We start from the raw sequence: 72,089 nt of genomic DNA, 5'->3' as shown, positions 1-72,089 counted from the left end.
GGGGGATTTCCGAACATTTTTTTATTTTCTAAATAACGGGAGGGCGAGTTTCCTGTTGACCGTCTAGTCATACTCATATCTCAACGGGTTGCTTAAGGTGATGGAGACTTGACCCAAGCAGTTTGACGCATACGAAAGGTCTGACGAAAGGATACTGGCCTCACCCATATCCTAGACTCGGCTGGACGTATTGATGTAGTATTCTGCTGAACCGAATCGGACACGAAGTCACCTGAGCTGGAATCCGGGGATGTGAGCGGACAGGCTAACGGGACGAGTAACGGGGTGGTATGGAAATATAAACCGAAAAGAGCACAGATTACAGGATTGCTGTTAGGAAGGAATAAATAAATCTACATACGGAATAAGCAACAAAACCGTGTTCTCCTGGGAACTGGATCAGTACCGATAGTTAGGTGTCTCCCCTTGAAACTAAGAAGGGAACAGTTTAGGTTTAGTGAGTGGCACACTTAATGCCTCGCTGATTCATACGTACAAGGGATTAGGCGAATCAGTATATAGTTGGAAAATTAAATACAGGACCCGGGAGGGCAAGGGAACATAATGGGAACTTATAACAGTAAGCCTGTTAATCGCCGCACAGGGGGATCAAAATCATTAATGCTGGAAGAATTATTTTCGGAGGATCAACAGACGCCCCGTAAAAATGGGTCTCCTAGAAAATTTATAGAAAAGAAGACAGGTTTAGATTTCAAGAAGGCATGTAAGAAATGGAATAGACAGAGTGGTGGGCGTTGGCCGATAGAGGGGACAGGAGATGTAAGTGAAATACAGGAAGTCAGGAAGATCCTGTGTAGGAATAAGCAGGGTTGTTATAATAGTGGACCATATCGAATGGATATGCTCGATAGATGGGAATTAGTAATAAAAGACAGAAATTTAGAAGCAGTACAGAAACAGAATGATTTGTTGCGGGCAAATGAGGGAAAGGCTAAAAAGGAGAAAGAGGAATTACTAATTACATTACAGAAAGTTCAGATAGGCACTGAACCACAGGCAGATGGGAGGAAAAGGAAGAATAATCCAAATAAAGACCCCCTTTATCCTATTATTTTTTCCCCTCCTCAGTACCAACCTCAGGCACCTCCATTATCCCCTCCTCTATCCCCCATTCCGACTGCCCCCCCTGCACTACAACTAGCAGAAGTTTCTCCCGATGATTCCCCAGGCACAGATCACTATGACTCACCCTGTACTAGACAAACCCCCGTCTCCAAATGCACTCGAAGTCACAAACCAGCTCCAACTTTTTTCTCCTCTAATCCTTCACCTTCACTTACTTGCCCTTTAATAGAAGTTCCCAATCCCCATTATAACCCTGCCCATCCAGCTGGACCCTAAAATCCCACAACAGTTATGATACATCGGAATTGGGACATCCAAGAACTAAAAGATGTCGTGAATGCACTTCCAGATCCAAAGGAAGTAGGAGGACTAAAATTTGTTGAACAACTTGATCAGTTAGATAGCATGTATAAGCCTAATGCTGCTGAATGGACCCAGGTACTTCGTCGAAAGCTTGGGACCACATGGGCCACTGTTAGCAGGGGTGTCCGCAATGACGTTCCATGGGTATGGAACCCAGCTTTAACTCGAGGACAGGGGATAGGTGGAGACGGCGATTTTAACCCACAATGGGAGGCGTTGAGACAAAATATTGCAGAAAAATATAAAAAAGGAACGGACTGGTCCCTTATTTCTGCTGCAAAACAAAAGAGAGACGAAACGGTTGATGAATGGGCACATAGGATTCAAGACCTTATGGCTAATCACTCGGGCTTGGGAAATGCTGATGACCGCACCCGAGCTGCAGTTCCACCTTTTGTTTCCGGTTTGCGCCTTGATATACAAAACAAGGTCCGCACTTCCTGTATTGAGTGGGAAAGTGCCACGTTTGATGAAGTCAAACGACATGCTGAACATGCCGAAAAACAAACTAAACAGAAGGAATCGGACTCTCATGCCAAATTATTGGCAGCACAGATGAACTATTATACCAGGAATGCTCCTGACCAAGGTCGAGGATATGGCTTTAGGGGACGAGGACGAGGAAGAGGACGAGGTGGTTTTAGAGCTCCTCCTGTTGACCACACTAAGAATCCTTTTATTCCCTCTCCCTTAAATTCCAATGCTAATTCCTACTCTTGCCACGCTTGTGGTAAAACTGGACATTTTCGTCGGGAGTGCCCTCACAGACAGCAACAGCCCCCACCTCCCTTTATTCCACCTGTTTTTTCTGACACCCCTGACCAACAATACTGCCCATAGGAAAACGCAGGGACCTCCAGCCACTCTTTTCAACTACCTTTGCTCACCCATAATTCAGAGACTGATCCTTTACTGACATTGTTCGTTGATGGCACTGAGACTGTTTTCTTAATCGACACTGGTGCCACTCGCTCGCTGGCAAAGGTCCCTACCTCGAACGAAACTGTTACTGTGCTTACTGCTTCTGGACAACCTCACCTTCAAGTATCAAAACCTCTTCAAGTCCAGTCACGTCCTGGCGGACATACCTGGTTCAACCCCCAAGTTGTTGTGTCAAATTACCCCTTACCCCAAACCCTCTTTTGCAGCATGGACTTTAGATATTTCCCCACACACCATTCTCCTCAAAGCCCTACACTCTTTTTCCCCTTGTCTTTTTCCCAAATTACAGGCCCCTGACATTTTACACTGTACTGCCCAATACTTCCCTATAGAAGTAGACACCACCTGGCTAGAATCTTTCCTTACTTCTGGTACTTGCCCCGAAACCCTTCACATCTACTGTGTTTTTATTTCATCCACAAAGGCAGCTGCTTCTGTTCATTTTACATGCTCACAGCACATATATTATCTTGGCAAAATAGTGCCTCATATTTTTCCTTAGCTAAATCACACACTGTTAAATGGGGGAAAATAGGACCATGGGTGGAAAAATGCCTTGAAAGAACAGACTGGTTACAAGTTACTCCAGGTATTTTTGATACTCCTGACCATTTAATAACTAAAGTAGTGTTTCAAAGGATAGCCCATTGTGAGCCTCTGGTGATCCACCCGAAATCCTCCTTCCGCCCGCACCGTGCCCAATATCCTTTGTCTCCCGAAGCAGAGGCTGGCATCTCCGCCGTACATCCCGATCTCGTCAAACGCGGTACCGCCGATGGACATGGACCGTCATGCCTCAGGGATACAGAGAAGCCCTTTGTGTTTCTGGTTAAGCTCTTGCCCAAAATTTAGAAGGCGTCTGGCCGGAAGTAGTACATTGATACAGTATGTAGATGGAAATAATATGTAGCGCTACGGAAGAAAATTGTACAATAGATACTCAGAAATTGTTGCTGTTTCTGGGGGAAAATGGCCATAAAGTTTCTAAAGTTAAGCTGCAGCTAATCAAAACAACTGTAAAATATCTAGGTCATGACATTATGTATGGAACAAGAGCTCTCTCTAGCGATCGCATTACAGCCATCCAAAATCTTCCTAGACCGGTCACAAAACAACAGGTTATGTCTGTTTTAGGTATTCTGGGCTACTACAGACAGTGGGTTCTAAATTTTACTGAAAGAGCACAGCCGTTGCAACAACTGGCTGAGAAGGCTCTCTGTGACCTCAAAGCTACTCTTTTATCTGCGCCCGCGCTAGGTTTGCCTGATCATTCTCGTCCATTCACTTTGTTTGTGGACGAAAAGCAGGGATTTATGAATGCAGTACTGACGCAACAACATGGAGATAAACAAAGACCGGTGACTTATTTTTTCTAAAAAAAACTGGATCCAGTGGCCGCAGCACTTCCTCCGTGTCTTCGTGCTGTGGCTGCAACAACAGAAGCTGTATTAGCAAGCACGGATGTAGTTCTCATGAGCCCCCTAACAGTTAAAGTGCCTCACGCTGTACATTCTATCCTAGTACAAGCCAAAACTTCACATCTCAACTAGTTACGCAGTGGTCCAAGGGGACCGCCTGCTGGAAGCAAATCGAATTTCATCAAGCTTAAGTGCACAAGCAGCTGAACTCGTAGCACTCACTCGAGCATGTCAGCTGTCCGAAGGGAAGATCGTAACAATTTATACAGATTCCAGATATGCTTTTGGAGTCTGCCATGATCATGGAGCACTATGGAAACTAAGGGGATTTAAGACCAGTACTGGCAAACCCATCCAACATCAGAAATTGATCGAATCCCTTTTAGAAGCTATAACCAAACCATCGAAGCTAGCGATTGTTAAATGATAGCTCACACACCACTTTGCTAAAGAGGCTGCATATAATAACACACCAATTTCTTTATTCCAACAGAGAAATGACCAGGACCCTGATAATCAAATTATTTCTTTACAGAGTGCAGCCACGGATATCGAAAGGAGAAAATGGTCCAAAGAAGGGTCCCTCTCTGATGGAGTCTGGACTCATAAACACACTAACAAACCTTTTCTCCCAAAAGCCTCTTTCCCAGGAATGGCAAAAATCGCCCAGGGCCTCGATCACGCAGGAAGAGATGCCATGGTTCGAGATGTTGAAAAACATTGGAAGCTGTAGGTTTCTTTACATATGCAGAGCAATTTTGCAGATGCTGTGCAATATGTCAAAAGTTTAATGTGGGAAAAGGTACCCAGTCTTGCAGGTTTGCGAACCTCGTTGAAGGAAATCCACCAGCAGGTTAATCAAGCCTGGAGGACCAGCCCCCTTTCCAAGGATTTACCAATTCCTTTGGGCACCTGGATCCTGGTTCGAGATACTCGAAGGAAACACTGGCATCAGCCTAGGTGGAGAGGACCATTCCAAATTCTTCTATCCACACCACACGCCGTGAAAGTTGAAGGACTGCCTGCCTGGATTCACGCCTCACATTGCAAGAGATGGCACCCTTGATTGCTGTGCTACTATGCTTTTCTTTTCCCTTGTCTACTGCCCTGGTCACCTTGACTTTCCCGTTAGGAATTACCACATCAGTGCAGTTTGATTTCTGCTCTATTATCAACTGTGGGACTGGTCGACAAGCCCAGTGGACCGGATCTGACAAATACGTGTGTATGAGGGGAAGTGACTGCGACAACTGGCAATGGGTTTTTGCTAACACTGGAACTGAGGACTGGGGTTATCAACCTTTTGAGGCCCAAAAATACGGTTTGAAAAATCGATTTTCTATCATAAAAGGACATGCCTCTCATGAATGTGCTGACAACCATTGTAACCCCTTGATCATTACTTTGAAGAACCCCTCTTTACATGACTCAGGTATATATGTATTAGGGGCATATGTATCTGGAACAGACCCTTTAGGGAGATTTCTAATTAAGATTGACAATCCTGTTACTAACACCCCTCATTCTCTGGCACACACACCCATCTCCCCAACTTTTGGTTCAGATTTTTCTCCTGTTAAGATTATGAATATTTCCACCCTTTCATCCACTTTTTCAGTAGAAACTGGTTATGGAGATCAGAATAGATGGTTGCAGTGGGTTCTCTATTCAGCTAAGCAAGTTAATCGTTCTCATTGTTATGCGTGCGCTGCAGCCCGTCCCCATTTAGCTACAGTCCCTTTCCCATTATCTAACATTTCTGACCCCGTGGGGTTGCCCTGCCTTCTGTACTTATTCACTACTTCCAAGAAACCCCTCTCTGGTTCAAAGTGTTCTAATCTATCTATTCTTTTTCCCCCCACTCGTCACATGGATACCCCTATGTTTCAAACTCACGAAGGAAATTATACATGTTTCAAATCTTATGGAACGACATGGGTAGGAGAATTACCATTTTCTTTCTGTTCTCAAACTTTTCAAGTTAACTTTTCTCTGAACACCGTTCTGTCTTCCTTTCTTCTCTCCCAAACCACTCTTAGATCAGATATTTGGTGGATGTGTCGTAGGTCCAAATTATTTGCCACCCTTCCCCCTAACTGGTCTGGTACCTGTGCTCCAATCCAATTAGTTATGCCTTTTAGACTTCTATCCTTACCTCCCTCTCACTCCCCATATTATTCCACACCTCCTTTTTATTTCCGACATACCCGCTCTCTTTTCCATATGCCTACTAATATCTCCTTACATGGCCCTGGAGTATACATAGATGCTATTGGAGTCCCTAGGGGTGTCCCAGACAGATTTAAAGCTAGGGATCAAGTTGCTGCCGGTTTTGAATCTATCATACCCCAAATTACTATTAATAAGAATGTAGACTGGATTAATTATCTTTATTATAACCAACAACGTTTCCTTAACTTCACCAAAGACGCTATTGAAGGCATACATGAACAGCTTGATCGTACTTCTCTGATGACTTGGCAAAATCGTCTAGCCCTGGACATGTTACTTGCGGAAAAGGGAGGTGTCTGTGCTATGTTTGGTGATGCTTGTTGTACATATATTCCAAATAATACCGCGCCAGATGGATCAATAACTCGTGCATTGGCAGGCCTCACTGCTCTCTCTAAAGAACTTTCCACTAATTCTGGCATTACAAATCCCTGGGATCAGTGGTTTGCATCCTCCTTCGGATCCTGGGGACAATGGATAAGATCTGTTTTCATTTCTTTGGTTGTGACATTTTGTCTCCTCCTCCTGGTTGGTTGTTGTATTATCCCTTTGTTTCGCTATATAATATCTAAGTACTTTACCGCCTCTATGGAAAGGGTATATATGCTACATGAGGAGCGCATGTCTCGTATAGCTTCTTCCACTTTCTCTCCCCCTTCCCCTTCATCAACCATTTCAAGATAGAATTATATTGCCCACATCATTTTGTTCAAAAAGGGAGGAGTGTGAAAACATAAAAAGATGTAATTGAACAAAATGTATGTGTGTACAGAAAATAGGACAGAATGATGAAACTTGTTTGTGTTTTGCGTACGTGACAAAAAGCATGTATACTTTCTGGAAGTTTTCTTTTGATGATGTGTGTGACAAGAAAATATACCTTTAGGGTAATGACTTTACAAAATTGGAAAAGTACAATGAGTCAGGACGCTATTTTTTGCTTACGTGGTCAACGATCAGGAGATTAGAAAGGTATAAAAGAACAAGGACATCTGCGCTCGAGGCAGATGAAGCGCGGTGTCCTAGGACTGTGTTTCTCTGTCATTTTACCCTTGTCTGGTATGTATTAATAAAAGGTTTTGACTAATTTTAATTTTCTTCTCTGTCTTCAGTCACAAAAAGTGTCCACACCAGTCAGTTTCCTTTGTTGTTTTCTGGGTGTAAGCATAGCTACTCTGCTCTCCATTTGCACCAAAGAAGAACAGCAAGCAGTGATATGCTTTTTATGGGCTGCAGGTGTTCCAGGAGCCAAAATCCAATGTTTTCTACACAACATGGAGACAGCAATCTACCACAGTGGAGTTTTTACATACTCCAAAATGGTTAGACAAGTGTTACACACAAAGAATAAGTGGGACTCCCATCCACGGCCACTACCGATGACAACATTGAGCACTGATAAACCTACAAGGATTTGAAGAACAGCAGGGAATCACTACTTGCTGCTCTTCTTTGGTATAAACCATAAATGGAGCAACCATGCTTATTACTTGAACAACAAGAAAAACTGACTGACCAAGGTAAAAACTTTATTACTATAACCAGAGACAAACCATGTTTCCACTTGTGCATGGGGAAAGCTGTACAGCCAACCCAAAATAAATCATGAAAGTGTAGATAATTATTGACTTACCCTCGTAGAAAGAAAGGAAAACATTTTACACTCATGTCCACACCTACATTTCTAACAGAAAGAAGAATAGAATATTAAATTAGAAATTGATTAAAACAAAAGAAAAACAAACAGTTTCAACTAATATGTACTGTTACTGCAAATATTATGGCAAGCTAAAATGAAATGTTATGTAGGTCCCTAAGCTATGAGACAGTTATACTTGTAATAATAATAGGGGTTGATCTAGTATTTAAACAACACAAATGTAATAGTCACAATGAAACAGAAAAAAATACAAACCTAAAAGAACGCAATAATATTAAAGACTATATACAGTATATGAACAACGCATATTCGCATTTTTGGCATGAAACTACTAGTGGGGCTTAATATCTGCAAACCGTCTGAAGCAACAGAGCCATCCAGAGAAAGTGGTCACAAAAGGAGTTGTGCAAAATGTATGTGTGAGTTTAAGAGAGAGAGAGAGAAAGTAGGAACATGAGCAATAGATTTGACCAAGCATTTAAATAGCATCTCGACTCTTATGAAATCCACACCTGTTTAAATCCATTGGATTGGGTCTGTGGTTGTTGGCAAGTCTTGAGAATCATTCTGTTTTATATTGATTCAAAGGGTTAGAGAAAGTGAGTGCAGATTGCCTGTCACCCCAATTGAGTGGTGTGAGACAGAGAAGGTGGTATGAATGTATGTGAAAAGGGCATTGGAGTCTCATTGATGGAGCTGTGGAAAATTTCTTTTGGAGAGTGCAGTTGGAGGGCAGCCAATCAAGGAGATGGCTCCCAGTAAATTTTGTGTGAGGGAGGAAGGGAATAGCATAGGGACATAGCATGTCACAATATTAGCACTAGTAATGATAAAATGTCACCTAAACAATCTCATAAGGAAATTATTCAAAAAGAAGATATTTTGTCATACTGTACAACCACCAAAGGACAGTATTAAATATATTTCAAATATATCAAATCAAATACTCAACACTGAAAGCAGAAATACAAATACAGTTTCAATCCATGAATGTAGAATATAATTCTTCAGGCTGATGTGGTCACAAAAATTTAACTTCCATTTTTTTCATTGGGAATAGTTGTAAATTTTATTGTATTTAAATAACGTAATTCATGGTAACATTGATGAAAACTATTCCAGTGCAGCGAGGAGTACAAGTTCATGCAACCTTTACATTCCATCATTAAAATGTAAACAATGGTTGCTTGAAAGAATGCTATCTGTCAAGTCTGAAGGCAGAACTGAGAAGTTCAAGCTGTACATGAGAATATGCACAAAGGTATGCTGAAGCAGTGTGAGGTTCAATGGCCTGCAACCCGAAAACAGGCTAGTGGCACTTAGTACAAAAATTTCTCAAACTCCAAAAAATATATATTTTTATAGATTAATAATTGCTTTGAGTATATGATGACTAGGTTGAGTTTGCTAATAAACATTTTAACAACACGTTATTGAGATAAGTGTGCTACAATTGAATTTTTGCAAAGCATTAACATTGATTTGTGTTGGAAATGAAGGGCAGTGCCACATTTGCCCCTAATGTGGAGATGCCACTGTTCTTAATATTAATCACAACATGCTATGTGATTGTTATACTATGTCACACACGTGTGCATGGGAGGCAGCTGAAGGGCTCATAAAGGGATAATTCCATGCCAGACCAGGGTGTGGCAGGGTGCACTAATCCTCCGTCTTTTTCATTAGCAGACCAACCACAGGAAATTTCACATGGATTCGAAGGTGGCACTTCCGGTTCCAGGCCCAAACCTCTTCCTGTGTCTGTCCAATCATTTCACAACTAGTAATATTGTTAAGACTTGTATTAGTAATACACTGGTGTAATAGTGATGCTAAAATAAAATAAAAAAATAAAATAAAAATGTAAATGAAGGGAGTAATGCTAGTAATAATTACACCAATCTATTACAGTGTGTTTTACATTAGCTTTATAAAGTGGCATTTCTTTTGTCATCAAATGATGAAATTTTTTCCAATTGTTCAATTCAAGCTGTCAAAGACTGTTACATTTCAACTACGATTTATTCCTTGGCTTAAGTATATTTTCCTTAGTATTGTTGTTTTTGCTGTTTTTGAATAATCCTTAATCTTCTTTTGTTATTTTGTATTTTTTGTTATTATTGTTATGTATTATGTAAATGAACGTCAAGGCTATATTCTGTGTGTTTTGTGGGTAGAACCCCAAGAGGTAGGGCCACCATGACATAACTGCTGAGGGACTGCTGTCTGATGTTATATTTTGGCCTAGAAGATGAGTCCGTTAGAGGTTTATCAACCTTCTGCAAATATAGGTTTTGATTCACGGCTTATTGGATTTTTGCTTATAGCTTTTGAATTTTGATTACTGGTTTGCAGATTTATTGATGTTAATTAAAGCATTTAAAATTTTGTTATAACAACAACTTTTGATGTATTTATTGTTAAGATAAGATTCAGAAAGACATTACCTTGTGTTGGCCTTGAAACAAACATTGTTAGAAAAATGTCAATATCCATGGACACCATTTAGGTTTCCTCTTCTTTATTTTCTTGCGAAGATCTCTGTCTCCTGATCTGCTTTTCAACTGTACAAAAAATTTGCAGTGCAAATGACTTGGACTGACTTCTCTTCCAACATCAGTACCTGATATCACATGTTCTTTTGGCTGAATGGGCACAAATTCCCCCAGACTCTCTCCAAAATCTTGTGGAAAGCCTTCCCAGAAGAGTGGAGGCCGTTTTAGCTGCAAAGAGGGGGCTAACGCCATAATAATGCTCATGGTTTTGAAATGGGATTTTAAACAAACTCATATAGGTGTGATGGTCAAGTGTCCACAAACATTTGGCCATATAATATAGATTAGACCCTGTGGTGCTTGCTATTAGTGGATGACATAATGAAATATTGCACCTCTAAGAATATTGTGGAAAGGAAACTGGAAGAGTACAGCTGTGGAAGACAGTGGCCATAAGATTAGTTCTGACAAAGTTCTCGGACAAGAACAAGATAAGGAAGTTCACCTCCAAGGAGAAAAGCTAATTAACTGATATGAAAGTTGGAGCATTTCACATGTTTTAGTTGCTATTCAAGTGTAAGTTAGCCCTGTTGTTTTAAAAATATTTTTATATCAATGAGATATTTTCAACAATAACAACAATAGTAGAATAAAATTACATGTGTTAGTAGACTACACTAAATACATGGTTTTTAACAGTACGTACAATGCCATGTAGTTAAAAATGTAGCCTATATAGGTTTTGGTGGCTCAATAGTTTGTATTCACAGCAGATTCCAATTCAAGTGATGTTTAAATGGCCTTGCTTGATGTGTATTAGTGCTGGACGGTCTGTGACTAACTGTTGTTCAATTTTGAAACAGAACATTTTTGAAAGTATACCCAATAGAGTAGAACCTAATAATTACCAAAAGAAAAATCTATATATATAATTCACTAAGCCGGAAGACAAGTAGCCAACCATGGAAAGTACGCCGGAAGGGGCGTGGATTCACTAAGCCGCCGACAAGTAAGACACCCATGGCGCACACAGGAAGGAGCCACGCCCACCAACTCTAAGACCATTGGATGCGACGACAACTCGCAGAGCCACGCCCACCAACTCGGATGCGACGACACAGAAAAAACGGCGTCATTTATATTCGTCTGTCATAGAGGCCACATGCACCTCCGAGCCACGTTGACTGTTCATAGAGGCATGTTTCTCGCGGAGGTGAATCGCCATATGCAGCGTGTAAAACGGTTTGCGAGGGGTATCCCATGGGATCCTTAAAACAATCCTTTACAACTGAGGTTAAAACACAATGAAGGAAGCAGTCTTTAAAAACCAATACGCCCTGTGCCTCTGTTTTATTAGCGTCTCACCTGCTTCATCCAATGGTCTTAAAGTTGGTGGCCGGGGCTCCGTGAGTTGCTCTTGCGAGCGGGCACATGACCAGGGGGTGTGTAAGCTTAGAGAACGAGGGTGGAGGGGGGAGGACCAGGTAAGAAGAGGCATGTTTGTCGCGGAACTGAATCGCTGAATGACCGTGCGACGATGGTCGGCTGGCAAAAACTGGCCGACAAAAGCGTGTGCATTATACTTACTGAAGAAGCGTTACGGATTTTGCAAATGTTCATTTTTTTCCCTCCTTTTAGACAACTGTGTCTTTCCGGAAGTGTTCAGCAATCAATATATTATTTTTGCGCCGTTTGCCTGCAGGACCACGTGCAGCGAGCGAGCGACAGAGAGAACGAGAGCGTGTGACACACACACACATACAGGCACGCGCGCGGGAGAGAGAGCGCGCTGGACACATAGGAATAATAATACTTCGTTACATTGATATACCGGTGTTCTCAGTATTCAAAGCGCTATCCACACAGGAAGGAACCGGGAAGCGAACACACAATCTTCCAGAGTCTCCTTACTGCAAACCAACAACACTACTACAGCCCCACAAGGCAGTTAAAAAATACACCGGGCTTGAATTTGTTTTCACTTCTGTGTATAGCATAGCATGTTACTTTTCTTGGTGGCTTATTACATTACGGATGTTTCACATGTACATTGTTTCCCCTATGCTTAAAAGACATTAAAGAAGTGTTTCTCAACTACGCCATGATCTTAATGTTGGTGGGCAGGTCCCCGTGAGTTGCTCTTGCAAGTGGACACATGACCAGGGGGTGTGAAAGCTTAGAGAATGAAGGTGGACGGGGGAGGACCAGATAAGAAGAGGCATGTTTGTCTCGGAACTGAATCGCTGAATGAAATTAAACGCTTGTGCATTGTACTTACTAAAAGCACCGTTACGGATTTTGCAAATGTTCATTTTTTCCTCTCCTTTTAGACAACTGTGACTTTCCGGAAGTGTTCAGCTATCAATATATTATTTTTGCGGCGTTTGCCTACAGGACCACGTGCAGCGAGAGAACGAGAGCGTGTGACACACACACACACACACACACAGACGCGAGCGCGCTGGACACATAGGAATAATAATACTTCGTTACATTGATATAGCGGTGTTCTCAGTATTCAAAGCACTATCCACACAGGAAGGAACCGGGAAGCGAACACACAGTCTTCCAGAGTCTCCTTACTGCCAAGCAGCAACACTACTACAGCCCCACAAGGCAGTTAAAAAATACATGGGTCTCAAATTTGTTTTCACTTTTGTAGATAGCATTGTTGCAATTTTACTTTTCTTGGTGGCTTATTACATTACGGATGTTTCACATGTTCATTGTTTCCCCTGTGCTTAAAAGACAATAAAAAAGTGTTTCTCAACTGTGATTATAAGTACTGACAACTGTGTCGTTCAGGAAGTGGTCACCCATCAATACATAATTATGCGGCGTATGCTACGCCGCGGGTTGGCTAGTAACTATTAATACATCATGACCAATACTGGAATAAAAGCATTATCAATATTACCTTATGAAAAGGGAAAAACAACATAATCACCCCATTCAGCTATTGATAGAAGGTAAAAACATTGCAATTCATTAAAAGCTTATAAATAACTAAGAAATTGAAAAACAACTGATTTATTGTATAAGGGGAAATGTAAAGGTCACTGTAACTGAATTGGTTGACAGTTTCCAAAACAGATCCAAATGCAGCTACCAGAAAGGTTCCAGCAATTAGTATGAGACATGAACAAAAAATTCATGTATCTACCTTTTAAATGTTTTAGTAAAATGAAAAGCAAGCAGTTCACACAAAAAATGAAGAGGAAAGTTGATAATGCACTCAAACAAGAAAAAACTTTAAGCTTAGAACTTTATTTATCCCCTGGGGGGAAATTTGGCTGTTTTGCAGAAACTCTTTAAATAAATAAATACAAAAATAGGTAGATATGTGAATAAATAAATAAATATTCTCACAAACTTTGCCGTGAACACGCACCAGAATGACAATAAAGCAAGAAAATTATAAAGAAAGAGAACTTCTGATCTTGGCTGTCCCAGTCACAGTGAGGCATAATGCAGGCATATTGCTGTGGGTATAAAGGAGGCTCAGTAGCATTTTCTGACACATTTCTGCAGTGTGTCAGAGAGAGGATATGCAGCATTGCTCATAATGGCGCTCAGTTTTGTTTTAATTCTCCCCTTCACTATTACCTCCAGGGGGTCCAGAGTGTTTCTCATAACTGAGCCTACCCTTATAATTAGCTTGTTGATTTGGTTGGCCTCCCTTGAAGTGATATTACCAGCCCAGCACACCACAGCATAGAAAATCTCACTGGCCATCACAGAGTTACCGAAGTTGTGAAGGATGTCACTTCTCATATTAAAGGAACACAGTCTCATAAGGGAAAAAAAACCCTGCTCTCCCCTTTCTTATATACAGTAGTTTCTCTGTGTTCTGAGATTAGTCCAACCTGTCTTAGATGTCTATTACATTTATTAAAGTTTCTATAGCCTATCATATACACTAGGACCGCACATACATAATGTCAATATAATTGTAAGAAAACAACAAAAAAGAATGGGCAGGTCTGAAAATAAACAATGTTACGATTGTGTATCTCATAAAAAATTCTTGAGCATTAATTTCAACCTCTGGTTATTCATAATTTTTCCCATTTTGGGTTTTCTGAAGTGCTGCACCATTTAGTATATATATATACAGCTATATATATATATATATATATATATATATATATATATATATAATATATATATATTGTGGAGGATTGCCGGCTTTCCCGACAGCATGATCGTGCCCCGAGTTCCAGCAGGGCATCATGGACTATGTAGTGTTTATACACAGCCCTGCTGGATACCTTGGGGACCACCATGAGTCGCTGTGGGGAGACTGCCGGACTCTTACGTGCCCTATAACCCGGAGGTGCGTCATGATCACGACAAGAGGCAACGACGTGCTTCCAGGTTGAAGAAAGGAGTTTTTTATCCGACCCGGGAAGTGTTCATGATCACATGGACAGAAGGGAGAAACACTTCCGGGTCAGGGACTATGTAAAGGACTCTGGGAAACCAGTACGCTGAGCTGAGCTGGGTGGAAGGGTGGCAACGCGTCTGGGAGTGGAGGATTGGTATTTGTTTATAGGAATTATTATTATTGAGTATTGTGGAAAGGAGGGTGCTTTGTGCAAATTTATTATTATTATTATTATTATTAATAATAAATTATTATTTGGACTTTTATCTGGTGTCTGACGTCTAGTCTGAGGGTTCAAGGGGTCACGGAGACCCTCAATCTGTCACAATATATATATATATATATATACTGCGGTGGGCTGGCACCCTGCCCAGGGTTTGTTTCCTGCCTTGTGCCCTGTGTTGGCTGGGATTGGCTCCAGCAGACCCCCGTGACCCTGTAGTTAGGATATAGCGGGTTGGATAATGGATGGATGGATGGATAATGGATGAATGGATGGATATATATATATACATATATATATATGGTGGATATACCACCACCTCAGCCTGACACAGACAGACGTAGGTCACCAGTTCAAAGCACCCGTGATTTTATTTTTATTTTTCCCTTGTGGACAATGTCTTCCCCACAAGCCACAACACAGTCCCAAAGCACAAGCACAACACAATTCTTTTCCTTTCCTTTTATCCTCCTTCTCTTCCACTCCTCCCGGCTCTAGCTATCCACCACAATATGAATGGAAGCAAAGGTCTGTGATACGGTTTGCATATTTGTAGCGGGAAATCCACAAAGGGAAAAAATGAATTGCAAATCTTAAACGTTTTTGACTCTAACCACGAATCATCATTAGAGGAAAATGATTAGACTTGCAGGAATCCAACGCAATATGTAGCAAATAAGGAGGGGATGGTAGGTGGATGTGGGGGGGGGGTGGGGGGGGTTTGATGAGGTGGGGTTTGAAGAGTGTTGGTCTTAAAGTCTTACTTTTTATGTGTATGTTCTACTCTTCACCCCAGCATATGCTGGGTTCATGTTTTATATACAGTGCGTCCGGATAGTATTCACAGCGCATCACTTTTTTCACATTTTGTTATGTTACAGCCTTTTTCCAAAATGGATTAAATTCATTTTTTTCCTCAGAATTCTACACACAACACCCCATAATGACAACGTGAAAAAAGTTTACTTGAGGTTTTCGCAAATTTTTTAAAAATAAAAAAACTGAGAAATCACATGTACATAAGTGTTCACATCCTTTGCTCAATACTTTGTCGATGCACCTTTGGCAGCAATTACAGCCTCAAGGCTTTTTGAATATGATGCCACAAGCTTGGCACACCTATCCTTGGCCAGTTCCGCCCATTCCTCTTTGCAGCACCTCTCAAGATCCATCAGGTTGGATGGGAAGCGTCGGTGCACAGCCATTTTAAGATTTCTCCAGAGATGTTCAATCGGATTCAAGTCTGGGCTCTGGCTGGGCCACTCAAGGACATTCACAGAGTTGTCCTGAAGCCACTCCTTTGATATCTTGGCTGTGTGCTTAGGGTCGTTGTCCTGCTGAAAGATGAACTGTCGCCCCAGTCTGAGGTCAAGAGCGCTCTGGAGCAGGTTTTCATCCAGGATGTCTCTGTACATTGCTGCAGTCATCTTTCCCTTTATCCTGACTAGTCTCCCAGTCCCTGCCGCTGAAAAACATCCCCACAGCATGATGCTGCCACCACCATGCTTCACTGTAGGGATGGTGCCAGGTTTCCTCCAAAAGTGACGTCTGGCATTCACACCAAAGAGTTCAATCTTTGTCTCATCAGACCAGAGAATTTTGTTTCTCATGGTCTGAGAGTCCTTCAGGTGCCTTTTGGCAAACTCCAGGCGGGCTGCCATGTGCCTTTTACTAAGGAGTGGCTTCTGTCTGGCCACTCTACCATACAGGCCTGATTGGTGGATTGCTGCAGAGATGTTTGTCCTTCTGGAAGGTTCTCCTCTCTCCACAGAGGACCTCTGGAGCTCTGACAGAGTGACCATCGGGTTCTTGGTCACCTCCCTGACTAAGACCCTTCTCCCTCAATCGCTCAGTTTAGATGGCCGGCCAGCTCTAGGGAGGGTCCTGGTGGTTTCCAACTTCTTCCACTTACGGATGATGGAGGCCACTGTGCTCATTGAGACCTCCAAAGCAGCAGAAAATTTTCTGTAACCTTCCCCAGATTTGTGCCTCAAGACAATCCTGTCTCGGAGGTCTACAGACAATTCCTTTGACTTCGTGCTTGGTTTGTGCTCTGACATGAACTGTCAACTGTGGGACCTTATATAGACAGGTGTGTGCCTTTCCAAATCCTGTCCAGTCAACTGAATTTACCACAGGTGGACTCCAATTAAGCTGCAGAAACATCTCAAGGATGATCAAGGGAAACAGGATGCACCTGAGCTCAATTTCGAGCTTCATGGCAAAGGCTGTGAATACTTATGTACATGTGCAAACTCAATTTTTTTTATTTTTAATAAATTTGCAAAAAATCTCAAGTAAACTTTTTTCACGTTGTCATTATGGGGTGTTGTGTGTAGAATTCTGAGGAAAAAAATGAATTTAATTCATTTTGGAATAAGGCTGTAACATAACAAAATGTGGAAAAAGTGATGCGCTGTGAATACTTTCCGGATGCACTGTATGATTATATATATATATACATACAGTGGAATCTCGGGTCACGAACGTCTCGGATCACGTACAAATCGGGTTACGACCAAAAAGTTTGCCATACTTTTACATCTGTTTACGACCACACATTCTAGTGACAAACAAGCCAGTTTGCCTTCCGTTCATACGTGCCGATGATTTCCGCATGTGTTCAGTCTCTCCCTGTGCATTCCCTGTGCAGTGAGCAAGCGAGAGAAAGACAGCGAGCAAGAGAGCGCGAGCGAGCAAGTGAGAGAGAGAGCGCCAGAACGCGAGCGATTGAGAGCGCGAGCGAGCGAGAGAGAGAGCAAGAACGCGAGCGAGAGAAAGAGAGAGCCCAAGCAGAGGTGTTTTGGCCGACACTCAGTGGGGAAGAAGGAAGCGATCAAGGAGCTGGAGTGACCAGAAGAAGTAAGTAAATGTTTAGTTTACTATTACACTGTGTATTCTATGGTATAATTAAATTTTTGTGCTTAAAAATCTTTAAAAAAATATACAGGTATATTTACATACAGCTCGTACGGTCCGGAACGGATTAATTGTAATTACATACAATCCTATGGGGGAAATTACTTCGGGTCATGACCAAATCGGGTTGCAACCAGAGCTTTGGAACGAATTACGGTCGTGACCCGAGGTTCCACTGTGTGTATATGTATATATATATATATATATATATGTATATATATATATATATATATATATATATATAGTAATCCCTCACCTATCGCGGGGGTTACATTCCAGAGCCCCCCACGATAGGTGAAAATCCACGAAGTAGCGACCTATATTTATTTTATTATTTATACATAATTTAAGGCTTTATAAACCCTTCCCACACTCTTATAAACCTTTCTCACTCTCTTGTTAACCTTTCCCACGCTCTTATAAACACTTCCTATGCTCTTAAACACTTTCTACATTCTTAAACACCTCAGACCAACACTGCACACTGCACGCAGCGATCAGACGTCGATGTGTCTGCACTCGCTTTGTGAAGGGGGGCAGCTGAACTCACGCTGAGCAGAAATGGACTTTGTGCTGCTTCTGCCAAAATGCCTGCTTGTCGCTCTGCGCGTTCGGAAGGATGAGGAGGAGTGTGTGTGTGTGTGTGGGTGTGAGGGCTGAACGCACCTTCGCTCAAACCCCCCCTCCCCGGAAGCGCAGTATGCTCCTGCCACTTCGCATTGTCAAGGGGGTGGGGAGCTGAATGAACGCTAAGGAGAAGTGGACTTTGTGCTGGCTTTGTGCTGCTTGTCACTCTGCCTGTCAATAATTTAAAATCCTGTACATTACCAATTTTCCTGTCTCACTGTCTTGTCTTGCATGAAGTTAAAATGTTTTATAATAGTGAGATGTTACTCATATCCTTAGCCCGACATCCACATATCATATGTGTTAACAAAGTGTGTTTTATAAGTTTACATGTGTTTAAAGCATGTGGGATGGGTATTTTAAGGCTTAAACTATAAAAATGTTTATTTATATGGTCTTTCTATATTGCGGATTTTCTCCTGTTGCTGATGGGTCTGGAACATAACTTCTGCGATAGGCGGGCAATCACTTGTATTTAAAAACCCGCGAAGTCGTGAATCCGCGAAAAGTGAACCGCGAAGTAGCGAGGGATTACTGTATATATATATATATATATATATATATATATATATTATATATATATATATAATATATATATTATATATATATATATTATATATATATATATATATTATATATTGTGAGATTCTCCCGGACACCACCAGTCGGAAACCACTCCTTTATAAAAAGCACATGTTTATTATTCATAATAAACACAGTCCTTAAACACCACACAATGCACACAGCAAATAAATATCCCCAATAAACCTTCTTCCTCAGTCTTTTAGCTGCCAATCTCCTCCTGGGAGCTTCGTCCTGCTCCCACTCCCGACTCTAGCTCCAAGACTGTAGGAAGGCAGTGCCTTTTATCCCTGCCCGGATGTGCTCCAGGTGTCTGATGATGTCCATCCAGTGTGGCGGAAGTAACTATTACCAAGTCCTACGAGGCTTAAGGCGCCCCCTGGCAGTGGCCACGGGTCCCAACAGGCCAGAAGCTCTTTGTTCTTCTCCCATGGTCCTCTCCTGCTCCAGGGCGGTTGCCCCCTCGTGGCCCGGAAGCTATTCCTGCCACCTTCCAGTCCTTTTAGGTATCTCGGCCAGGTAATGACCCCGACCATCTTCCACAATATATATATATATCCATCCATCCATTTTCCAACCCGCTGAATCCGAACACAGGGTCACGGGGGTCTGCTGGAGCCAATCCCAGCCAACACAGGGCACAAGGCAGGATATATATATATATATACTGTACTGTATATATATACTGACAGATGGCCCTTTTCCAGCCAGGAGGCCAATATACTGGAAGGACCCGGGAAGCATGCACAGGACACTGCCATCCCTAGAGTGCTAGATGGCAGGCCCCCAGAGTTGCAGCGGCACCTTGGATTCCTACAGGGCTCCAGAGGAGTTGCAGTTTGGCACGGACCTGTTGGGTTCACACTGCAGTATCACTATGGGAGGGATATCGCCTTTTAATATCATATCTCTATTTTTTTCGGTTACTTAAAATGCTGCAATTATTAAAGAACTTATTCCAATTAGGGAGCTATATTGCACCCTAAAGGAAACAGGAGTAAGATTATTTGAGGTTTTGCAAACCATTAGCAGTATTTTAAAGTCAATTCGGAATGATAACCAATGTAGTGACATCAAAACTGAAGAGATGTGTTCAGATTTTCTTTTCCTAGTTAAGATACTAGCAGCTGCATTCTACACAAGTTGCAACTGATTGATGTCTTTCTTTGGTAGTCCTGAAAGGAGTGAGTTACAGTAATCTAGTCAACTAAAAACAATTTTTTCAGAATCTGACAAAGTTATAAGGGATCTAATTATTACTATATTCCTTAAGTGAAAAAATGCTGTCCTACTAATCTGATTAATATGTGATTTAAACTTAGGTCAGTCAATAATCACCCATAAATTCTTTACCTCTGTAGTGACTTTTAAACCTAATGGATCAAGTTTATTTCTAACACTCTCACTATATCCATTTTTGCAAATAACTAAGATTTCTGATTTCTCCTGATTTAGTTTGAGAAAAATATTACTCAAAACAACATTGTAATAGGAAAGCATGGTGATCGACTCAGTAACATGATAGACAGAAAAGTCACATTGGACTGGAGGACTGCATATTTACTGGTTATTAATATTATTTTCATTTAGTAATGAAATACTGTTTCTGTTACTATTTTGTTTTTATGGACGCCACCATGCTGAGTTACTGTTGTTACAATGTGGTAACAATTGCTACAGAATGAATCTCCAAAAATATTGTAATTAGTGTACTCAATGTAAAATATAAAAAGTTGCCTATCTGACATGCTATTTTATAATTTTGCAAATATCCTCAAAAAACAATTTTTCATGTCTGTGTGTGTATAGGTATGTGTTTTACATTTCCTGGATCCTGACTGTTTGTTTTTGTCTTCTTAATAAAATTCTTTGTTACCAATTTGACAGCAGCAAAAAATAAGACAGATCTGTAGTAATGGCATTCGGATGTTTTCTCTCCCAATCAACCCCATTTGTTAATCAGCCTTGCCTTGTGGAAGACCTAACAAACAACAATCCGACTAGGAATCCATTAGGTCTGAGCCACTGAAACATGCTTCACCACCAGGCAGCCTAAGCAAGTTTTCTTGTTTGCACAGGCCTAAAATAAGCTACGCTTTTAATGTTCAGTAATTTCAAAATACCCAAAAATGTTCTTCAATTTAAACTTCTGGCCTTTCGTGAAAGAATTGAAAAACAATAATGGCACAAATGGCAGACACAGTTGCTCAGCTCATGATCGATATGACTGGATTATAGTGCATAAACATTGTGCTAATAGCACTTTCTCACAGTCCTGTGAGACTGTATGATGATAAGTCCTCACATTCTGCTGGTTCAAGCAGATGGTATTGTTCTAGCAAACCTTGACTACACCGTGGCACATGCTATAGATGACTTATGCTCACCTTTCCCACCACATTTACTTTTTACATTAGAGACAAACAGGAAGTCAATATTTATAATAGAACCATCCTTTGTGGAAGGATAGGGCTACCTCCTCAAGAGCCTTTTGTTAGCAACAAACTAAGAAGTGAACATCCTACGGTCCACATGGATTTTGTATTTTTGTTATTGTTTTTCTTTTGCCATCTATTACAGTGTTACATAATAAAGAGCTTACTAAGAATATACACAACTTCCATACTAGTTTTTGCAGTAGTGTAGTTTGCGCAATAAAGCAAATAGGGCCTGAACAAGGATTTAAGCCCAGAGTCATCTTCCCTATTAAGTCCCAGCACTCCAATGCCTGATATACAAGGCATAACACACTAAAAAAAGACTAAGGGAAAGACCAACAACACACTTGAGGGATTATATTTCACAAATGGCATTGGAGCATCTAATGAATTACCCAAGAAAAATTCTGGTGAGGATAGCTTTGCTTACTCTGCCTAGCTCAACATATTGCCACAACAGCCATGGGACAAGTAGAGTTGAAGTGAACTGATGCTTTTTTATTGCATAATTGTATATTAAAGAATCTGTAGATTTGGTGGTTACTACAACTAGTATTCGTCTTACTACTGCATATTATTAGTACCAATTACATGTCATCATCAGTTACTTCAGTCTTTTTTATGATGGAAAGCTGAATTTCTATACTCCTCCTTTAATTACTTCGTTCCTGGTTTGATTGGTTCTCAAGTCTCCTTGATCCTGTTCACGGTGGAGGGGCCTGGAGGCTGTACCAATGTCAGTAATGGGGGCAAGTTTAGCAACTAACCCTAACCAAGGTATTCATCCATTGCACACCTACACTCAACCACACATAGACTATTTCAAATCTTCAATTAATATGAATACAGATGTCTTTATGATGTTGAACAAAACCACAGGTAGTTGGAAAAAATCCCATGCAAATATCAAAATTCCACAAAGAAACAGAAAAAGATTCCAAACCAGTGTTCTGTAGCTGTGGTAGAGTGTCAAAATATAGGGAATGACGTTTACTTAAAATGTTAAAATAGATAGATAGATAAATAGAAATGCCCAACAGTGGTGGCTCCTCCATTGCCTAACTGACAAGATATTGGGACTCAGTAAGTGCTAAAGGGGAAATAAGAGGCTAAAGCCTATCTCCTTTAGGAGAAAAAAATGTTAGTAAAATAATTAATAAAGGGTTTAAAAGTGTTACACAAATCGGCTGATGAGTAAAATGCTAGCCAGACCCAAGCAGCTGTGATTACACACGATGGAAGCGGAACCTGGCGATATGAAAAATGTCACGTGAAAAGAAAAGCTAGGGGTAAAGATTTGTGATATACCCTTCCCTTGGTGCCTTAAGCATATGCATATTTTGCTTAATGTTTGTTCTTGGGCTGTTTTCACTTAAGGTATATGATTGTATCAATAATATGTGAGAGGAGTTTCATTTTCAATGTCTCCAACTCATAAGGTCCTATTCTACCTGGAGCCTGCTGACGGTATTTTGTTATTGGCTGGAACTGAAACCCTTCAGCCAATCCTAATATTACACAGTCAATCGTAAATATGATGTCGTGGGGTAGTAAACGCATTTTCTGTTCAACCTTCAGAGCTACGGGGTGTATTCAAGAAGAGAGCTTATTAAATTTTTCAAGTGTGGAAAGAGTTACTGTATATACAATGATATCGTTCATACTTCTATTATTTGTCGACTTGACTTTGGCTGGTAAGTTATACGATCGATTGATGTTAATAACAAAAGTCTCGATTTTAAATTATTTTTTCTTTCATAAAAAAGTGTCAGTTTTAAGTTTTTTTGTTTTTCCTGAAGAATTGTATTTACTGTCACTGTCGGTCGTGCCATCCGGCGTTTAGATTATCCTTTTAAAAATATAATTTTGGTTTGAGCTGCTGACACCCTGATCCGGTATCCTGCGTGTCGAGTTGTCTTTGTAGAATATGCAAGTTCTCTGGGTTTCTACGTGGGTTTTCTTCCAACTACCCACGTTTTTGTCCCTCATCCTCATTGAAGTGCAGGCAAGGTTTGGCGATGCTAAATTGACCTTATGTGTGTGTAAAGAGTTGTTTGGTATTTGAGCCCCGCGATGAACTGGTACCTTATCCAAGACTGTACTCTTCATTACGCCTGATGTTGCCGGGTTAACCACCTCTCCTCCAGAAACGGCGACAATCAATTAGATTAATTGGGTTTGAAAATATTATGTTTCGTTGTCTAAACTGTTACTATATCTAAAAGGTAATTGCATTTTTCATCTGAAATCGAAAATATTAAAGGGCTAAAGTGTATTAGCCCGCTAAGAAGAAAAGGCACCCTTGCAGTCAGAAACACGATTTAGTAACGGGTACGTTTATGGACATCCATCCATCTACTCATCTTCAAATATACTGTGTGTATACCTCTGAATTGCAATATAAACAGTACTTAAGATGATTAATATTAAAATGATACTAAACACAAATGAGAGACAATTATTTCATTAGTTAAGTTTCAAAATTTACGTTCTGTACGTTCCGGTTTCCAGATACCTTATGAGAAATCTAGTCCACAAAACATTTGTTTTTCAAGTAGCTGATAAATAACAATATTTTTAAAGGGTATATCTTGCATCAGTTTGTTGTTTCAGTGAACGGCAGAGCATAATGCACCCTCACACTTGTACGAACTTAATTGCAAATATAAGATTTACGATAATTATGAAAACCATGCAAGTTTATGAGATAAATGAAACTGATTAAGACGTGCTACCAAGTTGAACCGTTTGTTTAATGTGTATATTGTTTAATTTGCTTCCAGAAACCCAATCACTGAAGTATTTCTACACAGGGAGCTCGGGAGTGACCGAGTTCCCTGAATTTGTAGTTGTGGGGCTGGTTAACGACGAGCAATTTGTGTACTTCGACAACAACATTAATAGAATGATCCCACGACAGGAGTGGATGGCAAAGTCTGAAGGTCCAAGTTACTGGGATGGACAAACACAGGCTCTCATTGGCTCAGCCCAAAATTTCAAAGCCAACTTAGGAACTTTAAAAGAACGCTTCAACCAAACTGAAGGTTAGTGAATATTTAATGATGGATAACTGGGTTTTATTATTTGCAAATGAAATGAAATATACATTGTATTTTCCAACTAAACATTACTAACAACATCGGTAATAATTCTTTAATTTTTCAGAGTGCCTTCCTCACAGGTAGGACTTAAACCCGTGATCTTTTTACTGCAAGGCAGCAGCGCTACCACTGCACCCCCTGCGGGTTATTTTTAAGGCGTTGTTGTTATACTTGGGGATATGATTTTTTAAAACTACTCACATAGTTTTAAATAATTTTACTGGTTAAACTGATTTCATGCCACCACTTCAGTATTAAATTAGTATGTACCTAGAATAAATAGCGTTGTGTTGTTTAATTGTGAAGTTCTGATGTGAAGAGATTCTAGTTTTGTTTATGTCAATACCACTTTACATGTAACACTGTTTGTGGTACTGTTATGAATAAAACAGCACTTAAATGTTGATATTTCTTTAATGGCATGTTACTGTTTTAGGTAACCATGATTTAAGACTGCCACTTAATCTTTATTTATTTGTTAATTTACCCGTGGTTGCTATGTTCCAAACATTACACTTGTGCAGGGTTACAGTTTCACTTCAGCCCTGCCCTTTTCCCTCTCACTTTCACCCACCCACACACACACACACACACACGCACACACTCCAATTTTTAACAAGCTTCCCACTTTTAATTGTAATGTCTGTACCTTTGATGTTGTCACAGATTGGGTAGTCAGTTTTGTGGAGCCCCCCCAGTGTACGTAGCATTAGGAGGCAGACAGTGACTGATCGAGTTTATACTGAAAATGTGTGACTGTCACCCACTGTTCACCTTCAGTGACGGTCACATGTCTGTCCTGAGTCCTGAAAGGCCACTGTGCTTGTAGGCTTTCAATACAAATCTTTTTTTTTTAATCCAAGGCTAATTCTTGTCATGCAATGAGCTTCTCACTTCATTTATTTTTTTCATCACTCAGAGTTTAAAAATGCGAGTTTCATATTAATTGCAGTTTTTACTTCTGTTAGTAGTATGTCTTTTTATTTTATAAACCTAGCTCTGCCCCCTGCTCGCTTTGCTCGCCCACCCCCGGGTTTGGTTTACCGGATATACAATTTAAACAGATTGTTATTTTCATGGGAATTGTTTCATATGCATTATTTTCACTTTTACTTTAAAACATTTGTAAAAACAATACTTGCCCTTTGTTTCTGGCCCTGGGCATGGTTACATCTCTCTCGCGGGATGTATAACGCTGCTCGCATTGTGAAGGGGGGGCGGCTGACCACACGCTAAGGAGAAGCAGTTGGATCATCTGCTGGCTTGTTGCTGCTGGTGAGCTGCTTGTCGGCTGCATGTCGATCATTTAAAAGATAGATAGATAGATAGATAGATAGATAGATAGATAGATAGATAGATAGATAGATAGATAGATAGATAGATAGATAGATAGATAGATAGATAGATAGATAGATAGATAGATAGATAGATGCTTTATTAATCCCAAGGGGAAATTCACATACTCCAGCAGCATATTGATAAAAAAAAAAAAATATTAAATTAAAAAGTGATAAAAATGCAGGTATAACAGACAATAACTTTGTATAATGTTAATGTCGTCCCCCCCCCCCCCCCCCCCAGGTGGAATTGAAGGGTCGCATAGTGTGGGGGAGGAACGATCTCCTCAGTCTGTCAGTGGAGCAGGAAAGTGACAGCAGTCTGTCACTGAAGCTGCTCCTCTGTCTGGAGATGATACTGTTTAGTGGATGCAGTGGATTCTCCATAATTGATAGGAGCCTGCTCAGTGCCCGTCGCTCTGCCACAGATGCCAAACTGTCCAGCTCCGTGCCTACAATAGAGCCTGCCTTCCTCACCAGTTTGTCCAGGCGTGAGGCGTCTCTCTTCTTAATGCTGCCTCCCCAGCACACCACCAGAAGAGGGCACTCGCCACAACTGTCTGATAGAACATCTACAGCATCTTATTGCAGATGTTGAAGGACCCCAGCCATCTAAGGAAGTATAACCGGCTCTGTCCTCTCTTGCACAGCGCATCAGTATTGGCAGTCCAGTCCAATTTATCATCCAGCTGCACTCCCAGGTATTTATAGGTCTGCACCATCTGCACACAGTCACCTTTGATGATCACGGGGTCCATGAGGGGCCTAGTCCTCCTAAAATCCACCACCAGCTCCTTGGTTTTGCTGGTGTTCAGGTGTAGGTGGTTTGAGTCGCACCGTTTAACAAAATCCTTGATTAGGTCCCTATACTCATCCTCCAGCCCATTCCTGAAGCAGCCCACAATAGCAGTGTCGTCAGCGAACTTTTGCATGTGGCAGGACTCCGAGTTGTATTGGAAGTCCGATGTATATAGGCTGAACAGGACCGGAGAAAGTACAGTCCCTTGTGGCGCTCCTGTGCTGCTGACCACAATATCAGACGTGCAGTTCCCGAGACGCACATACTGAGGTCTGTCTTTAAGATAGTCCACGATCCATGCCACCAGGTATGAATCTACTCCCATCTCTGTCAGCTTGTCCCTAAGGAGCAGAGGTTGGATGGTGTTGAAAGATTAAAAGCCTATACAACAGCTGTCCTTTTGCCACTTCGCATCTCTGCCGCTCGCGTTGTGAAGGGGGGGGGGGGCGGGGGGGCGGGAGCTGAATGCACGCTAAGGAGATGCAGTCGGATCATCTGCTGGCGAGCTGCATGTTCTGCTTGTCGCTTTAAGAGCTGGGAGCACATGAAGTGTGTCTGCCAAAATCATTCCAACAACTGCTAGGTTAGATGTCCGTGAACTTGTTTTAAATTGTTTGTAAGTAAGGCATGACGTGCAAAAGTCACCGTCTCACGGTTCTTGCTTACTAAGGTTGTAATGTCTAGTCTTGTGTGACGTCAAAGTGTCTCTCCGAGATGATCACATCTTGTTCGCTTCGGTCGCCCCCCCCCCCCCCAAGCCCCCCGCCCTCCCTGTGCTATGCTACAGCCACTTTGCATCTCTGCTGCTCACTTTGTGAAGGGGGTAGCTAAATGCACGCTAAGGAGAAGCGGACGGATCAGCTACTGGCTTTGTGCTGCTGCTGCCGAGCTGCGTGTTCTGCTTGTTGCGCTGCGCGTCAATCATTTAAAAGCCTGTACAGCAGCTGTCCTTTTGTCTCACTGCCTTGTCTTGCAGGATGTTGAAAGTGTCTTCCGAGAAGATCATGACTTGTCTCCGTGGTCTCTCACCCAAGATTTTTTTTTTATAATAGAGAGACCTGTTAAAATATGTGAATAAGTTAGAGTAGTGCCCCCCATGCACAGTTTTACACAAATAATGTCATCTTTTGTTATTTCCAGTGGACATAAGCTGTTCCTCCAGCCACCACAGTGTATGTAATAAACTGACTAATGGAGGAGAGGACAGCAGGGAGTGTGTCTGACAACAGTGGGTTGGGGTTCTGGCGTCTAAACATATGTGGCTTACCATAACTGTGATGTATGTGACCTTCTACCTTTTCCAGGCTTTTTTCTGTGCTCTTACCTCCCATCTGTGAATCCTTGTCCATGTCCATTTTTTACTCCACTGTAAACTTCCAGAATCTGGAGAATGGCTACTTATCAAACACGTGGCTCGGTTTGCATCACAAATGATGAGACATGCTGGCTCTGAAAGGATTACATGGGCACTAGGCCGTCTCTTTCTTCCTCCAGCAGACCACTCTTCTCATCTCAACAGACTCTCTTTGTTATACGTTAGTCTTCAAAGTGACAGACGATGATGGTGAGCATTAGGAATAAACAACGGATGTGAATGAAACCTGTAAGGCCCAGCATCACTCTGACTCACCAAAAGCCCCTGCACTCTCACTCCCAGAAATTGATTGGTTCTTAAATGGCTGCAGTCTCTCCTCAGCATATCAGTCTATCACAGGTCAGTTTTATCTGCTTAGACTTGAGTTGTATTTCACTCTTTTTATTTATTTTCTGGATCCACTTAATGCATTACAGGGTAATGGGGAGCAAATTCATCGCAGTTGATCTGATGCACACATCCACACTCACTGACACTGGAGCAGATAACAATCACCGACTAAAGTGACAGTCAGACATTCAGGAAAGAAACTGCAATATACGAAGTGATCCTCAAGGAGAACATGCAGATGAAGTTATTTCAAACTTCAAGTCATTAAAGATGGTGTCAACTATCATTGCTTAGCACTTATAAGGGTAATTTGCAGAACTTGCAAAAAGTCATACATCTCAGTCACTTTAACTACAGACAACTAATACTCTCATTACAAAATGTGAGGTCTTTGTCATTGTGTACCAATGCTAGTTTGTAGGAGCTCCATTTTTACATCAACCATAGCAGATGGCTCCAGTTCCACTAACAAGATCTGGCCACACAGGCTCAGCTTTCAGTTTTTTTTTAGTTTATATTTTGCAAATATCTGTTCTCTGTCACCCAGTAGGACAGCAGTTGGCTCCTGTCAACAGTTTTATCCATTCAGACATTTGTTGAGCTCCAGTATATGAACACACACTTGTGTGCCTGAAGGTGAGCTGCTCTGTTTCATGTCTGACGTTGTGTACAATTATGTCATAATGACTTAGGGATGGGCCTGAGTGCAAAGTATTAGTTTTTCAGGTCTTGACACCTGGCCACAGATTTTCAAAGAGCCCCCTGACTCTGCTGTCTTAAATTGTCACTTGACTTAAATGTAACTATTGTTATAAACATCTGCACTGTAGATATAAAAATGCCTTTGATATTTTGAGATGTTCATTTAATAAATGTGCCACCCCACTTTCTCAGTTATGTGAGGGTCTTATTTTCTCTCACCGTCCTTCAGTCTTCTTAGTTGAAATCATCTTTGAGTGTGAGACAAAAGTTCTCACGTGATAAAAGTCATTGTTCTCTATTAATTGGGGGTTGTTTCTCTCAAGGCCAAATCACATTAGATGACTTTTCCAGACATTTTCGGCTGTAGCCTTCATTTATATTACATAATCATACTGAGTCAGTTACTCCAACTAGTACTTGACTCAGTCCAATACAATCAAAAAGGTTTGATTTTGTTGTTAGTTGTTGGGTGAGCTCTGTGTGTATGAGAACTGAAAAAAATTAATGCAAATCTGGAAGGTACATTCATTTAATGCAACAGCGAGGAATGAAGAGCGCAGTTGTTTTGGACCTCACAGATAGAAGAGAACCTGTCTCTTCTATCTGTCCTATATTTACTGTTTTACATACCACAACAGAATGGAAAAACAATAAAAATAGACTGAGATTGCAGCTGAACTCGTCATACCTGTTTAACCCTTCAAACAGCACTGGCTCTGTCAGGCAGCCCTTTATTGGTTGTCACAAATAGGGGTGAGCCCACCTGTGCTGGACGGTCGACCCACAGTCAGTAAACATGACGTCAGAATTGATTTTCAGTCACGAAAACATGAAAACAGACATGGTATGACAGTGAAATTAGTGACTGCAGTTAGCAAATCCGACATACCGGACAACTAAAAGTCACATAATGTGATGTCAGTTTTATGTGACACACTTTCTTCAGTTACAGATCTCTAGACAATCCCAGCCTTCTTTAGACATGATAATGTCTTGAGGTGTTTAACATTTTTCAGAATAAAGGAGATTTTCACCTGCTGGAAGCATTCTATCTCAATAACGCTCTTTTTTCCTTTGCTATGCAGTCACTAAGGTCAAGGGAACGAACCTGTGCCCACCACATTATCAGGATTATGGAATTGTGTAGAATCCCCGATTCTGACACTGAGCATTATGTTCTATGTCACACTATGAAGGTCTAATTTCACTCTGTTGTCACAGCTGAGCAGTTAATAATGCAGGCCAGCAACCCTTAGTCTTTGAGTGAGAAATAAATAGGTTATGAAATCATCTTTAATCAAATAAGTGAGAAGAACCCCAGTTTTCCACATTCACTTTTCACAACATATTTATTTGTTAAATACTGTCACATTTACAGGGAAATTGTCATTCACACATGCAAATCAACGTGTAGCAAATTAACTCTCTGCAACGCTATGATTTGTCAGTACAACCTCAAAACATATGCCTTCCTTACCTGAAAAATCTTAGGAACTGTAGAGTACTAAAAAACAAAAGTCATATATACATGTATGTGATCAAAATAAACTCTATGATCTTAACAATATTTAAAATGTTACAAACATACATTCAATAAACAAAATATCTTTTAACAAGTTTAAACTGTATCCATCTAATGTTTCAAAAGTTTTTTTTTTTTTTCAAATGTTTCTGATGTTTCTTTCTTTCACCATCCATGTCCTTTGAATTTTGCATCCAAAGTTTAATGGCTGCCTCAACCTGCAAGGGTGCTGCTTTGGTGTGTTTTTGTATTACATCTGCAAAGAAAAAATATAAAGTCAAAACATGTTATATCATTTCAGATGCTCATCTATGCCCCTTTGGAACTTCATTTGTAAAATAATTTGTTAGACCTACAGTGCATGAGGTTTATATAGGCAGGATGTATGATTAAGTAAGTAAAACATTAAGGGTCCGGGCTTGAGTGCATTTCACGGTGATGGTGTAAGAGTCGGGACTCTAAGGCAGTACAGTGAGAGGTGAAAACATTCAAGGTGTCTTCAAAATGTGCTGAAAATAGTTAATACAAAAATAAACATCCTGCCATCGTCAATATGTAATATTATCCCTAATAGACCTGTTGGTCAATACGTCCTTTGCACTAAGCCCAGACATCCCACCAGTGAGACTTGGGTGACGGCCAAGATAAAACCCTAACAACTTCATGTTCCTGTTTAATGTGTGAAGCAGTGGAGTTGTTGTCTGAATAAGATCAGCAGGTACTTTGTCTGAAGTTCTGTGAATCCTCACAGCCCAAGTTCTGCCACCAAGAACTCCATGTTACCCACAGACTCTCTGAACTCCCTCCAGCTGCTCAGCTGTTACTCGATCCTCTCACCAGCACATCAGGTCCTTTAAGGCAGGCTGCTGTTGGCACTGCTGGCACTGAAAACACCACAACCCCGGGCACCACTGATGGCTTAGACCCAGGGAGGCACATGCACTGCACAATATTGACTTTTTACTGACTGCGCACAAATGTGCTTTAGTTGCTGCACATTTGCTGAAGTGGATTGTCGAAAAGCTTCTGATGTGCCACTCGTATGAAGATAACGTACTTGTACCACGTGTGCAGCATCCGTTCCTTGCAAGTGCATCCCTGAATTTGAACAAGACTTGACACCGAATAGATCAGGGGTTCTCAACCTTCTGTCTTGGCATATCACCCCCCAGGAACTGAAATGTTCCAAAGTCCCACCATTTTTTTCTGGTCTTGAATTGTTTCATACTGACCTGTTATTTGGTAAAACTAAAGGTGAAAGTTCTTTGACTGTCCAAACTGTCGTATGTAGAGGCTTTAAAAAGTTTTTGTGTATGTGTGTCATTTAATATTTCTTATGCATGCCCAATGTTTTTTAATTCATTATTTTTTAATGTAACGCGGCACAGTGGCGCAGTGGTAGCTCTGCTGCCTCGCAGTTAGGAGACCTGAGTTCGCTTCCCGGGTCCTGCCTGTGTGGAGTTTGCATGTTCTCCCCGTGTCTGCGTGGGTTTCCTCCCACAGTCCAAAGACATGCAGGTTAGGTATATTGGTGATCCTAAATTGTCCCTGGTGTGTGCTTGGTGTGTGTGTGTCCTGCGGTGGGCTGGCACCCTGCCTGGGGTTTGTTCCTGCCTTGCGCCCTGTGCTGGCTGGGATTGGCTCCAGCAGACCCCCGTGACCCTCTGTTAGGATTCAGCGGGTTGCAGAATGACTGACTGATTATTTGTTAATGTGTGAACAACAGTGTGGTTTGATATGGAATACAAATTTGAAAGTCTTGCATTTACGCACTTTTATTTTACAAACATACAGTTAAGAGATTGAATTTCATGTGATGGAGCGAGGGGGACCTCCCAGGTTTATTGAGAATAATGTGATCATCATGGACTCCAAGATTTACCTTAACATGTGCACACACTAAATGTATTCACTTAGAGTTTCTATTCCTTAACTGAAAAATAAATACTGCTTAAAACCAATATTAAAATAAATCAAACGTTGTTATTGCCACATAAATAAGTAAATGTCAGACTAATTTGGAATATTTTAATGTCCACAAACTCTTTAAAGCTGTTTTGTTAAGAAGCAGCCTTGTCAGAATGTCACTTGGTCTGTTTGGTGGCCTTTGCTGTTTTGAGACGAGGCGCGGAGTGGACATAAGCCACTGATTAACACAACGGGCAAATATAATCTGCAAGGGAACTGAATTCAGATTTCATATGCCACGTACCCGCTGTATTCATTTTCCAAAATCTTTCATTCCTATTTTTAGATTTTTCTCAAATTTACGGCTACGTTTGTGAAATGAGAATTCCCGTCACACAGCCTTTGCTCCGCTGCTTTCGAGTTGCCTCATATAAAGTGATCAGACTTTGCTGTTGCTTTTTCTTGATTATTAAAGCAGAATTAGGCCCTGAATCGGACAGACTGTTAGTGCAGGACGCACTTCGCCTTCTTCACTTTCTAATGCTCTTTAGTTAAACTGTAGCCATATTTATAACAAACCGAGGATAAACACAAAGCTTCCGTTCTTTGTCATTCAGCTCTGCTGCGAAATTAAAGCCTTAGAACTGTGTCTTGACTTGCACCTCTGTCTGTGTCTTTAGTGCATTTGGGTGTAAACGTGCTGACGGCACCCAGCTTTTTAATTATATGTTTCCTTTGCTCGATAACCAGCCACTAATTCTTAACGTACAGCAGGTTTAGTACGGCTGAATGGATCCAACAGACTTACGTGAAATGACGTTGATGTAATCAAAATAAACAGAAATAAAATAAAATGACTATATATACGAGAGACAGTTCGCACAACACACAAAACACCAAATAAAATGGTCCACCATTTCTGATCATTCTGAAATGAGAACTAACTTGAATCATATCGTACTTATAGAAGTGCAAAAGAAGTGTGGCTGTTGATTCCGGAGCAGCAGATAAGCCGTTGACTTTGTAAGGTCCGTGTCGTAGACAGTTCTGTGCTTTTGAGGCTCAACAGCGAGCGCTTTGCGGAGTTCAGAGGGAGTTCTTGCTTACAGAACCCGCGCATGCGTCCTGGTGTCTTCTACCTTTGCCGTTTGAGCAGCTGTCGGTTAAGTTTGCGCCAGACGCCAATCTGCAGTTTAACTTTACCAGTTTTTTTGTTGCGCGCTTCCTTTTTCTCTTTTAACCTTTTAAAAAAAAAAAGTCAAGTCATGAGAAACATTCTAACAGTAAAGTGTCCCGTTCATTGCCCGAATGTGGAAGCATCAAGGAATACCTCGAGAGTGCAGGGACCGTGAAGCTGTCAGGAGGACTGACTTGGCGTCCCATTCGCTGCCTGGATGGCGATGGCGCCGCCAAACTGTCAGAAGAACTGCTTTGGTTCCTGCAGTGGCAGACGTCCCGTCTGAAGCAGCGGCCCATGTTGGTGAGACCCACAAAACGTCCCACCTGAGCCCACACAACACAACATTATAAAACAATCAAATGCCAACAGACGATTTAGCAAAGCAGGCAAATACGGAATAACAAATGGCCAGTCTGAGGAGTGCCAGCTGCTGAATATCCACATTTATACTCCGAGTGTTAATCCTGTATAAACTGTAGGCTTTACCTCCAGCACGACTTACACTAAGCGTTAAGTTTATTTTTTAAGACCACACATTCAAAGTTTCCAGCTAAAGCCAATACTTTCAAGGTGTAGTACACTTTGTCATTTCAAATGTGCGATTGTGTCATTTAATTGTATAATAGTGTGGCTGAAAGTAAATGTTTGTTCTGCTGATGACCGATTGGCATGTTAAGTAATATTGCAGTAATGTAAAAAAATGAAATGCAAAAGAAGGAATCAAAATTTTTCTTGCCACCTTTTCCGTGACTAAAAGCCATTTAATTTTTTTATGGTTGCTTAAGTATTTTCCTGCTCTCTTACTAGATCTCTTCATCTAATAGAAATAACATTCAGGACAGTAAAGTTCTGTTAGGACCGAGCGTAGCAATGTGTGAATTCTCTTTAGGCTCCTAAAATATGAAATGACTGTCTTTGGGCTGAATGTCTTGGTCCCCTGTGGTCATAGTGTGCCATAGACTCATCGTGTTTAGGTGACGTAGTTCTCTCTAAGGGGCCAATATGTGCTTTGTGAAGTGGGCCCACCTACAGAAAGCTTAAGGTGGGCCTGCTCAAGTGTTTTTTTGGTAGGCGACCCTGGCCTACTCCATGCAAAGGAAGCCCCAAGTGGGCCCACGGAGGCATGTATGCTGGGGTCCTGGTAAGCAGGCGCTGTGACACACCAGCCAGTGAGTGTGCCCACCTTTAGGCTCACGTCTGTGTCTGTGGGTCCATCTGATCACAAACAGCCAATCACGACAGCTGACAACTGCACATTGAGACTCGTTACATCCTGAGCTGGCACTGACTGGTCACCTGCTGTGTCACTTCCAGGGCACAACACCCCCCTAACCTTCTTGGAAAGGCTCCACATGTCTGGTGTGTGGAACATCAAGCAGTGAGCAAGTGCACATGAGTGGCCGTCTTTACCCTTCGCACTTACAGCCACTTTCCATTTTTGAAAGTTGTTTAAACTACTTGTGTGCCACTTTGAAATCCTTAAAATACTTATGATTGTTGTTTATGACACAATTATATAAATAAAGGATTACAGTTTGCTAAAATATAAAATGTGTGAGAGACAAACTGAAATTACTCTTTCACTCACATTAAACGTTTTAGCAGATGTAGTAACAACGAGGTGTCCACAGGAGGGCAGCAGCGCCCATCTTGTCTGCACTAAAAGCAGCAGCGGAAACTCACTGAAGTATCGGGGGTGCAGGCAGCGGGAGGTCAGCACGTCATCTTCATCTCTACAGTTAAATGATCGCCGGGACAAGAGCAGCGTCAAGCAGAACTTCTGTTATACAAGATCATCAAGTCTTCTGAAATATCTTGTTTAGCTGGAAAATGTTTAAAATGAATTATGAGTTTTGCCTTACGTGGAAACGCCTCAGAAGGGACTGCAGTTGAACTGTGACCCCCAAAATGTGATTGAATTCCAAATGAAAATAAACCTTAATTTTTGGAATAGTGCTTAGTATAGTAATTATTAAAAATGACACCTTTCTTCTTAAATCTTTAAAGGATATAGGAAATTCATTCTTTATTCCCAGCCTTACATAAAAAGACCATCATTAAGTGTCGCTATGAAACCCGTCACCATGTTGTAAACGTAAAGACAAGTCGACAGGCCAGTAGAATATTCAGCCTGAATGTGCTTTGACGTCACTCATTTATCACAATAAACTAAAAGCTTTCAGCTCACCGACTGTGTGGCCTGCAGTCTAATCTTAATGTCGTGTGGCAAACTTCAACATGAAATGACCACCGTCAAGGGTTACAACGACATTCTCGTCAGTCGATATTATTGAAAGTCCACATGGCCTCTGCTGAGACACGGATGTTTGGAGAGAATTTTATTATTAATTTTGAATTAGATAAACTGTGTTGTCAACGCAACTTTCTAAAATTATAAAATCCATATTCACAAAAATAAATGCCTCGTCAGAAATATACACAGCACTCAAATACAGAGAATTTTTGAGCCAGTAAATAACTTTGTCTTGTAGCAGCCCTCCTAAATATCAAATGTTCCAGATTTTAACAATTTAAGTTTAAGATGGATAACAAACAAAGTTAATTATTTTTTTATCCAGAAAAAGACTTACCTTAAAACAAGAAGCCGCTTGGATTTGGGGTCACTGGTATTAAATATTTACATTTATTTAGGGTGTTGTGTGAAAACAAAGGATTCACACGTGATGAGTAGAAGTTCCAGGTGGGCACCATACACATGTGTGCCCAAAACAATGTAAAGTGCATATGTCAGTAGCTGTTATTTTCTCAATATTTATTTTATTGATTTTATAACCTGTTAAGCAATGTATTATGAATCACTTTAAACATTAATGTCACACAAATTGATACTTTTTACAAGTTTTTTTTTTTTTAAGCAAAAGATGAGAAAGGGAAATAAATGGGCATCCAAATAAATGGTGTGCTCTAATAAACAATGTGGAGAAATTATTGTGAGAGAAATAAACGCCGCAGGGTCTGTGTGCGAGTACAGTAACACTCGGTGTGTTTGGTTATGTTTTATGTTGAAGGTTACATCATTGCAAGTTGTATTTAATATTGTCATAAATATTATTTTAATTAACCTAAGAATGGGCCCCCGGAGGTGGTTGCCCTGTCACTCCCCAGAAAAGATGTCCCCGTGTGGTCCACTAGTGCAGCATTTAGTAAGAAAAACGTCAAGCTGTGCCCTTCTACACTTCATTGGCACTTTTCTGGCTTTCTTCTGAATTTGGCCCTCCTGGAGCTCCTCTGCTGTCCCTGCCGCCATCACCATCACCATCTTGTAGGTGGCCCCCAGCAGTCACCCTGCACTGCACTTAGGCTGCCATCTGCAGTGCCCACATTGTGCCATGGCCTTCTGTGCTGACTCTGGTGGCCGTTCACACTGAGCCTGCTGTCACTGTCACTTGCTCTCTGCCCACATTCACTCTTTTCTAGATGTTGAGTTGGTCATTCAAAGTTGTTGTCCACTTTGTTTCCTGTTGCTCATCCAGCCATCTTGTGCCCAGTGCAGATAAAGCAGAAGCTGACAAAGGCGGAAATAACATTAACATGAACTCTAAATATGCAAAGATGAACCGAATCACTTTATACAGTCGCTGAACGACTTTGTTACCTGCTGCTTTTCATCGTGAAGTGTGACTTTAAAACAAAAAAACAAATTCAAGTGAAGTGCGAGTTGGAGATCAGGAGTCAGCGTGGTGTGGGTAGCGAGACTCTCGAAATTTAAAGTGCCTTCTCACCGATCACAATTCACTCACGAGTATCCATATAGCGCCTTTCACTTTGCTCCCTGTGGTGAGAGGTTGCAGTTGATGCTCTTCACCTTACTGCCATTAAAACTGCTGACTTGACTCTGCAGATCCAGCGCTACCTCAGTTTTATTCAGCCAGTGAGTCGGCCTCAGTCCTTGTGATCAGATAATAAAGTCAAAGCTCCGTCAGTCGCAGTTATAGAGCTGGAGGCTTGAAGTGAGCTGCATGTGCACAACGTACGGATCTGAAAGCCCACTCTGTGACCTCTGACCTGACACGTTGACCGTTTTCTGTTCATTTCTGGCTGTCTGTTGGTGTTGCTGCAATGCTCTGTAAAATAAAGTGAAGGATTGACGTCGGCTTATCAGTGCAACCAAATATGAAAGTGAAAGTGAAAAGTATTAAGGGAGGCAGTTTAGATTGGCGTACTTCAGTCATTTTACAATATTCCTGTTTTTCTTTCTGTACCCAGAGGTCACTTTATTCCTCACACCCACCTTTTAGCAGGTTTGTCCTCCATGAACCCCGAGAACAACTTGAATTTAATTGTAGCATTGACTATAAAAGTGTGGCACTGGGATGTCGACAGTTGTGGACTTGGTGTGTCCCATAATTGTTGAACAGTAGCCTGGAGTTTTATTCTGCTGCTGTTAAGTTCCATCCACAGATGAGGACACGTATGACACAGTGGGGGGCACCGGACTGGCAGTGACGTTCAGATATCTGGCCGCTCAGACACTCCATTCCTGATATCAGCTGCCTGAGTGTCTGCCATGAAAGCAGATTGTACACAAGTGTCACTGTCACCACCAGAGTGCAATGCTGACACGCTGCTGGATGGCCTTGTGGTCTCACAGGGGGGTTTGTCCCCTCGTAGTCCTCCCGTCATCTTGGATGAATGTAAGCTGCTGTTTATTAAGCCATTGCCCTTTTTTCTGTCCTGACTATGACACTTGTATTGAGTCGCATACTGCGGTGGCTCTTTGCTGTCTTCCTCTGACGGGATGTCCAGTCTGTCCAGTAGCTGTAGCCCATCTGTGACGAGGTACGACACGTTATGATCTCTGATCTTTACTGAGCTCTTAGGTGATGGACTGTCGCTAGTCATTTACTTTGTGCAAGTCATGTCTGCCTCCTCGTTGGCCCATTACGTTATTAGGCTGTTTTTTTGATGACAAGACCACCAGCGGCTACATATTTTTGGGTGGCAGACCAACTCCCCTTTTGTGGTTCCACTTTAGTCTCTTTCTCCCTCTCGATTCTCACCCAGTGGCTCTCTTTTATTTTTACTGCTTGCACCTTTGACTCGGTCACAGATTAGGCAGTCAGTTGTGTGGCCCAGCCAGTGTAGTCAGGACTAGAAGGTCGATGGCGACTGACATAATTATCACTGCATGCTGTTCTTTACATTGTATGAAGATGATGAGCATTAAGTAGTAAATCAGCCACAATGATGATAGCCAGGGATCTGTCTGGAGTCCTGGGGGGCTGCTGTGTCTGAACGAAAACAAAACTTAATCTAACCTTAAATGTTGTCACAAAGAGGGCTCCTTACCTCATTCTTCTTCTTCTTGTTTTCTACTTCTGAACTTCAAACTCCGTAAAATGCAGTAAAGACCGAGTGTGTTGAAGAATTTTACTTAGGAAAGCAGTAGCACGTAATTAGCCAGCCTGTCAAGAGCTCTCAAAAGGTGGCCGTGTTAGCGAGTAGACATGGAGTACTGAGATACCTTGTCCCACATGAGATAAAGGACATCAAATGACCTGCTAGGACACATTTCAGTGCACCGCAGTCATCATCAGATGTGTCAGATACACTTCACACTTGGGGCTTATTGGGGGTCTGCAGAGGGCACACTGAAGCAGGTGAACACGTAGACCACCTCAATACAGGGAGGAACATCTGACTGGGGGTTTGGTTGGAATGAAACCTGGCAGCCCCTGTGGCCTTCAAGGGTCTGCAGATGGATACGACTGTGAGAGACAGAGCGAGAGCGAGGGGGGGGGGGCACCTTCTTATATGTGGGGTGTTGTTAACGCCGTGTCCTGATGTTGTTGGCCGTTAATCTCAGTTTGTATTTCTGTTTACAGAATGTCGTCATATTTTTCAAAATGTGTTCAACTATTTGAACAAGCTGTTACTGTGCCTTCTGTATGAAATTTAACACAAGCGATATTGTTTTTTGTTATTTTCTGAAAAAACAATAATCCGTTGCTCGATTTTGCCCAAATTAAATAAATAGCAACATCAGCCATCATTCCCAACCATTCTCTGCCTTCCATATGCAGTATGGCTGTGTGCGTTTTTAAATGTGGGAGCATCTCAACGTGTGCCCAGTTCCTGTACCAGGGAGCGTGCAGCTAAAACAAGGCCAATAAGATGATCACTTTAAAACAGAAAGTGGACATAACAAAAAGAGTCTCGTCTTTTATATCGGCGGATTGTAAATATGGCAAGAACTGGTCCACGGTTCACTCCAATCATAAGAAGAAAAAAAAGACATTTGTGAACGTTTTCTTGCTGGTTCAACAAAAACTGTGAAGATGGCGTCTCATGTGCATAGTGTGACTGTCGAGAAAATGGAAAGAGCCCTCAACATATGAACATGAAAACAAATCGGTTACAAAATATTACAACTCGCCACCTCACTCATCATCCAGACCTTCTAAATCCTGAATATGGTCATGGAAATCAGACAGACCCCCTGACCATCAGTTGACTTCATGGGCACGTCTTGGGGGTGTAAAGGACACTGGAGTGCCTGGAGGAGAAATCTTTTTGCAGACACAAGATGAGTGAGCGCCGTAAACTTCACAAAGGGATTTGGCCCAGAATTCAAACGTTGTTACCTGTAACATAGAACGGCAAAACTAACCGCTGTGCAGCAGTCTGGATCTTTGCTTCTCAACCTGTGGTATGTGAGAAGTTCTGTGGTGATGCGTGAGTGAACTTACACAACAAAATATGTCAGGCCTGGCAGGGAGTAAAGTCAGAGAGAAGGGCAGAGAGAAGTTGTTGCAGTTGTCGTTACACCTCAGAAAGCATAAAAATCCTTCTGTGATTTCGAGGCCAGAAGCTTTAATCAAACAGCACGTTTATCTGTTTATAGAATTGGTTCAGAAATACCTGCCTTGAGAGCTCAGTCATGTGACCAGTCAGCTGTCAGTTGCCATGGTTTTAACTTCAGTGTCCCGTATTTGAATGAGAGACTTGACATGATGGCCTGATTAACCCCATCTCTCCAGCACCTCTCCTCTCCTCTCCTCCTGATGTCTCCCTCACACTCTGATGCAGTCTCAGAAGATCTCGCCTGCAGAAGGGGCCTGAGTTGCCTTGAAAGCCTGGATATTGGAATCTGTTCAGTCAGCCAATTAAAATGTCATTTTGCTTGACTTCTCACTGCATCCATAATGGCTGACACAGTACAACAGTTTACTAATGTATTCATAAGTAAAATTTAAAAGCACACGTGGAAAGATCATCTATAATACCTTGTTAAAAACCTCAAATATGATATAAGGCTAGATAAGGAAATGTTCAATTTAGTTTTACAAATTCAAAAAAGTCAAAAAAGAAATGTGGTGGTCATTTGAAACATTTAAATCCCTTTAGGTGGTACGCCAAAAAAAAACTGGTTGAGAACCCCCTGTCTGGATTACAAGTAAATACAAATAAATGTGGTTTGATTTTCACAGAGACTTTTATGAAGTATGTCGATGACATTTATATTACTATTTCTTTAACATAAAATTGTGCAATATTTTTATTAGGTACGCCTGTCATGGGCTTGAGTTTCAGTGGCAGGATCCCAGGAATGGTGCCTGTTGTTTAAAAATCCTCCGTCTTTAAACTCACTAAAGCAGTAAAAGGCCACTTCTCATTCAAGGCAAACAGGACTTAGTAGTTGGCATTGTGACTCCATTATGGAATAGAATTAGAAATAAATACACAACACTCATTGATGCTTAGAGAGTGCAGTGATGTGACCCATGAGCTGTGAGCGGCAGTAGTTTTAAATTGTAGTGTCACATATTTGAATGAGGCAGTTGACGTGATGGCCAGATTAATGATTTATTAATGCAGTGCCATACACAGCCTGGGTAAAGAAAAGAAAGACATGAACACGGTTTCTTTTTATTTTATGCACTCTTTACACAGATCCAAACTTTTATTTATATACTTGACGGTGACTTTATTCCTCACACCTTCCATTTTGGCAGGTTTCTCCCCCATTAGCCCTGAGAATCCTCTGAATTCACGGTAGCGTCAACTCAAGAAATTGTGGCACAGGGACAGAGACCCATGCCAGCTCCAGTTTGTCCTGTAAACGTCGTAAAGTACCATTGATCTTCTACCTGTCCTAAACCCCAGTCACAGATGACGACATTTCTGATGTGGAGGGAGGCACACACAGGAATCGATGTTCAGAAATGCAGCCATTCAGCCACTGCAGTCCTCATATCAAGTGACTGGACGTGTGCCGTAAAAGGCCAGTGCTTACGTGCTGCTTGGAGATTTGGTCACATCTTAGTCCTGCCATCAGGTTAAATGGATAGGAGCTGCCATTTATTAAAGCATTTTTCCATTTCTGTAGCATTTTCATCGAGTAGGTCACAGTGGTTTGTCTTATTTTGTTTTCACTGACAGAACAAAACTGTGTTGGGCCGCTGTAGCTCATATGTGATAAGTTATGACAAGGTGTGTGTTCTGATGGATCCTTTTTAAGTACCAGAGGTCTGCTCCACTCTTAGGTGGTGGACTGTTTCCTGTCATTTACTTTTGTACAAGTCACGTCAGCCTTCTTATTGGCCCCTCTATCAGTGGTCTGCTTGATGATGAGACTGTTTCCTGGATATATGTGGTGGTGGTGGCACATTTTCCATACATTACACTTTCACACACACACACACTCCAATTTTTACCAAGCTGCTCACTTTTAATTGTATTGTCTGCATCTTTGATGCTGTCACAGATTGGCCAGTCAGTTCTGTGGAGCCCCCCAAGTGTACTTAGCATTAGGGGGCAGACAGCGACTGATCGAGTTTACATTGACTGTTAGCGACTGTCCCCCAGTGTTCACCTTTAGTGACGGCCACATGTCTGTCCTGAGTCCTGAAAGGCTGCTGTGTCTCTAGGCTTTCAGAACAAATAATTTTTTTTAATCTGAGGCTAATGCTTGTCACACAATGAGCTTCTCGCTTCATTTATCTTCTTAATCTTCTTAGAATGTCTTTTTATTTTTTAAATCTTATTAAAATATGTCAGTAAGTTAGTGTTGTGCCCCCCCCCATGTGCAGTTTTACACAAATAATGTAATCTTTTGTTATTTCCAGTGGCCATAAGCTGTTCCTCCAGCAACCATAGTGTCTGTAATAAACTGACTAATGGAGGAGAGGACACCAGAGGAGTGTGTCTGAAAACAACAGGTTGTGGTCCTGGCGTATAAACATTTGTGGCTTACCAGAAATCTGATGGGGTGGCTTGTATGTGACCGTCTACCTTTTCCAGGCTTCTTTCTGCACTCTTAACCTCCCATCTGTGAATCCTTGTCCATGTCCATTTTTCACTCCACTATAAACTTCCAGAAACTGTAGAATGGTTTCTTATTGAGCACAAGACTTCCTGAGTCACGCGGCTCGGTTTGCGTCACCAATGATGAGACATACTGGCTCTGAAAGGATTACATGGGCACTAGGCCGTCTCTTTCTTCCTCCAGCAGACCCCTGTCCTCATCTCCCTCCCAGACTCTCTTTGTTATCTGTTAGCCTTCAAAGTGAACGACAATGATGTTGAGCATTAGAAATAAACAAAGAAAGTGACGTCAAAGCTGTAAGGCCCAGCGTCACTCTGACTCCCTAGAAGCCCCAGCACACTCACTTTTAGGCCCTCACATTGGTTGTTCTTAAATGGCCGCACTCTCTCCTCAGCATATCACAGGTCTGCACAGGTCAGTTTATCTGCTTAGACTTGACTTGTATTTTTATTTATTTTCTGGATTCACTTAATGCATTACAGGGTAACGGGGAGCAAATTCATTGCAGTTCACTCTGACGCACACACTCACACTCAGTGACACAGAGCAGATTACAGTCACTGACTAATGTGACAGTCACACATTTGGGACAGAAACTGCAATACATGGGGTGATGCGACACAAGGACAAGGAGAACATGCAGATGAAGTTTGACTCTCAACATTGGATATGAACGTGTGCTGCATTGACAAGTTAACATTTTAAACATTTCTGTTGTCATAAAAAAGCTGAGTTGTAGAAACAAATGGGTCACCTTGATAATGAAGAAATCCCCCAAGTCAAAAAAAAAACCCTTAAACAAACAGGCTTGGAGGAAATAAATTTGAATTTAAAAAGCAGCAAATAAAGGCAAATGTCATTTAAAGAAAAGGACTTGAGAGTTGAGAAAAGCTGTCAGAGTGACAACAAGGGACACGTGTCGCCAATTTGGGTTGTAAACGCTGAATCAAATGAGACGAGAGTCAGTATGACGTGACACAGAGCAGTAATTCAAAGCAGGAGGATGAACTCTCAATCCTGAAATGAAGGGTTGTTCCCTACTATAAATGTCTTCACTTCTGTGCCCTGAGGGAAGGGAATAAAAAATAAAGATTTGCTAAGGACACTGCAGTAGGTTAGTACTGTCAAGTTAGAGACCACCAGTCAGCACTCCGGGTCTAATGCCTGGAAGAAAAGGTGAAAATAAGCTGACGTGTGACTCCAGTTGTGGTTACAAGTTAACTCGGCCTTTAGAAATGTCTGAGGTTAGATTATGAACACAGTAATGACTCTACCTGGCAGTTCTTTATGATGTTAAGATGCTGAGAAGGTAAAGCGTAAACATAACCTCAGCTGTGAAGCAGCGTGTGTGTGAGAGTCTGAACTGTGCTGAGCTCCACTAACCTCCGCTCCTAATCATGATGTGCAGGATGGCGTTTAGATTACAGGCCATAAGGCAAAGTACGCTGACCATAAGTGCGCCCTATTTAGTGAGATCACTGGATATTTCACATAATTGAAGCCTAATGGCGACTTTGTAGGAAATTTAGAAAGTGCTGCTGGTGGAGGACATGAAGGATAAAGAGCTAAAGAGAGCAGTACAGGGAGTGTGCCGGTCAGTGAAGTCAGAGACAGAGTAGTAAACCGGAGGGTTAGCTCATTCCTTGAAGTCATTAAAGATGGCGTCATCTATCATTGCTTAGGACTTTCACAGATAATTAGCAGAACTTGCAAACAAAAACTAAAAGCCCACATCTCAGTCACTTTAACTTCATCCTGCTCATACACTCGTTGTGACTTAGGGATGGCCTTGAGTTCAGAGTATTGGTTTTTCAGGTCTTGACACTTGGCCACATGTTTTCAAAGAGCCCCCTGATTCTGTTTATTGTGAGTTGTTTCTCTTAAGGCCAAGCCACATTAGATGACTTTCCAGCAATTTTCAGCCACAGCCTTCATTTACATAATCTTAGTGAGTTGGTGACATATTCAGTGACTCAGTCCAACTACACACGACTCGGTCCGACACAATCACGCAGGTTTGATTTTGTTGTTCGTTGTCGTGTGGGCTCTGTGTACATGAGAACTGACAAGCAAAAAATGCAAATCTGGAAGTAAAATTCATTTAATGCAGCAACAAGGAATGAGGAACGCAGTCATTTTGGACCGCACAGACAGAAGAGAAGCTTTTCTGTCTGATGTCTCCTGTTTTACGTCCCACAACAGAACACAAAAAGACAAAAAAAAGTCAGAGATTGCAGCTGAACTCGCCATACCAGTTTAACCCTTCAAGCAGCACTGGTTCTGTCAGGCAGCACTTTACTGGCTGTCATAACAAAGGGTGAGCCCACCTGTGCTGGACGGTCGGCACACAGTCGGTAAACGTGACGTCAGACTTGATTTTCAGTCACGAAAACTTGAAAACAGACATTGGTATGGCAGTGAAATAAATGAGTGACTGCAGTTAGCAAATCTGACACACCACACAACTAAAAGCCACGTAATGTGATGTCAGCCTTATGTGACACACTTTCTTCAGTTCCAGATCTCTAGACAATCCCAGCCTTCTTTAGAGGTAATCATGTCTGGAGGGGTTTAACGCTTTTCACAGTAAAGGGGGTTTTCACCCGTTGGCAGCATTCGATCTCATTAACGCTCCTTTTTCCTTTGCTCTGCAGTCACTAAGGTCAGGGGAAGCTGTGCCCACCACATTATCAGGATTGTGGAGTTGTGTAGAATCCCAATGAGCCCCCTGCTTTTGCTTACCCCCCCAATTCTGACATTGAGCTTCCTGTGCTGTCACCATATGAGGGTCTAATTTCACTCCCTTGTCACAGCTGAGTCATTAATAATGCAGGCCAGCAACCCTTACACTGTGAGTGAGAAACAAATCTGGTTATGAAGTCGTTTTTAATCAAAAGAGTGAGATGAACAGAGTTACTCCAGTTCTCCAGATTCACTCGTCACAACATCTTTATTTGTTAAATGCTGTCACATTTACAGTGAAATTCGTACTCAGACGTGTTAATCAACATGTGGCACATCACCACCCTGCCATGATTTGTGGTTATAGCGTCAAACTTACGCCTTCCTTACCTGAAAAATCCCAGGAATATTACAGTACTAAAAAAGAAAATATCATATACTGTATACATGTATGTGATCAGAATAAACTCTATGATCTTAGCAATATTTAAAATATTACAAACATACATTCTGTAAGCAAAATATCTACAGTGAAAATATGATCAAGTTTAAACTGTAGCCATCTGTTGTTTCAAAGGTAGTCGTTCTTTCTTCCTCCATTCATGTCCTTTACATTTTCTATCCAAAGTTTAATGGCTGCCTCAACCTGAGCGGATGCTGCTTTGGTGTGTTTCTGTATTGTATCCGCAAGCAAAAAGGAAAGTCAGACCATGTGATAGAATTTTAAATGCTCATCTACGCCCCTTTGAACATCTTTTGTGTAATAGCTTGTTAGACCTACAGTAGGTTTAAATTGGCCTGATTTCTGATAAAGTCCGTTCTGTGGCATTGTCGTTTACATGTGGTGTTCACTGAAGAGACGAGTGTTTTTGTAAAACTGCGCTGGAGTTGTCCGTGTTACTCGCCTTTCACTGATTTGCACAACCCGAGTGTCCATAAAGGATTTCTTCTGTTCACATCCCTTACAACAAATCCTGCTGTGCAACCCTCTTGGTTCGCAGGAACATCAGAATCCTTCTAGTGGTGGAGTTGACGTCTGCTCCTCCCAGCAATGGCAGGTATTTGGTCTACAGGTAGGAAGGAGAACACAACTTACTTGTTTATGTCATTTGTACAAAATGATATAAAATTGTGGGTGACAGTTCAGACATTGCGAGACCACTCTGGTCCTTCAGTTGTTCTTCTGTTTCCTCAGGGTCAGGCCGTGTCTAATGGTGAGGCGATGTGTTCGAGGGGGCAGTAGCAGCAGCAAGCGACTAATTTCCACCTTTTTACTCCTACCTCTTCTTTTAAACACTATGAAGTGGTTAGGATGTAGCACTCCATAGCTGTTAAGTAGAACGTGTCACACAGTGTAAAAACAGGCACTCAGTGACAACATCATCATGATTACTGTTGGGTGCAAATGCAAAACATTACGGGTCCCGGCTTGAGTGCATTTCACGGTGATGGTGTAAGAGTCGGGACTCTGAGGCAGCACAGTGAGAGGTGAAAACATTCAAGGTGTCTTCAAAATGTGCTGAAAATAGTAAATACAAAAATAAACATCCTTACATCATCAATATGTAATATTATGCCTAATAGACCTGTTGGTCAATATGTCCTTTGCACTAAGCTCAGAGATCCCACCAGTGAGACTTGGGTGAAGGCCAAGATAAAACCCCAACAATTTAATGTCCTGTTTAATGTGTGAAGCAGTGGAGTTGTTGTCTTAATAAGATCAGCAGGTACTTTGTCTGAAGATCTGTGAATCCTCACAGCCCAAGTTCTGTCTCCAAGACTTCTATGTTACCCACAGACTCTCTGAACTCCCTCCAGCTGCTCAGCTGTTACTCGATCCTCTCACCAGCACATCATGCCCTTTAAAGCAGGCTGCTGTTGGCATTGCTGGCACTGAAAGCACCACAACCCCGAGCATCACTGATGGCTTAGACCCAGGGTGGCACATGCACTGCACAATATTGACTTTTTACTGGCTGCGCACAAATGTGATTTAGTTGCTGCACATTTGCTGAAGTGGATTGTCGAAAAGCTTCTGATGTGCCACTCGTATGAAGATAACGTACTTGTACCACGTGTGCAGCATCCGTGCCTTGCGAGTGCATCCCTGAATTTGAACAAGACTTGACACCGAATAGATCAGGGGTTCTCAACCTTTTGTCTTGGCATATCACCCCCCAGGAACTGAAATGTTCCAAAGTCCCACCATTTTTTTCTGGTCTTGAATTGTTTCATACTGAACTGTTATTTGGTAAAACTAAAGGTGAAAGTTCTTTGACTGTCCAAACTATCGTATGTAGAGGCTTTAACAAGTTTTTGTGTATGTGTGTGTCATTTAATTCTTCTTATGCGTGCCCAATGTTTTTTAATTCATTATTTTTTAATGTAACGCTGCATGGTGGGCGCAGTGGGTAGCGCTGCTGCCTCGCAGTAAGGAGACCTGAGTTCGCTTCCCGGGTCCTCCCTGCGTGAAGTTTGCATGTTCTCCCCGTGTCTGTGTGGGTTTCCTCCCACAGTCCAAAGACATGCAGGTTAGGTGTATTGGTGATCCTAAATTGTCTCTAGTGTGTGCTTGGTGTGTGTGTGTCCTGCAGTGGGTTGGAGCCCTGCCCAGGATTTGTTCCTGCCTTGCGCTCTGTGCTGGCTGGGATTGGCTCCAGCAGACCCCCGTGACCCTCTGTTAGGATATAGCAGGTTGGACACTGACTGACTGACCTTATGTGGAAACGCCTCATAAGGGGACTGTAGTTGAACTGTGACCCACAAAATGTGATTAAATTCCAAATGAACGTTAAACCTGTACAGTGTGAAGCAAGTTTATTTTTGAAATAGTGTTCAGTATCAGAATTATTAAAAACTACACCTTTCTTATTAATTTCCAGCTTCTTCTTCACCTCAAGGGATATAGGAAATGCATTCTTTATTCCCTGTCTTGACTAAAATGATCACCATTAAGTGTCGCAATTAAACCTGTCACCAGGTCACACATGTGTGGCTCCAGAGACGTCTCACGGGGTGGGGGGGGACCTGGGGTGAGTAACCCACGTGGTATCTAGCTGTTACATGAAGACAAGACAATCCATTAGTCTACAGGCCAACAGAATATTCAAGCTGATCAATATGATAAATGAAAAGCTTTCAACTTATCGACTGTATATGCTACAGTCTAATCTTTTTGTCTTAGCTTGTGGCAAACATCAAAGTTAAATGAGCATAGTGAAGGGTTGCAACAACATCCTCTGCAATAAATATTATTGAAAGTCCTCATAGCCTCCTTACACAATGATGTCCATTAATATTTTTAATTAATTTGAAGTAAGAAAAGCTCAGTTCTCTGTTCAACTTTTCAAAACGATAAATACTGTATTCACGCAAATAGTGTCTAATCACAAATATACGTCACTCTCAAATGCACAAGGAAAATCTTTGAGTAAATATATTGCTTTATGCCTTGCAGTAGCTTTCCAAATTATAATGTGTTACAAATTTTAACAGCATATTTGTAAGATGTATGGAAATCCAAGGCTAATTGTTTTTGTTCTGGAAATATTTTTTTTAAAAGCTTACTTTAAAACAAGGAGCTCCTTGGATTTGTGATCATTGGTATTAAGTATTCACGGTGATGTATGGTGTTGTGTGAAAGCCAGGGATTCACACACGGTGAATACAGACACCAGGTTGGCATGATACTTCTACAATGAAATTCTCAGACCACATTTATGCCCAAAACATTATAAAGTGCATATGCTAGTAGCTGTTATTTTCTTAGTATTTATTAAATTGATTTTATAATTTGTTGAGCAATGGACTCAATCTCTTAAAGCATTAATGTCACACAAATTGGTACTTTTTATCAAGTTTTTTTAACCAAAAGTTGAGAAAGAGAAATAAACCTGCATCCACGTAAATAGTGTACTGTAATAAACACTGCAGAAAAATAATTCTGAGAGAAATAAACACTGCAGTGTCTGTTTGCATGAGTACAGTAACTTTGTGTGTTCAATTCGTATATCTCTTCATATAGACATTTGCTGTCCCTGCTGCCATCTGTCCCAGCTGTCACCGACCACTGGTGGTGTTTCTATAGCAGCACCCGATCTTTGTGGTATCATTAAGTAGGATCCCCTGCAGTTGGTGACTGTCACCATGCTTCTTATTTGACACTGCTTGTTGCTTGTCTGCCTGCCTTAGGCTGCCATCTTCAGTACCCTCATTGTGCCATGGCCTTCTTTGCTGACTCTGGTGGCTGTTCGCACTGAGCCTGCTGTCGGTGTTACTTAGTCTCTTTTCACAATCACTTTTTTCTAGATGTTGAGTTGGTTGTTCAGAGTTGTTGTCCACTTCACTTTCTGTTGATCATCCAGCCATCTTGCACCCAGTGTCACTTACCATTCAGTCAGGATTATCACGCAAGGGAAGTGTGCCAGCCAGCCCCACCACTGTCTTGATGAAGAAGTTACCACAGCAGAAGCAACGTTCACATGAACACTGAACATACAATGATTAACCCAGTATGGGGTAGCACTTGTACATCACCATTATCAAAATATTTTAGCTAATATCTCCTTCTGACACCTCTTAGCTCCATTCCATACTCTACAAACCATGAGTCCTTTTCCAGATCCACTCAACTAAACTCACAGAATGGACAAAACCCAAGACTCTCTGAGTCACATGGCAGTGGTTTCTGCACAAGCAATGAGACATACTGGCACCAAAAGGTTTAAGGGACACTAGCTTGTCAATTTATTCCTTCAGTAAGTCCTCACATCCCCTCCACAGGCTCCCTTGTTATCTATCCATCCATCCATCCATCCATCCATTTTCTAATCCGCTGAATCCGAACACAGGGTCACGGGGGTCTGCTGGAGTCAATCCCAGCCAACACAGGGTGCAAGGCAGGAACCAATCCTGGGCAGGGCGCCAGCCCACCACAGGACACACCCACACACCAAGCACACACCAGGGACAATTTAGGATCACCAGTGCACCTAACCTGCATGTCTTTGGACTGTGGGAGGAAACCCACGCAGACACGGGGAGAACATACAAACTCCATGCAGGGAGGACCCGGGAAGTGAACCCAGTTCTCCTTACTGCAAGGCAGCAGCACTACCACTGCACCCACCATGCCACCCCCCTTGTTATCTATTAGGCTTCAAATTGAATAAAAAAAAGATAGTGAGCATTTCTAAAAACAAGAGAGGTGGTGAAATCAAATCTGTGAGGCCCAGCATCAGCCCCCACTCACCGGAGCCTCCAGTACACACACATTTAGGCCCTGGCCACATACACAGATACTGCTGCCCGTGCTGCCTCTTAAATGGCCACATTTCCTTCTAAGTGCATTGGTCTTTCACATGCATATACAGGTCACATTAATTTTATCTACTTTGACAGAGTTCTCTTCCATTTCTTCATTCATTTACTAATCTGTTTCGTGCAGTACAGTGACGTGGATACAAAGCTTTAGTAAACCCTAGAGAGGCAATAGATCATCACAGGCCATTCTGCACACTCCGACATTCACATCTCAGATAATATGATATTCACACATTTTGGATGTGGAAAGAAACTGCAGCTTAAGAAGAGCATGCATATGCTAAGGATCACTAGGAAGCTTCTGTGACTAAGTACAGCTTATTGTACATTTTAAACGCCATGTATGACATTTTGCCTTTTCAAAATTTCATTTGCGCACTTAAAGATCAACATTTTAAAGTTCAGTTTGTTGTCATAGAAAGCTGAGTTGTGGAAACAGATAGGGTATGCCAAGGGTAAGAAGCGCTTCAATGGTCCAGAAGAAAAACGCACTTAAATAAACACATTGAGAGAAAACAAATGAGAACAGAAAATGGCAAATAACAGCAAATTTCATTAAAAAAAGGGTCTCGAGAGTTGAGGAAAAGTACAAGAAAGACCAAAAGTATCATGTGCTGCTTGCTTGGGTTCAAAATACTGAATTACTTAAAATGAGACAACTATGAAACATCACAGAACAATAATTCAAAGCAGAAGGATAAGCACTCAGTCATGAAATGTCAAGTGCAAGCCTAAAGTCTCCTTTCCTACATCCTGACAAACTGGTGAACAAAATAAAAAGTAAATGATCATTAAGGAGCCTGTAGTGAGAGCTGCCAAGTTATTGACCAGTGGTCATCCTGCTTCAAATGTCAGGTGAAAAGATACTGGTGGATGATTCCAGTTGTGCATTTAGAAATGTTTCAGATAACTCTACCTGGGGTCTCATTCTGATGTCAGGTTGCTGAGTGTGTAAAGGGTAAAGGTCACCACCACAGTTGGGGTACAGGGGATGTGACAGACATCAGTATAGTGTAGTCCCCTTTTAATCTTGGTGTACAGGCAGACATTCACATGAGACACAGCAACATAAAGCAGTCCACTGTTGTCAGAGAACTGGGTGTTTCACTCCATTGAAATCTAATGAGGTCTGTAGGAAAAGTAGAAAATACTGCTGGTGCAGAACAGAACTACAACTGCGTTTAACAGAGTTGTGCAGTAATGAGGATGCTGGCCAAATGTGTCTCAGAGATGATGGAGTAAACCCAATGAACAATCACAGTTTTATCAGCTAGTAATCCTGCTGCTTGAGGCACCACCAGCCTGCGTCTCATACTGAATCTGGCAACCCAGTTAGACAAGTAGCAAACTACAAAACTCAAAGTATGTACAACAGCGCAAACTTATTGTGGAAAAAATGGTTGGAGTGGGGTGATGACGAAAAAAAAGTAAGATATGGACATGGCAACACAAGAAAAGTACAGGAGGCCTCCTTAAGTCTTGTGCTGTAACACCTGACTTGGCTTGATCATCAGGGAATAGACAATGAAAAAAAAGACCTCCCCGTAAGTGCCAGGTTTACTTCTCAGGGGATGGGCAACTTCTCCATCATACTGCAGCCTGGCGCCTCTTTATCTGATGCATGGGATGAATCTAAGAGTCGTTTCATTCCATTTAGATTATGGAAGATGTAGAGCCCACTGGTCAGCTTGTAACTTGAAGCTTAAAGCTTTTCAGCATTAGCTGCACCAGATTGACCTTCTCTAACTTCACAGTGTGATGATGTGTGGACATGTGCAGATTAAATGGATGTAAAATTTACAAGCATCAGAATATGCATCTGTGAGATACGGGTCCACTTGAGCACAGCGCCACATGTATAAGGCATGTGCCTCTTTCCTGTAAACCTCCATAAGATAAGTGCTCAGCAGCTCATTACATCTTGACAATTTGAACTCCTTCCTGCAGATGCTCCCATAATCACTAGTATGAAATGTATTCTTGTTGCCCCTATGCCAGTTTCCTAGACACTATTTTCATATTGACTTTAGTCGAAAAAGCTGCGTGTTTAGGCCTCACACCTCCACAGTTTGTGTCACAGACTCAGCCTTCAGTTTCTGTTCTATGAAGCTCAATGTCTTGGGTGGCACTCGGCTCCTGCTGTTGTCTCAGGTGTTGATTTTGTATTTTTTCCCATTCAGCTGTGTGCTCAGTACTCTGACAAATTGTGACCCACTTGAGGTCCTACCAGCCAGTCACTCTTCTTCTGGCCTGACTGTTTATAACCTCACGGTGCCATAGGTCTGGGCTCAAATATATATATATATATATATATATATATATAGCCTTTAATGTTGTTTTGTAGTTTTGAGTTTGAGCGCCACACTACAGATTTTGAAAGAGCATCTGGCCAGTCATTCGGGAAATGATTCATTATTACAGTTATACAAGCTTTATCCTGAATATTTGGATTGAAAGTTAAATTTGAACTTTCTTCCATCGTGGATCATTTTCATGTTTTTCATTTAAGAGTCCGACTGCTGCCCAGCAGTCCTCCAGGCCTGTGAGGCTCTTACCCTCTCCTGACTCTTCATCAGTTCAGTGGTCTGAAGTCCCCTTTGAAAGCTGACACAGGTCCTCACACAGTGAAGCCCCCTCCTTCATAAAGTCACTCTCCACTTGCTGTTCTTTTTTCCCCATATGTGATGCACTCCATTCCTGCTGTCACTTTCCTGCAGACCACTGAAGGCTGGAAGTCCTCGCTATGTATGCGAGACACAAATTAGATTAAGACATCATGTGACTGGACAGTTCATTTTTAATAAAATGTAAGATGAGCAGAGCTGATCAAATGTCAGTTTACATGTCCCACTAATTTAGACAAACTGCATTCTAGCAGCAGCCAGCCTCATGGTCACCTCCTGGGCCTGAGGTAGTAAAAGCCTTTTTTGGTAGCAAGTGGCTGCCTACAGCACCTTCTGTAGAACTGCTCTCATGCTCATGAGGAATATGGATTCAGTTTTGGATTTCATTTTTACAATACACACTTCTTTAAGCTGAATAAATGTGTCTCGCGCACTTACAGATAGAAAGCAGCAGAAAGGAAATAAAATAAATGTGCCTGAGAATAACTGCAGTCTTCTCACAAAAAACACTGCCAGTGTCCACTCTCAGCCACCACAGGCGCTATGTACATAGTGATGGGCCGAAATATACCGATGTGTTGAAACCTGTCGAGTTTACGAAGCACATATGTTCAAGGCATTGCTTCACAGTATGTTTCAAATGCACCCATTACATGATCTTGAGGCAAGTTAGTGCAATGACGTCATTGACATCACCACAATCTGAAGTGGTTTTGATCAGCCAGTTGGTTGTGAAATCTTTCTTGGCTCAAAAGAAAATCAGTGACCCATCTCAGTCCACATGGTGTACAGACATGCGTTCAGACCCTGTGGGACTTGCACATGGAGTGCGGTCTAAGCAAAAATAAAAACATTTTAAAAAATTTTTTATGGAATACTTATTTATAAGTTAACGAAAACCTTTGAGAGACATCATGAAAGATCCACCTCATTCCTTGGTGTGGAGTCATGTCCATGTAGAATCTCTGTCAAACTGTTGAGCATATTTTGCTTAAGGCAGCATGCATATTTTAACAATTCAGTTTCTATACTACTCCATCTCAGTCATGTCAGAGAGGTTGAGAGAAGCTTCACATTAGAGTTTAAAACCTGACATGATCAGCAGTATAGTATAAACACAGTAACCCTTAGTAAACATTGTTAGTATTCAGTGATTTTCAGATCCGTAGCTCATATGTAATATGTTGATTTAAAAATGTAATATATACAAAAAAATGTTCTGCATAACTAATTACAATTGTTTTTAAACAGAACCAGTGCTATCAGTGGCAACATTTTCTGTGGGAGCCTCAGAACTTCTGAGTTAATGAGACAAAAAAAAAAAACAAAACAAAAAAAGTTGTTAAGATACTTTACGGATTCCTTAAAGAGATGGACATAAAGATGACTCAGGTACTGTTAAGAAGGAGCAGCTGGATAAACACATCTGAGCGCAAACTTTCAAATAAATATCTGAGTTTGCTTGCAATCATCCATTCCTTGTGAATGCATTTTGTTAAAGGCTACGGAGAGATCAGTAAATAAGAAGTCATCTAAACTGCAGCACAGCAGAATAAATCATTCATGTAAATAGAATGATGGAAGACTAAGCTGTTGTTCTTTCTGCATTTTAATCCATTTTCGAGGTACACAATCCCAGTCACTAACACAATTAACATTTCTCTGCAGGTACCAAACTCCACAAGAATCACCAACATTTGTTTTCACCAAAGAGGCATCTACAGCATCTGCTGTTGATGTCCATGGCGCTGTTTCTGTTTGAATGACAGTTGTAATTATTTATGCAGCACATGCTTTAATTCACGTTACACTTCACACATACAGTAGGTATCAACTACACAGAGTAGACCACTGAATACTAGCAGTGCTTACATTGGAGTGTCCCATGTGTCTGATTGTGTGTTGATGACTGAATCTGAGCCGTGTTTCTCAGTCTCTCTGAATTTTGGGTAGAGAAAAGTAAAGTCAGCCTTATCTGCCACAGTGGGTTTGTTATCATCCTTTACAATGGCAGGATTTATAGACATCAAATGGCAATGAATAGAAGATGTGTTGTTGTAAATATGTAAACTGCCTTCCACAAATTTAGTCATTGAATTTTTGATGGTGATTCTAAGTGAGATGATTCCAGAACAGATTTCTTAAGCGATCCTTCAATAGTATCTCCCTAAATTATTTGTCAGTTGAGGTTATAAATATATCACACCTTATTTTTTTTCTTCAATCAGATTAAAGAACACATTTGAGGAGAAATGAAAAAGCTCAATTTGAATTTTTTAATTTATTTTTTTCACTTACAGCATTGAGGCTGTGGAACCCAAACAGTGATCAATTTAAATGCAACATCAAGAAATGATGAGGGCTAATAATAATACTAATAATGGAAGCAATAACAATATTAATGTGTAAATGGGAAATATTTATTTAAACTGCTGAGGCTGTATTTTGTTTTATAACAACTCATTTGTCATATAGTTCATTCCGCCTGTCTGCGTTAGTTATATTTTTTTTTTTTACTTCAGACATTGGAAACAGCTGACAGATGTTACTTACTACATTGATGTAAAATTGTTTCTATTTTCCCCTTGTCTCGGGAGCAACCAGCTCTGAAATCTTTTCTATCTTTTCTAAACTGGAAATGAACTGAAATGTATGCATCACAAACACATGGTTTGAACATAAGCTATTTAGAAAGTGGACGTGGCAGTCATAAGAAACCAACAAAGTGGAGCAGAAGAAACTTCTTATCAGTTACATCTTGATCGACAAGTGGTGGATGTGCAGCATCACAAACATGTGCTGCTTCCTTAGTGAATTCAATCCCATAATCAAAGTCACAGATCACAAACTGGTGGTGACTGACTTTAGGGGTCTATACATTGCAAAGAAGAGAGAGACCAGAAAGAAGTTGGACATAGAGAAGCTCAAGGAACCTGTCTTCAAAATAAGATACCAACTGACTCTGCAAAATCATTTTGAAGGCTCTCAGTACAACTATCACTACAGTCATTAGTCATTCTCTAACCCCCTTGTCCTAAACAGGATCGTGGAGGTCTTCTGGAGCCTGTCCCAGTTAGCACAGGGTGCAAGGCAGCGAACAAACCCTAGACAGGGCACCTGTCCATCACAGGGCACGCAGATACACACACTAGGACCTAATAAGGATCGCCAATTCAATTAACCTGCATGCCTTTGGACTGTGGGAGGAAATCCACACAGACACAGGGAGAACATGCAGACTCCACGCAGGGAGAACCTGGGACATGAACCCAGGTCTCCTTTCTGCGAGGCAGCAGCGCTACCACTGCACAACTATGCTTGGCTTCAAATGATCTCAAATAGATTTGTCTATCAGAGACTAATTATTTGGCCTCGCTGACCAGCAAAGAGAAACAAAGGTTAAGATGAGCTAAAACACTTAAATGAAACTGCAGTATATTCCTTATTATTAGTAATGTTTACTAGAACTGATTTATGCAGATTAGTCTTAATTCTAAAACTATACCTATTTTCTATTATCCTTTTTCTCTGTTAGTTATATCTTGTAGTGAATGTTTTTATTGAACAGACAAACAAATTTTATCTTTTTAAATTAAATTATAGACTCTTCCCTTATTCTCACTTTCAATTAAATTTCCTGTATGGATCCCTAGACCTGATCCTCATGATTACAAAGCTGTCTCATCAAACCTGAATAAAAAGCTTTTAAAACAAAATACGCAATCAGAGCAGGTCATTCAAAACAAGAGCCCAGTGGTGTAGCAAAATGCAAAATTAAAGAGAGAGAAGCAAAAGACACTGTTTTTTTATACTGATATTTACAGCTTAAAAAAATAATTTGAACAAGTCATAAACATCACAATTAAGACTAATTAGACTGACCTTACAAGTACATTAGTCGGGAAATGGCAAAAATTGCTGTTTCTAGTAGATTTATCCGGAATACTCGGTCCAATAATACCGACATACATGTGAACAACACTGTGGAGGACATTTCCCTGATAGAGAAGCACCAAACAGTAGCAAACCCATATAAAGTAATTCCTCTTTGTTTTATTTAATTTTATTTGGTGCAATTATACAAACCCAAATCCTCATTACATTACATTACAAAATGAACTTCTGTATGGACATTGTAGTTCCAGTAAGAACAGTACGCTGCTATGCTAACAACAAGCCATGGATTACAAGTGACATCAAGGTCCTTTTTGAACCAGAAGAAGAGCAGTACAGGAGAAAGCTGGAGTAGAAGTTGCAGAATAACAGCATGAAGGAAGTGTGGGATGGAATGAAGATCATCACTGGCTGCAGCTCGAAGCGGGGTGCCACCATTGAGAGAGACGTGGAGAGAGCAAACCAAATGAACAACTTCTTTAACAGGTTTGACCACCCTGACCCACTCCCACCTTGGAGTACTGCACCCTCCACCCATCCTTCTGCTGATACCAGCATAAGTGAGAGTTTCCCCCCACCCACAATTACAGCAGCCCAGGTAAGCAGAGAGCTGAGGAGACTTCGTGCCAGCAAAGCAGCGGGTCCAGATGGAGTATCGCCACGACTGCTGAAGGCCTGTGCGTTGGAGCTGGGGAGTCCTCTACAGTGCATCCTCAACCTGAACCTGGAACAGGGGAGAGTCCCGAGGCTTTGGAAAACATCTTGCATCACCCCAGTCCCAAAGGTATCACGTCCTGGTGAGCTGGATGACTTCCGGCCTTTCGCTCTGACATCACATGTGATGAAGACCATGGAGCGGCTGCTGCTTTATCACCTGAGGCCACAGGTTCGCCACGCCCTCGACCCTCTGCAGTTCACATACCAGGAGAAGGTGGGAGCGGAGGATGCCATCATCTACATGCTACACTGATACCTCTCCCACTTGGACAGAGCCAGTGGTGCAGTAAGAATTATGTTTCTGGACTTCTCTATCGCCTTCAACACCTTCCAACCTCTGCTCTTCAGGGATAAGCTGACAGAGATGGGAGTAGATTCATATCTGGTGGCATGGATCGTGGACTGTCTTAAAGACAGACCTCAGTATGTGCATCTCGGGAACTGCAGGTCTGACATTGTGGTCAGCAACACAGGAGCGCCACAGGGGACTGTACTGTACTGTTCAGCTTATATACATCGGACTTCCAATACAACTCTTGAGTCCTGCCACATGCAAAAGTTCAATGACGACACTGCTATCCAAGGAGCTGGTGGTGGATTTTAGGAGGACCAGGCCTCTCATGGACATCGTGATCATCCGAGGTAACTGTGTGCAGAGGGTACAGACCTATAAATACCTGCGAGTGCAGCTGGATGATAAATTGGACTGGACTGCCAATACTGATGCTATGTGCAAGAAAGGACAGAGCTGACTATACTTCCTTAGAAGGCGGGCGTCCTTCAACATCTGCAATAAGATTCTGCAGATGTTCTATCAGATGGTTGTGACGAGCGCCCTCTTCTATGCGGTGGTGTGCTGGGGAGGCAGCATAAAAAAGAGGGACGCCTCATGCCTGGACAAACTGGAGAGGAAGGCAGGCTCTATTGTAGGCACGGAGCTGGACAGTTTGACATCCGTGGCAGAGCGACGGCTGCTGAGCAGACTCCTGTCAATCATGGAGAATCCACTGCATCCACTAAACAGTGTCATCTCCAGACAGAGGAGCAGCTTCAGCGACAGACTGCTGTCACTGTCCTGCTCCACTGACAGACTGAGGAGCCTCCCCCACACTATGCGACTCTTCAATTCCACCCGGGGGGGGGGGGGGGGGGTAAAACGTTAAAATTATACAAAGTTATTGTCTGTTATACCTGCATTTTTAGCACTCTTTAATTTAATATTGTTTTTTAATATTGTTTTTATCAGTATGCTGCTGCTGGAGTATGTGAATTTCCCTTTGGGATTAATAAAGTATGTACCTACCTACCTACCTACCTACCTGTTCACCACAAAGTGGGTAATTGAGTGTACATTTAAAAATCAAATGGCATGTTTGTCTTCACATTATATTATTTGCTTCATGTTTTGTGTCTTGGATTGCCATGGCTGCTACATCTAAACTAAGATATGTCTAACATACTGAGTTTGTGGACTTTACAAGAGACATTAAATATAAGGTGGCTCTATGTATTGCACACACAGTACAATTGCCAATTTATTTATATGTTTCTGTGTTTTCTGTCTATTTGTGCAGTGGTGTTTCATTTATCAGTTTATTATTTTTATCTTTCTAGTTAATGATTGACTGATAAAACCACTGTTCATAAAAAGCATAAATATCATAAGTAATGTAATAACAATTATATGGATGGTGTGAAGTGAAGACATTTTTACAGGGGTTACCTAAATGTTTAAACATTATTGAGAGCATTTATCTCAGGCACTTTTGTTTGTTCATGCAATTTTTCAGCATACAACTTCAGCTGAAGTTCAGTTTATGGACTCCTTAAGTTCACCTCTTCAGATGGTAGGTTTAGTGGCATAACAAACGTTATACTAAACTGTATCATGCACTAGCCTTGGAGCAGTTTATTTTAGACAGGTAAGTATTAAGACAGCGATGTATTAGCAGCTTATTATAATGGCATTCAGTGACCATCTAAACTTTTTTTTTACCTTTTATTTATTTTAATTTTGACACATTTTATGATCTCCTGGTACACAGTACTGTTTTTTGAGTGTTTTGTGTTGGTTTTCTGTATGTGTGACAGTGCCACATGTTTGATTGATAGAACCTGCCCTTGTATTATTACTGTGTGAACTTGTAGTTGCATTCTGCATGACAAACTTATGTCTTGTCTCTGTTAATTATGTACTCTCAGGCGTATTTGCTGTGAATCAGAAATACTATGAGCTTTACTTGTAGTGTAATCATGCATCGTATCCCCCCACCACTTGAAAAACTAGTACCCATCTGCTAATTTTTTTTCAGGTTACGACCCTGTAATAAACAAAAAAAGTCAAGTTGATCTTATACAAAGTTTAAGTTTTTTTTTTTTAATCAATGTCTGTACTTGATTTATTGTTGGCATATGTGCTGTTTATTACGTATGTCTTAGTATATACATGGGCCTGGTGGGGGCAGTGAGATGAAGGGGATGAGTTTTGACACTCTGGAGACCATAGGGGTCTTAATACAGCTGTGGCCTTGGCAGTGTTGAATGCTAAATGCAGTTTCAGTGGCCATGAACAACTGTTCGGTGTCTCATTCTGTGTTTTCATATTTTGAATCTAAAATTGTAACTGAGGTGCAAAGAATATTTTGCATTAAGGTTAACATGCCGCAACTAGGAAGAACTTCACTCTACTGGTATTATGAAAAATTTCGGTGTTAGACCGTTGACAACCATAAGAACAACTAGATATATGAAAATATATTCAGCACAATGTCAGTCGGTAGAAATAAACATTTCAACCCAGACTGCTCTTTGTATTGCTCATCAAGAATTAACCTGTCGCCTATAAAAAATACAAACAGTACATACATTTTTTAGGAATACCCTAGCTTATTTTAGTCAGATAATTGAACTGTTAAATGGAAACAGGAGTATGTTATACTATTTGCAAACTCATTTAGAAAAGCGTTGTGTAAAAAATACATTATTTAGGGTAAATATGCTGCAATTGTTTAAATAATTTTTGGACTACTTCATTCCTTAACTGGCAAAAATGAGTCAAATGACAAAGTTAAGTGACTTTTCATACTGTCTTTTCAAAAACCATCACATCTTTGTGCTTCACCCCAAGAATTTCTTTTTCTCAGCTTTACTAAAGATTACACTAAGCTTTCTGCTTGCAATGATATACCTCATGAACCTTTTCCTACTTTGAATGATAAGTAGGGTTTCCATATTCTCGCTGTGTCCTGTGCAGATTTCCACTGATTGCTCCAGTTTCAACCCACTTATTTGTCTCTTTATGATTCCATTGTCATTATGCAATAATGCTTTTCTTAGGTTCCAGTACAGCACCAATTTTCTAATTGGAGTCCTCAGATTAAAAAGTTTAAAAACCCTAGCAGTATGTTTTTTAGCACCTAAATATTTTAGCATTTTGTTTATTTGGAATAATATAATTCAAGACATTGTTAGTCTATTTTAAGTAAATTTAATTGATTGTATTCTTTTCCTAAGTTTACTGATTAGTTTAAAATTTTATGGGCTACATCAAATTTAGGATAAGTCTTTGTTAATATGCATTATAATATTTCTTTTCTTGGCCCATGTCTCTTTAAGGAATTCACACATGGCAAATGATGTATGGCTGTGAGTTGGATGATGATGGCACCACTCGAGGTTTTCATCAGTTTGGCTATGATGGAGATGATTATGTCAGTTTTGACAAACAAACCCTGACCTGGACGGCAGCCAATCCACGTGGAGAAACAACTAAAATGAGATGGGATCCTAATAAAGCTTTGAATCTTCAGACCAAGGGTTATTTGGAAGGAACATGCATAGAATGGTTGAAGAAGTATGTTGTTTATGGGGCAGCAACTCTGGAGAGAAAAGGTTGGTAAAAATAAAATTCTTAAATGTCAGGTTTTATATTTTCTGCTATGTATCATGTGTCCTAAATATACTTGGATTAATTACTTTAAATAGCTTCAAAACTAGTTTTCAGATATTTTTAATTCTTATATTTGTATTGACTTATTTTATACTGTAGGTGTGTTTATAAAATTAAAAGCTCTCCTCTTTATAATATCTAGAAATTAACCAAAAACCAGCTTGTCTCTCCATTAAACTATGCTGTTTATAGTATATATATATATATATATATATATATATTAGTTTCTATAGAATAAAAGACTATTTCATTGCAACATTTTTTGTAAAAAAAGTAAAACATCTATTTAGTGGGTATCACCATCCAAAGTTCTAAACTTCTTTTGAAATTGTTTATGTAACCGTTAATGACAATAATATAGCTACTGTTAATAAAGTTACATATTTCTGATTTTTGTAATTATTTAGGCATTCTATTTTTCTTAGGTTAGTTGTAAGTGCCCTTTTTAGTATAAAACATTCATGTGGTGCTCTGAAATTGATTATGTTTGTTTTAAAATGGATTGCTGCACTGATGAAAAGTGGGATCTATGGACAGATTTATAGCATAAAACACATTCTATAAAAAGTATGATATATATGCATTTTAGTAAACATTAAATGTTTCAGTATTCTGCCACATTGTAGAAGTCATACTTTAGTGTTTATTGTGCGTCTTATGCTTACAAAGTTGGAAACACTCAGTTTTATATTAAAAGAAATTAAATAATATGAAAAGGGCAAATAGGTTTTAGGCTATTAGCAAAAAATCTCATGTCACAACTACAGCAAATCTAAGGTACAGTACATCTGTACTTATGCCATTAAATATTGCCCATTTCACAATATAAAGAAAAAATATTTACAGTAAGACTACAACTTGATTAAGTCTGTCAGTATAATCAATAAATTTGTTACAGAAAAAAATCAGAAAGCAATACTTAGTTGGCCATCCTCCTGACTTAAATCCATTCAAGAATCTTTGCTAAGGGAAGAAGAGACAGAACTGTACAAATCAAAAAGCAACTGAAAGTGATTTCTGCAAATATTTCGCAAAGCCTCACAAAAGAAGAAAAAAAATACTTGTGTAATGTTAATAGGTCAGTGGATGCATGGAGCTAATGCATGCAAAGTATTTTCAATGAAATAATTACTTTTTACAACCTTAAATTAATTTAATTTAATTTATACTAGTACTTGTACTAGACTGAAATTACAGCACTAGTCGCTGAGGAGAAGAATGTCATTGTTAGTATTAGAGAATGTGAAGTATGAGGCCATTGTAGGAAACGAGTTGACGTCATAGCTGTCAGAATCTAAATAATAATCCAAGAAAGAGTAAATATTGTAGGAAGTAACTCCCTTATTCTATTGTGCTATATATTTTTCAAGTGCCTAGTGAATTTACCACTCAGTCTGGCTCATGATAAGATACTGGGGTTCCATGTGATCACATAAAAAATGATAGCCCAGAAATAAACTGGGATCCAAGAACTTGGAGCAGTCATGCTACACAAAAATATGTAATTCTATTAAAAAATCTCTCTCAAAATTTCTCTCACAGCTTATTAGCAAAACATATTTTCTAGTAAACTAATTGAAACATGTGTCCAATAGACTGAGAGAGAATTATACACAAAATTCCAAGACTAATTAATTAATGTAATTACTTACTATACCAAGTACTACCAATGACTTAAATCAGTTTTTTAACATCTATTGAAATATTACTTTTTACATTTTAAAAGACTTCGTAACTGTTTTAATAATACAAATTTCATTGATTTTAGTGTGTCGATAAAATAATACCTCATAGGTAAATCAGTCATGGTTACTGTATATATTGTGTACAATTCAGTATTTATTTTAAGCTACCTCACCCCCAACCCTTAACTTTTATATTAGTTTTTTCTTTTAACTCTTTAGATACATAACATTACATTTTACATTTTGCTGACATACTGCATTTTTAAAAAAGAAAATCTGGATTATCCCTCCATAATGAAGCATTGTCATTTCGTTAACTTTTATGAAATCCATTGGAAAGGAAAATCATATTTTGTATATTGTACTTATATTGTAATTAATATCCCATTAGGTGATGTAGTAATGTTATGCATTGCAGTAAAAAAACTATTTTTAAAAATTTTATATATTTAAGAAATTGTTCATTAAATTTTTTGGTGGGTGGCACAGGTTATATACTGCTGCTGCTGCCTCACAATATGAGAGACCTGGGTTAAGATCCTTTCCCAGGAACTACCTATGTAGAGTTGCCATGTTCTCCCCATGTATGTGTGGGTTTTCCTCAGGGGGCTACAATGTTAAGCTAATTGGTTACTCTAAATTATCAATATATGAGTGAGTGTTGGTGTGTGCCCTGCTGTGGACTGGCACATAATCTAAGACTGGTTCTTGCTAAATACCCAGTTTGTAAGGATATGTATCAGCTTTCATTGACTCTGAACAGGATAAGTCAGTTCAACAATGAACCAATAATTTGTATGTTGCACATATAAAGTTTCAGCTTCATTAAATACACTAGTATTTCATTTTGTTTCACTCTTGTTTTTTCTTTTTGTTCATTGTGTGCAGTTCATCCAGAGGTATTCCTGACTCACAAAAGGACAGATTCTGGAATGGAGGCTACCTGTTACGTAACAGGATTCTTTCCAAGAGACATTGAAGTGATGTGGCAAAATGGTGGTGCACGTGATCTAGATATTGAAAGTGGAGAAGTGTTGCCCAATGAGGACGGAACCTACCAGGTGAAAAAGACATTAAAACTGAAAAAAAAGCCAGAAGAACTTAAGAAGGGAGACTACTCTTGCCGTGTGGCTCACAGTAGCCTTACTGGAAATGGATATAAAACAATTCAGTTAGACCCTGCAATGAAGAATCCAAATGGTAAATGCCAAAAGAGACAAATCTTTTTTTATACATTCAGTGGCTTTACTCCCAAAACTCAAAAAGACTTCATTGGAACATCCATTTCTGTTGTTTGTAATCTTTTGCTAAAGTACATGAGAAATTAACACGATTTACATAAGCATGATTAGGCCATTCAACACATACAGTATTTGTCACTACCAAAAAGTCAAAACCCTATTCACACAACACAAGAATAAATAAAAGGCCATTCTGGGTGTGCCTAACTAGCAAGACTCTCCCTATGGCTAGAAAGGAACCACCAGTCATACGTTTTCTTAAATATGACATATAAAAAGGGATTTTGTAGTATTTGTGCAGTGTGGAATTCTGTTTGTGGGCTTCTTCTCCCTTCTTCTTCTTCTTTCGGCTGCTCCCATCATCAGCAGATCATCTTCTTCCATATCTTTCTGTCCTCTGCCTCTTGTTCTGTTACACCCATCACCTGCATGTCCTCTCTCACCACATCCATAAATCTTCTCTTAGGCCTTCCTCTTTTCCTCTTCTCTGGCAGCTCTATCCTTAACATCCTTCTCCCAATATACCCAGCATCTCCCCTCTCCACATGTCCAAACCAACGCAACCTCGCCTGTCCAACTTGAGCTGACCCTCTACTGTACTCATTTCTAATCCTATCCATCTGTTGATCAGAAGTATTTAAAGTCATCCACCTTCATCAACTCTACTCACTGCATCCTTACCATTCCACTGACCTCCCTCTCATTTACACACATGTATTTTGTCTTGGTCCTACTGACCTTCATTCCTCTCCTCCCTAGAGCATATCTCCACCTCTCCAGGGTCTCCTCAACCTGTTCCCTACTATCGCTACAGATCACAATGTCATCAGCAAACATCATAGTCCATGGGGACTCCTCATCTGTCAACCTGTCCATCACCATTGCAAATAAGAAAGCGCTCAGAGCCGATCCCTGATGTAATCCCACCTCCACATTGAATGCATCCGTCACTCCTACCGCAGACCTCACCACTGTCACACTTCCCTCATACATATCCTGTACAACTCTTATATACGTCTCTGACACTCCCAACATCCTCATACAATACCACAACTCCTCTCTAGGCCTCTAGGCACCCTGTCATATGCTTTCTCCAGGTCCACAAAGATGCAATGCAACTCCTTCTGGCCTTCTCCATACTTCTCCATCAACACCCTCAGAGCAAACATCACATCTGTGGTGCTCTTTCTTGGCATGAAACCATACTGCTGCTCACTAATCATCACCTCACTTCTTAACCTAGCTTCCACTACTCTTTCCCATAACTTCATGTTATGGTTCATCAATTTTATCCCTATGTTTTTACTACAGTTCTGCACATCACCCTTATTTTTAAATATTGTCACCAGTACACTTCTTCTCCACTCCTCAGGCATCCTCTCACTTTCCAAGATTCCATTAAACAATCTGGTTAAAAACTCCACTGCTATCTCTCCTAAACACATCCATGCTTCCACAGCTATGGTACCTGTACAACAGCCCTCCCATTCTTCATCTTCTTCATAGCTGTCCTTACTTCCTCCTTGCTAATCCGTTGCACTTCCTGATTGACTATCTCCATATAATCCAAACTTCTCTCTCTCTCTCTCTCTCTCTCTCTCTCTCTCTCTCTCTCTCTCTCTCTCTCTCTCACACACACACACACACACACACTCATTCTCATCATTCATCATCCTCTCAAAGTACTCTTTCCATTTGCTCAACACACTCTCCTAAAAAATAAAAAGCAAATAATCCACAGCCCATCAAAAAAAGAGTTGAAACTCATCTTCTAACCCAGAATCCTCATTAGATACTGGTGAAGCAATTTAGTTTTCTTCCTGTTCTTTTAGAAAAGTGAATGGTTTAAATATAACATGAAGACTCTTCTGTATCAGCATAGCACTATAGTAAAACCTTCTTCCATCCAGTAAGTCTTCACTCTGCTCAGATTATTTTGACATATAAAAAACATCTGTTGAGAGAGAAATTTTCCATTAATGTTTATATACAGTGGCACAGCTTTTGGTTGTTGCCATTACAATGTTTCTAATGTATACTCATATGAATTTTATTCTAGTGTTAAGAGATGTACAGTATAATTATATTTCACCCTGTAGCTTCTCATGGATATGTTGGCACATCTGATGGCCCACTGTTTCTAAAATTGCATATTGGAGAGATTAAGGAGAAATTAAACTAATTTCCAATTTAACTGTTTACTTTGTACCATCATGGTGCTTAGCCTACTATATTCTACTAGATTCGTATTTTACTTTAATTATTAAAACTTCAAAAAAGTCTACATATTGTTTCAGTAGTTGCATACAGTATTTCTGCATATTCTATTTGTTATATATTAGCTATCAAACAAATTTTAAATTTCTCTAGTCATTTCCAAATGCTGCATTTTTTGATGAATAAAAAGTAAATTTGTCATCTTCATTGTTGTACATCTGTGGTCTACTCTCAATTATTTAACCATTATAAATGAGAAAATAAATGCAGACTTTCACACAACTTTTGACAACATTTTAGACTGTATCACTATATCACTTTGCTTTTGAAAGAGTCTAACAAATATGTCATCTTCTTATTTTCCCAGAGCCTAGTGGATCTTTTCCAGTTTGGATAATTGCTGTTGTTGTTGGGATATTGCTTGCTGTTACAGCAGGGGCTGGTGTGTTCATATGGATGAAGAAGAAGAACTCAGGTAATAGACAGAGAACTTGCATTTGCCTTAGCTTTTGTCTTGTTTTTATTTTTAAAATACTAAGAAGTACTAATGTAGCTTTTATTATCCAGTTCTCTATATTCAGGAAGTTAAATTGCATATTATAAATTACTTTTTCAACTATTGTTTTTTATACAGTAGCATCTTTGATTAACTTTTGTTGTTCATTTATAAAAGCAATATTAGAATAGAAGAAAATCTATTCAAAGTATAACATACTTTTCCTTAACAGTTTGCTTTTGCTGATTTTAAACAAATTAATAAAAATGTCTTGGCACCATCATTACAATACATTGGAATACATTTGTTTTGAAACACTAAAGATTACTTAATAATATTAGCCTGCCACATATATTAGTTTGCCAATAACTTCCATGAATAAGTTACATATTACTGTGATCCTGAACTTGTAAGTACACCAAACAAACAATATGTTTTGAAAATTATGCTCTTGTCTTTGCCTTGTAAAAAGACTTTATATGTTGCTGCAGTGTGAAAGTATGTGTCACTTTGAAAAATTCTTTTTATGCTTTACAAATATTTTGAATTTATTTATACTTTTTCTGTGTTTCTTATTACAAAACTTCTATGAAATCTATTCTTCTGTTTACTTTCTTGTGACTTGCTTCTTACAGATACACCCAAGTCAATGTTGATAAAAAAATTTTCACTTTTTGTTTCCAGGTGGTAAAAATCCTAAATACATTCAAGCTGAAAGTAAGTTCTATTGAGAGATTTCTGTATTTGTGTAAGGGCAATTAAATTAACCTACATGCAAAAGCATAAAATTGGAATACTGTATATCCCTCTATGATGACAGAAAACATATATATGAAAATGACTGAATTATCATTGCTAATAATATTTTTTGCTTTATCTTTTCTCTGAATATAAACATAGTTACTCCAAAATAATGTTAATTTGTTTTTTTATTTCAGCACTTACATCATAATGCTAAGCAAAATACCTTCACAGCAAATGTAGGCAAACCACTTTATTATACATGTAAATACTCAACTCAGTTTACTGGTTGAATGGTAACACTCCATATCATTTGCTCACCTGCCACAGTACATGCACTTGCACTGTAAGGAGCTAGCTAGTTTATTCTTTAATGGAAGAGGATGGTAACCATAGCTGAACACCTGTAAACTATATAAAAAAATATTCCTGAAAAAATCTTAAGTTCCTCTGGCAAAACAAAAGTAGCCCATAATCTGGGAGCCCTTTCACAGGGGTTTCGCTTTTGAATCAAAGACCTACCTCTCCCAGTGATACATTGGCCAAGAGTCCTGTGTTAAATTTAAAAATACAACCCAGTGTGAAAGCCTTCCAGGGTGTGAGCTGTTTTTGGAGGAATCATGCATTTCCACATTTTATGTTTGTGACTGGATGTCTTGGCATGATTTATGTGATGCGTGTAATAGGAGGTTTTTCATGGATGTTTTGCTACTGTTTGCTACTGTACAGCGTTGGTCAGTGCCCACTTCCATTAAAGCAACTTTCTTAGCTCCATACTTTATGAATACATGAGATTACATTCCCTTCTTGTTCATCACTGCAAACCATATGGGGTAAGTAACATTTACAAAGTATATAACATTTGGGTGGAGAATTCCTTTAAATCAGAAAATTTAAAACATATACATTTGTTAAGGTACATGTCCTTTTATTCCTGGAACCTAGGACAAGAAGGAATGACATGCATTTCTGTTTCAATACTTCCTGCTCACTTGACAGCATACTCTCTGTTCATCAACTCTGTAGATCTTTTTATGGGGTGAGAAAAGCCCTGGCTGTGGTCATTGGACTTGTATATTATTATTATTGTTATTTTTACCCATAGTCTATTGTTTGACAGAGTTAAAAATCAGGTAAAATCAAGAGGAAATTTTTGAGGGTACCCGATTTATTTATTTTGATCATATGTGGGCAAATGTTTTTAATACTATTGTGCCCACACGAACTAATGGTGAATAAATGTGGAGTGTGGTGCCCAAATCAGATAATTACCTCCCTAACTCTCATAAGTTTGCCACCAGTCACATAAAGTAATTGAAGATAGATTTACAAACTAAAATTAATAGAATATTGAAGCAAATAAAATTCAAATCTTGACAAAAAATCATCTGGATATTACCACACCTTCAAGATACTGTAAATATTAACAACAAATTAGTCTTAATGCAACTAATAATGTATTTTACTAAAGTTTTACTTAGCTATTGCCAAGTATTTTTCTTAAATCAGGCACATAGTTATATAAAATTATGTAAACTATAGTTGCCAGTACTTGAAGAAATAAGATGCTTAAAGGACATAATTTGCTGTTTTTCTTCTAATTCTAATGCTGATATTTTTATTTATTCTACATGAAGAGAATTCCTCCAGTGATTCTTCAAATGAAGACATTAGGTAAATATGCATTAAAAACAGAAATAATATTTAAAATTAAAGGCTGTATTGGAGCAGCATATTTTTTTTCACTTTCCAATATCCATTCCTTTCAGGATTAGGGAGAGACATATAGTTAACTATATGTTGCCTTCCAATACACTATAATGATTATCAAACACTTTGTTGGTATTTTCTATTCTGTTTTAGTGAATTCTTGAATAAATGTATTTTACTGTATATTAACATTAAGAAATCTTTTCACTACAAACTTGCATTACTTTTTATAGTGTAGGTTTCCTAATTTTTCACCTTTAGCTTGTAATTGAGAAGAAAAGTCATCATTTGCAATATTGCTGTTGCAGTAACACATGTCTCTTCCTTTTAGTAATAAACATGAAGAAATGAGTGAAGACATCCATCCATTCATTATCCAACCCGCTATATCCAAACAACAGGGTCACGGGGGTCTGCTGGAGCCAATCCCAGCAAACACAGGGCACGAGGCAGGAAACAAACCCCAGGCAGGGCACCAGCCCACTGCAGAGAGTGAAGATATTGCAGGAGAAAAAAAGAATTGCATCTCTTGAAATAAGAATAACAATTTCAAGACTTTATACACTCAATGTGTAGTTCTTTAAAACAGCAGCAACACCATAAATATGTATTTGCTTTAAGTTTTTTGCTTCTTGCATCCTGTGTGATACTTCCTATGTTTTAACACAGAGATATCATTATGTTTTGGAACTTCAGCAAATTTATGAAGACATTGCTTAAATTTCACCTGAAAATTGTGGTGTTTTAACTTTCTACTGTTTGGTAGATTGTTAATTTTAATGGTGTTCACTCCTTCTATCAGTCTATTTGTTGTCTTTACTTTACTCAACCAGCAGTCATTAGTTCTGTTGGGTATTTTTTTTTTCTTTTTAAACACAATTTAAGTCATTTGTAATTAATCATGTTTATTTCTCTATTTTATTTAATACACTAGTTAACAATTGAATGTCTAACTTAAAATTATGTAACTGAATTTTAAATTGGGTGTTATTATTAAATCTTTCAAAAAAACTTGTGAAAATTTTTTTAATATAACATCACTTAAAACACAATAAATTAGAAGACCTCTGGAATCAGAGATGAAAATCGATGACTTGATATATTTTTCATTATAAATCTGGATTACTTACTGCTTTTATGGTATGTAACCAGTATACATGTGACTAAGGAAGGTGTAAATCAATTTATTAAAAAGTTGTTTTCCCCAAATTGTACTGTTTTACTTTCAGTTCTGGTCGTTAAATTTAATTTTTCAGTTTACTTAGGTATCCTAAGAATCATGAGTTAATTCCACAAGCTCTAAAAGTACAATTACTAGAAAACTGGGTACAGCTTGCAAATTGCAAAAGCTATATCTTTTGTCCTAAAAATATACAGTACATAATTTTGTTTATTTAATACAATTGTTGATTTTGGTATAATGAGTTTAGTTTGTCATAAACATTTGCAGTTAAGGTTTGAATGAAGGTATCCTATAGTGGACTGGTATCTAATCTAGTAATCCCAATATGTAATGGCCTGGGGCCTAATGATTCCAGTCTAGACTCCACTTTCCCACAAACCTATATGCAAAAAAGTAGGTTTGAAAACAAATTTATTGATAGTTAGTTGTTCTGATTTTTCTATAATTAATGTTTATTATGAGACACTGATTAATATTAAACAGCAATGCAAAAACAGTCAACTTATTTTACTTTGTAATAAAGCATAAAGCAAAAGAATAATAAATAGAAAAATAATGTGTCACATGTACATATTGTTATATTTTAATATATTCACATCATTAAAATATATTCTGTAAAGCAGTCAGGTAGGATCACAATCTGATGCTTCACAAGATGTCTCTGAAGTAGAGTAAATGGTGAACAGCTGATGAGAACAAGTAGTGTTAGGTTA

General features: G+C 40.1%; 1 protein-coding gene across 4 annotated transcripts; it reads left to right on the top strand.

The window, feature by feature from the left end:
- The first annotated feature begins 22,891 nt into the window (after positions 1-22,891).
- LOC114642890 (class I histocompatibility antigen, F10 alpha chain-like) lies at positions 22,892-71,786 on the top strand. Of its 4 annotated transcripts, XM_051933026.1 has the most exons (9): positions 22,892-23,066; positions 24,156-24,416; positions 61,770-62,045; positions 64,677-64,988; positions 67,614-67,721; positions 68,427-68,459; positions 70,121-70,157; positions 70,525-70,554; positions 70,696-71,786. In XM_051933026.1, exons 1-9 carry the CDS (start codon positions 22,907-22,909, stop codon positions 70,724-70,726), a joined length of 1,248 nt encoding a protein of 415 aa, XP_051788986.1. In that variant the 5' UTR covers positions 22,892-22,906; the 3' UTR covers positions 70,727-71,786. The 4 variants fall into 4 exon arrangements, 3 of the variants coding, with proteins under 3 accessions (XP_051788986.1, XP_051788982.1, XP_051788995.1); XR_007936124.1 differs by lacking the exon at positions 70,696-71,786 and having other exon boundaries at positions 68,378-68,459; positions 70,525-70,562; XM_051933022.1 differs by having other exon boundaries at positions 70,525-71,786.
- Positions 71,787-72,089: the final 303 nt, after the last annotated feature.

Source organism: Erpetoichthys calabaricus, chromosome 1, assembly GCF_900747795.2.
Source record: "Erpetoichthys calabaricus chromosome 1, fErpCal1.3, whole genome shotgun sequence".
Classification (NCBI taxonomy): Eukaryota; Metazoa; Chordata; class Cladistia; order Polypteriformes; family Polypteridae; genus Erpetoichthys; species Erpetoichthys calabaricus.
This window is presented reverse-complemented; position numbering and strand designations above follow the sequence as displayed.

Coding starts and splice junctions, on each gene's coding strand:
- LOC114642890 (XM_051933022.1), top strand. CDS start 22,907: ATGATGTCGTGGGGTAGTAAACGCATTTTCTGTTCAACCTTCAGAGCT. Junction 23,067..24,155: donor TGTCGACTTGACTTTGGCTG/GTAAGTTATACG, acceptor ATTTGCTTCCAG/AAACCCAATCACTGAAGTAT. Junction 62,046..64,676: donor AGCAACTCTGGAGAGAAAAG/GTTGGTAAAAAT, acceptor CATTGTGTGCAG/TTCATCCAGAGGTATTCCTG.